Here is a 72,089-nt window from a genome sequence, read left to right on the forward strand (position 1 = left end):
GACCTTCACGTCTTAAATTTTCGTTTTTGGAAGATTTTATAAAAATCTGATTTTTCTTCCATAAATTCACGGATTCATGATATAAATGAGTATGAAATCATGAAACATAATCAATATAATGATAAGGAACACTTACCCCAATATTTTACCGTGAAAATTGCCCAAAAATCGCCTTACCCGAGCTCAAAAATGGAAAGGGTTAAAAATGGGACGAATCCCTTTTTCCAGAACTTAAGTTCTGTTTCTGGGACTTTTACCCTTCACGAACGCAGTCAGTGCCTCGCATTCGCGAAGCACAAATTTGTGATGTCCCATTTTACACTTCGCGAACGCGAGATGCCCTTCGCGAACGCGAAAGCAATTAACCTAGCCAGCCTTTTTCCCTTCGCGAACGCGAAGCTTTGAACCTCAAGCCTTCGTGAACACGGTCACTCTGTCGCGAACGCGAAGCACAAAATGTGCCAGCCCTAATTTTCTCTTCGCGTTCATGAGAGTACCTTCGCGAACGCGAAGAAGAACACACCAGAAGCCTGAAGTCCGCAGAAAACCAGATTTCTTAAGTTCGAAATCATCCCGTAGCCCATCCGAAACTCACCCGAGCCCTCGGGGATCCAAACCAAACATGCACCCAAGTCCTAAAATATCATACAAACTTGCTCGCATGATCAAATCACCAAACTAACACCTAGAACTACGAATCGGATACCAAATCAAAGGAAATTTTCAAAAAAACTTTAAAACCTTTATTTTTACAACCGGACGTCCAAATCACGTCAAATCAACTCTGTTTCTCATCAAATTCAGCAGACAAGTCATAATTATTATATTGGACCTATACCGAGCTCCAGAACTAAAATACAGACCCGAGGTCAATAAATCCAACATCAATAATTTCTTAGAAATCATTAAGCTTTCAAGCTTTTAATTTTTCATCAAAATTTCATATCTCGGGCTAGGGACCTCGGAATTCGATTCCGGACATACGCCCAGGTCCCAAATCACGATACGGACCTACCAAAATTATCAAAACACTTATCCAAGTCCATTTGCTCAAAATACTGACCAAAGTCAACTTCGTTGAGTTTTAAAGCTCTATTTCCCATTTTAATCTATTTTTCACATAAAAACTTTCCGAAAAATTGTACGGACTGCGCACGCAAGTCTAGAAATGATAAATGGTGCTTTTAGAGGTCTTAGAACATAGAATTTCTTATTAAATTTAAAGATGACATTTTGGGTCATCACACATGCAGGATCTGAGGCAGGTGCATCTGGCTGTCATACCGGCACGCATCCCCGATACCCTGAGGCCTAGTGGTGAGCTACTTCCTGAGCCGTTCTGCAGCACCTAGATCCGCTCTTTTGTACTTATTTTCTGTCTTATTTATTTCAGACAGTAGTTAGAGTTTTGTATAGTCTATTAGTGCTCATACACTTGTGATACTAGGTCTTCGCACATATTCTAGTAGACTTTATGGTTTTGGAGAACTTATATATCTATGATTGCATTCAGTTGCTTTCGTTTTATTTATTAAACTTTCTACTTCTCAAATCTCTTAATAAATGGAATTTAATTACTTGAAAACTTATTAAAATGAGTAATCATGTAGTTAGTTCACTGTTGGCTTGCCTAGCGGCGATGTTGGGCACCATCACGACCTGTAGGAGAAATTGGGTCGTGACATATCAGTTCCAATATTTTTCATAAAGACATAACATAAAGGTCTCTTCATTCATATTTTCAGGTACCTGAACCTCTCCTGAGATTTTATGAAGTACATTGTCATGTGATCTTCTAGATCACTTGCCTCCTTATTATGATTATTTTGATCATTTGCTTATCTTCTTTATCAAGAATTTTATTTGAAACTGATTTGTCTATACGCTTTAAACATACCATAGACTTTGTCCTTTTAAGACTTATTCTAATAGGAGAATTTGTTGTGAGAATATAGTTACTTTCTTTGGGTCAGCAAATGCGTCTAGAATGCTTTGCAATATCTTGTAGATGGATTATTTTTTTATGAACTTCAAGTTCATATTATCTTATTTGAGAATTTAGATGTACAAATGATAATTCATTCCACGTAACTTTTTCTCAATTGTTTATCATGTCTCCCCCTCATGTTAGAAAAACTAACTTGCTTCTTCAACTTTGAAAATCCACCTTTGTGTGTTATGGTGTTAATCAAAATATACACCGCACATTTATAATAATAAGATGAAATTATTTGGTTCCTAACCCTGAACCACTTGTGAGGGGAGAATGTAATATATTTTCGTATATAACGTATATCAAACTGATATAAATACATTTGTTCTCATAAGCAATAGTTTAGCTATTAAGTTGAGGCACTCAATAAATCATTTTGCTAAACTAACTATAATGTAAACCAACTTATCAAGATGAACTATCTTGAATAAAAAATCTGGAATATGCTCTAAATTAAATTATTGTGCAAGTTATCTGACAAATACCATGTTGCGGGTTAATAATAATCGCACATGTAACTATCTCATAGATGCATCTTATATGGTATACATGACAGGTGAATGAGCCCATATTCACCTTTGATATTTCCAGCATTCGTGGGATTCAGTCTCAATTTTAGTTAGTCGATTAATTAATGAGAACAAGCAACATAAGAGAATTCGTAAAGAACTTTCTAGTTCTTTTATATTTACCTATGTGAATTCTCTTTTATTTTGCACATCATGCTTAAATTAATATGACTAAACCAATTATGCCAACTGAATAAATTATCAATATTGATAAACTTCAGATTTATACCATGACGTGTACAATTATCAATAAACTCCAAGTTTATTATGATATGAGTTTTTATATCAATATATTTCTACTTTATTGTGGCGTTCTTTTATTTGTGTAGTACAAACTGGAAAATAAAGCGAGTAGCTTTTCACATACATATTATCCCGCAACAAGTTGTAGTAATAGAATATATTAAATCTTTCTGTATTATAGTCTCAATATAACCAACAGCTTTCGCGAATACTTTAGAAACTAAATAAGTTTATTTGAGACGTACTACGAAACAATACCTTATTGATAATCAATTTTATTTCTCCAAAACAGTATAATTGGCTCTTCCAGAGATCTCAACTAATTTTGTACTGCCACATATTCATCACCATCCATATAGTGAATATCTCTTTCAAGGAGAAAGTTATACCAATATGTTCATGGTCAAAATTATTATAGGCAAGATATGTTGTGTCAAGACCCAAAACTCACTATAAACAGTGATGGCACCCAACGTCGCCGTTAGGCAAGCCAACAGTGAACTACCAACTTGATTAGGCATTTTATTATTTTCGAAATCGTGAATCTTATTAGATACAGAAATCAACGCATTACAGTTATGGAAACTTACACTTTAAATAGAATAGATAATAAGAGTGTATAAACGCTATGCAAAATCACCAACGACATCTAGAACATCCCAAAACCCGGTGTCACAAGTGCATGAGTATTTACTAAGGAGTACGATAATAATAGAATATTTATCCGGAATGTAAATAAGACAGGATAGAGTAAATAGTACGATGGAGTCTCTGTGGGTTGCGATACATGGCCTGGAATGCAGCTCACCATAAAGTCTCCTCAGCAGTTGCGCTTACGTGCCAAGATAACCACAAATTGAACCTGTCAGATCCTACACATTTAGTGCATAAATGCAGCATGAATACGTAAATTAACGCATACCCAGTAAGTATCTAGACTAACCTCGGAGAATTAATGACGAATGGTCGACATCGACACTTACTAGAGGTCCAGTGAAGCCATATAATAAATCATAAGCAAATATGAAGCACACAACAATAATGGGGTAAATCTGTAAGTTACATAATCTTCCAAAATTTTCTTTTAAAGGTATGAATTTCTCAGTCTTGTATTCTATCTCAATAGCTCAGATGTATTAGGTGCCAGTATCAAATGGATAAGGAATACCATATAAAATGCCAGACATCAGTGGAAGGATAATCTTGTGAATATTCGGACTGCCAGCGATATAACGCATAATTATGCCGAGGTCGTTCGGCTCGATCCAGAATAATATGTACACTGCCAAGGGTCGAGCAGCACGAACCATAGATGCATCTATTATACTGCTGAGGCATTAAAGGAAGGAAATTATCGAATTACGAGGCACGTGCTTACAATACAATACATGAGCATAAAGTGAATATAACCTTTACCGTTTCTCAAATAACTTGCCAATAACTCAAGGTGATAAGGCTCTGCCTAATATATATATATATATATATATATATATATATATATATATATATATATATATATATATATGATAAAGTCCTATGTCTACCCGGACATAAACATGCTTTAGCTACGTATGGACTCTCATCACCTCATGCATACGTAACTCCCACAACTAGTAGCACATAATAATTACATCGCCTAGGGGGTAGTTTTTCCCTCACAAGGTTATACATGAGACTTACCTCGCTCCGAAGTTTCATAACCAGCTCCAATGCCTCTCTAACACCTCAACTAAAAGCCAAACGTTCCGAAACTAGTCAAACAACGTGCAAATCAATCAAAATATACTCCAATACTTATAATTTAATAATTTATAATGATTTCCAACTCCGCTCGAAAAGTCAATAAAAATCAACAAAGTCAACTCTCGGGCCCACATACTCGAATTTCGAATTTTTTTGAAAATAAACATTACCCATAATAGCATGAATTTAAATATATAATTTATTCCTAATTCCATGTCCAATTTCGTGGTCAAAATATAAAAATACCATTTCTATATTTTTTTTTCAAAAATTCCATAATTTCTATCAAATTTTTATGTTAAAATCCATATATAACTCATGTATTTAACTTAAAGTAAGTAGGAATAACTTGCCTTATGATATATGACGAAAATGATCTTCAAAAATCACCCCAAATAACCCCACATAAGCTCCAAGAACGTAAAAGTGATGAAATGAGCTCAAAATCCCGAAATTAGACGTTTAATATACCCGCCAGGCCTCCTTCTTCGCGATCGCGGTCATTATCCATGCAATCGCGATTAACAAAAGTTACAACATCGTTTTCCTTCATCGCGATCGCGATGTACAAATTTTGTTTCCTCTTCACAGACACCCTTCGGTATAATGGGCATAACTTTTTGTAAAAATTCTAAATAACAAGCGGCTGGATTTTTTAAAAACTAGATTCGAAGAGCTACAACTTTTATTTTTAGATCATCCCCAAGTTCCTTATACATTGTAAGATATAAGCTCCCGAAATCAGATCACTGACAGCAAAAGATCCTTCAACGCGATCGCGATTCACAAGGCCTGGAACAACACTTTGCTCTTCGCGATCGCGGAATCGCGAAGACGGATGCACTAGATCTTAAAAACAACAGCTCAAACATGACAAAATGACCCGTAGCCCATCCGAAACACGCTCGAGGCCCCCGAGGCCCCATCCAATCATACCAACCATTCCTGAAATATGATGCAAACTTGTTCGAGGCCTCAAATCATACCAGACAACATCTAAACTACGAATCGACGATCAAAACACCTATTTCAACTTTCAAACTTCGCCGAACGCGTCTGAATTACGCTTAAACAATCCAGAATGACACCAAACTTTACGTGCAAGTCACAAATTACTATACGAACCTATTCTAAGGCTTGAAATCCTAAACGGATATCAATAAAATCAAAGTTCACTTCAAATCAATCTTAAAAAATTCTAAAACCTTCAAAATGTCAACTTTCCAAAATAAGCGCCGAAATATTTTCGGACCATCCGATATTCAACCCGAACATACGCCCATGTCCGAAATCATCATACGAACCTATTGGAACCTTTGTATGAAGTGGAACTACTTAAAACCTCAAACCACCGAACGTCGCGCTAGAACTCAAAACGACCGGTCAGATCGTTACATGTTGCTTACTTGCTTCCATTACTTTTGCCCAGTAATAGTCACATTGTCATTATATTTTGGCATGATCACAATAGGTACGTGGTCAATGATCATTCATTCTATAATAATGAAATTATTTTCTTATTTCATCTCAAACCTCCTTCTAGAGGTGAGTGTGGTATATTCACTACCACCAGCACGTTCACATTCTTTCAAGAATGAAATATATATTCATAAATCACATGTTGCCACATTCATATTATGAATAGATCATAATCATCTATATGTGCTTTACAAAATTTCATGTCAAATCGATGACAAACATTACTTTCACAGAGTGAAGAATTATTTTAAGAATCCTTATTGTTCTCATTACCACAATGATGACGATTATAATTTTATCTATTGCCACGTCCACATCCATTGATACCTTCACGGTAATAATTTTATCTTCTTTTAGACTTATTACATATTGTTACCATATTCTCTTAAGGGAATGAGAATGAAGTAAATTCAATGGGACGTTTTTCCACTCCTTTGCCTACAATCATACATGAATTTGATCAAGGCAAGATATAAAATTTTTACCACTTCAGGTGATTATAATTTCTTACAAACGCCATTAGTATAATCAAAATTTATTGTCTTTGCTTGTATTTAAAATCAAATTATAGAATGTCAAGAATTTAAAAGAGAAAAATAAAGTAAAATACTTACCTTAAATCCAGAATTTAATCATGAAGGAAGATCATGGAACAATTGGCAATCATTATGCTCAATCCCAAAGCTTCTACTCAATTGGTTAGAGTCTCGGGTTGATAACCTGTTATAAAACAATAAAAGAAGAAGAGTATTGCAGAGAAAAGTAGGTAGAGAGTATTCTTATTGATTTGGGATGAATTACAATGGAATAGAACCCCTCTATTTATAGGGAAAAAATGACTTAGCCGCAAAGTAACAAACCCTAAAATCTCTCTAAAATATAGACATTCACCTTAAATACAATTCTATTTATAACATGATCCACTTTATTATTTTTCTCCTTTGATCATACACTTTCATTTCTTTCTCAATCGGTATGTGGATTCGGAAAAATTAAGATAAAAATCAACTGGCACATTTGGGCTTAATTGTATGAATACTTTCATATTTAAATCATTGTGAAATGAGTTCAGCCATAAAAAGTTAAAACTAAATTTTGTTTCATTTTAGAAAAGGAAAAACGCTTTGTTTTATTTGCTATAAATACATGTTTTTCCAATCAAGAATAAAAATTAGTATGTTCTTTTATCAATTCATAAGAGAATAATTATATGTTTAACCAACAGATCATTAGTCGACGGTTTAAATTAAATATAGCTATTCATCAATAACATTATTTTTCAACTTGCCAATTAAGGAATGAATCTTCCGATGTTGCTTTGTTTGTGAAAATACAGGAAACTCATAATCATTGACTAAGAGCTACTAGGGAAGGGATTAAACATATTAAGGATGAATATGTACTATACAAATTAAGATTTTTTTATTAAAATAGATCAAATAAAAAACTACATATGAATGCGTATGGCAAGGATACACACAAGAAAATACCATTATTTTCTGGGAGTGGAGTTGTAAAAATTTGTAAGACTTGAATCATAAAAGAAAGGGAAAAAATAGGAGACAACAACCCACCAAAAAGCTTGAAAAAAAAGGACTTTTATATGACTATTTAGTCCGGGTAAAAAACAATTCGCATGTACCTATTATAAAATTCAGCCATTAAAAATTTATACGACACAGTTTTATACGTTGTATACCTTCGAAATATACAAATCACATAATCGTATAGAGGTATACAACAATAAGAATAGTTAAATCACTTTATTGTATACTATCAAGGTATTAAAAAACGTACATATGTGTATTTTATAAATAAGTTTCTTAAATATGTACATTATAATATCTTTTAAAATAAATATTTTCTGGTAATTATTTTTGGCCACATAGCATACTTGTTATTCCGTTAATTTTCCCAAAAAGGAACACCTATCTTGATTAATAAACTAATTGGCTGAATCATGACCCGATTCACCTGACCCGTTTTCGAAATCCGGTCTTTTCTTTTTCCGGTTCCTCGAGCTCGGTCAATGCCCTCTCCGCTTAATTCAGTTTGAAAAGGAAAAGCAAAATTCAGTGAATGAGCGGGACATGAATAATAATAAGAGGAAAAGGATGAAGCTGAGTCATTGGAGCTTCACCTTCTTCTTCTACTTTTAACAATTATGGCCTCTTCTGATTCCCAGCGTCGCTGCGTTTTTGGTTAGCTTCTTTTTTTCCTAATTCTCTTTATCTATCAATTAGTTTATGAAATACTATTTGGATAATAGTAATTCCGCCTAGTGTTGCTTAATTACTCGAAAAGATTGAAGCTTTAGTCCATTGGGTATCCTGGGGGTTGGCAATTCAATCCAATTTAAGTTGCTTCTGTATTATAATTGTATATTGGAATAGAATATTTAGCTGAATGTGTGCTTAATTTAGATTTATTTTTGTGGGTGATGTAGTTGGGAATATACCATATGATGCTACTGAGGAACAACTAATTCAAATCTGTGAGGAGGTTGGACCAGTTGTTTCCTTCAGGTGGAGTATTTTTTATTTTTTTTTGCCTTCTCACTTATTTTACGCAGCAGTTGTTTTATCTTTTGTTTTTTCACTTAGTTAAAGCGGCCGAATTAGTTTTTCACAGCAGGACTTAGAAGAGTTTGTCCTATTGCAAGTTTTGAACTTTCAAGTGCACTACAATTTCGAGTATATGTAAGAAAAGGGAAAGATTATAAAACAAAATACTATTTTAACCTTTTCATCGCAATTTGGTGTTCCAACTATATGTTAGTTTGCTGATTGAGGATTTGAGGTGACTGATGGATAGAGTGAACTTGACAGCTAGAAAAGCATATATCATTTTTAGTATAAAAATGAATGATTGAAGTTTCTACTGCAGCTGGTCGAAAAACTTTTCACTGGCAAGGATTTTAAATTTCTGTTTAGAGGGCGTACGTGGAGGATGATCGACTGAAGGAGGCTCTTTTTATTTTATTCTAATAGGAGATGATTCTTCTCCTTCACTCTCTCATATTTGGATGCGTCTACCTAGCATTTCCATCTTTTGACTCGTTTTGTTTTTTTCCCCTCAGATTAGTGATTGATAGGGAAACTGGGAAACCAAAAGGTTATGGATTCTGTGAATACAAGGATGAAGAGACTGCCTTGAGTGCTCGTCGCAACCTTCAAGGGTACGAGATAAATGGTCGGCAGCTAAGAGTTGATTTTGCTGAAAATGATAAAAATTCTGACAGAAATCGTGACCAGGTAAGATATTTAGAAGTCCTTGGTCAATTATTTTTACGAGTACATCCTTGACAAAAGTTACTACAGTGTGTTTCTTTCGTTAGCTGTTCCTTTAGAGCTGTATGACTCAACCAAAATGCCCATATATATCAATTGTTATTGGTTTTTATGCTACTTGGTTTTTATGCTACTCAACGACTGGCTATTTCAGCATAGTCATGAATGTGTTAGTGGAATTATGGAAATGATTAAATTTCATACAAGGCGGTGTTGGCATTTCATTGGGTTCTGTTTGGAGATGAACTTATTCTTTATTAGGATATCTAACATTAACGTCACTGGTTTTCATCCTGGTCAATGACCATTTTAACTGGTACCTGGGTGCTTCAGCTATTTCAGCTACCTATAATTTACTCACTTATTCTCTGGAGTTCCTACTTTTGTTTCTACGGTGCATCACCTATCTGACTTACATCTGTGAATTTCTTCGTAGTCGTTTGTGGATTTTTTGGGGTCACATCTTACTCTAACTTTTCTGTATTTTGATCCAGTCTTCTAAACTAGTCCTTAGCACATAAAAGTTGTTGAAGTAGGGTGTTCATAATAGCAAAACATCAGAGATATAGTTTGTTCAGTTGGAAGAGTCTTGGTTACCCTTATATCCCATAGTAATTGTCTTACTTTCTATTTTGGGTTAAAAAAGACTTCTTTGATGAAGTAAAGATAATTGCATTAACAGCGGCATCTCGAAGATGCAAATTACAAGAGTAGGATGTGACTCCTACACAGAACTGAAGGAGTCATAAGTTCAAAAACTGATTTATACCATTTACTTCCTCATGTTTTTACCAACAAAAATGGTTCGAAAGGCATTTGACTTTTATCGCCTGGAATTGTCACTGAAATCTCTTGCCTTATCAAAAAAAAAAAAAAAATTGGCACTGGAGTCTCTTCAAAATATCATGCGCTGACTCTTACCACTAGACCAATGCCCCAGGGTGCTATCCAAAACACTAAATCCTTCCCCCATGGATAAGTACTGCCTGTTTGCACATCCAATTTCTTCTCAAATCTTCTATTGCTCCTTGCCACACATCAGATGCTTTATGTTTTGCCACCATTAGACCCAAGTAAGTAGCAGGGAATTGTCCTGTTTTGCACCCCAAAATCATAGCTAACTACTGAATATTTTCCACCCCATTAACTGGATAAAGAAGGCTCTTGCCTCTTGCTCATGTTCATGTGTAAACCCGAGAGGGCTTCGACAGCCAGCGACATAATTCCTTGATTGAAATGAAGACTTATTCGCTACAATTCTTTTTTTCAGTTTTTGTTATCAATAAGGTGCAATTTCACTCATTTTTATACTAAAGCCCAAATTCTTTAAAAAGTTAATTTCATCTATATTGTTGGCCCACTTTCATTTAAATACATCAAAACTTCAACTGATACCTTAACAGTTGTGCCCAAACAGAATACTGTTCTTAATTTAGGATGAAAGGTGCACTTCTTAATATTCAAACCCCTCTTGAAGAAAATGGCGGAAGCATAAATATTGTGAGGAACTTAATGTGTGAAGTATTATCTTCTTTTTTTCTGGACGTCAACTTTTCCAACTCAGAAGCAAGTAATTTATTGAACACGTGTGAACTATCACGTGTTACCACTATGTCATTACTAACTCCTCTGATGTGGCTAATCCCGCCCAATGAGAAAAGGGAAAGTACAACGAACTTAATACTCGTCAGATACTTCTTTTTTCTAATTTTAATAAAATCTATTCAATTGACCTTATTTCTCTTTTCTGACAGGGTCGCGGCGGACCTGGAATGGTCACGAATGTTGGTATGGTTCAATTTCACATCTGCTTTTGACCCTTTCTTTTCCAATAGGCAAAAGGAGGGGAGCATGAGATTCATGTCATCAGTAGCGCTTTTTTTTTCTCTATAGAACATTACATTCTAACTTTTTCTTCGGTAATATCTATCAGATCCCAAAAAACACATTGGGGGACCAGCTGTCCCTGTTGATTCTACACTTCATCAGCCAATAGGCATGTCAGTAGCTATGACTGCTGCAGCGGTTATGGCAGGAGCTCTTGGAGCTGCCCAGACTGGCAGCTCATTCAGTCAAGCTGGAGTAGATCTTTTAACACTGCAGATGTCCAAATTGTCTAGGAGCCAACTGAATGATGTAATGTCTGAGTTTAAGGTCAGGATGTTGATTAAATCCCTCTCCCATTCATGATTTTTCTGGCTCTGTTTGAAGTCTGCTGCAAAAATATATTACAGCTATAAAACTTTGAGTACTTTTCATTTATCAAAGACATTCTGCTGAGTTAAGCTAGAAGTAACTGAAACAATACAAAGCTATAGACTGAGTGGTATAAGAATGAATAAGCCAAATAATCGTATTCTGGTTAATTCCTTTATTTGTAGTGTCAATTAGTGTATGTGATCTTCGTGGATAACTGCTTGACATGATTATTGTAATTTTGATGACAGGCCATGTGTACACAAAACAAGGAACAGACACGCCAACTGCTGTTAGCAATTCCAAATTTGTCAAAAGCTCTTTTTCAGGTATTGACCTATGGTAGATGCTTAATGTGTTTGCACATTTCTGATGTTGTTTAGCTTTTTGCTGTTGCTGACTTCTCAATAATGAAAATATTCATCTACTCTTCATAGTTGGTGACCCCTTAGATGCAATAGGGCTTTTGTGTTCATGCTATTCATTACTGCAGCATGGCCAATCAGCCACTTAAGGCTCCTGAAACTGCATTTATGGTGTTCTATCCTTGGCTGCTTGTTTCATCATTACTTGAAAACCACTATTCAAAATTTTTTGTGCTAGATTAGGACAAATGAGTCTGTCTGCTTTATCACATTGTTTGCCGATGTGCATAAGAGTTGGACTTAATATGTTGGAGCCCTTCAAAGGATCATATGCTGCGCATTGCTCTTGTTGTACTCATAAAGAGAGAAATGTAGGAAAATGCTTAATTGCTATATGGCGACCTTTGTTATTTTTGTAAAAAAAAAAATATTGGCAGTACCATCTTGGTACTTGCCTTAATAAAATTTACTTATTAGAAAAAAGGAGAGGAATGTGGAAAGTGGGTTACTCTCACTTGTGCTCACTTCAGTTGTCCAGTTGTTGATTCTTTCAGCACTTTGTATATTTCTTTTTGTAGATAAGATACGATAGATAACCACCAGAGATATGGTTGTTACTTTGATGACTTTTATTCTGCCACCTGCTAATGTTTTCTTGGGCAGACTTTATAATCACTATCTAAAAGTTCGGTAGAGGAGTGACATCAAACATATGGTTTTAAGTAACTTGAATTTCAAATCTTTAGTATCCTAAGACACAGAGTGGATCATGCATTTTCTGTATAAGTTCACTATTTTTACACTTACAAAGGAAAGAAACATTTACATTTTTCTCACAGGTAACATATATAAGAGTTGAAGATACTGCTGCTATGATTTATTTTGTACTGTGGATAGCTCGTAGTATCATTACAACCATGACAATTACTTTTCCCTGAACATCTGTGCTATTTGCTTATTATTTTAGATGCTTCCTGTATTGTAAATTGCATAGATGTTTTGCTTTTCTGGAGTGCTGAGCATGCTCTATTGTAATACGAAGGGGGTCATATGACGAGTTGTCAGCTTCAGAGTAGCATTATTGCTCCTTTTTGCATTGCATGATTGTTGTGTTATCCCATGCTTACAAGTTTTTATTTGTTTATGGATGCAGGCACAGCTAATACTGGGAATGGTGTCCCAACCAATGGTTCGTTCACTGGCTCTCTCTCTCTCTCTCTCTCTCTCTCTCTCTCTCTCTCTCTCTCTCTCTCCTTTTTTTTGGTTGTTTTTGAGGCACCAGGTTGTGAAAGAGCAACACCTAATCATCTTTGAAATGTGCAGTTGCAGATGTCAAACATTCGGCAATCTACTGCACCTCAGCTGCAGCCATTGTTGCTAGATAGTCAGCGAAGTCAACAACTAGCAACCCAGTCTCTCCCTGGGTTACCCCCACTTCCCCCTAGTTTACTCCCCCAGGCACGGCCTCAGATTCAGCTTGCCCAACCAGCGCAGAACCAGATTTTGCAGAGTCAGTTGCCTACGCCTTCTAGAATCCTTCCACCAATGCAACCCCAGGTCAATGTTTCAGTTAATCCGCCAGTTCAGGTGGGGACTTCCTCTTCTATAAAGCAGCAAATGCATGTTTCTTTCTTACAGCAAGCTGGGCCAGTTGCATCTACTACGAATTTTTCATATAATAATCAGCTGGGGACAACAAATACAAACTATCATCCTCCTCCATCAACGCGTCCCCCATTATTGGAACAAGGTTTTCAGGTGCCTATCTTTCTTTAACTGTTAGTCTATTACTGCAAATAAATGAACAGCAATGGCAAAATATGAAATATGTGGAAGCATTATTTTGAAAATGTCACAGAAACTACTTAATATGGTCAGTAAAATTTACTTCGGTCAACTAGACGATTGTCATGCTTGATTGGTTAAGTAATTATCCGATGAATAAATAACAATGTGCTTTACCTTAGAAAGGAAGAGAGTTTAAATATCAGGTTCTCTTAATAGCTTTTTGGTGATACGAGAAGAGAACTCAAATCTTATGCAAAAGGCCACTTATCTTTGATAATAAAAGCTCTGCTCCTCACCCCTTTTCTACTTCTGGAAAATTTACTTGAATAACTCCCAAACGCAATAAAAACAGGAAGTTCATAGGATATTTGCTATATGGAACAGTGTGTATCCTTCTTGCAAGACTTACTTCAGTGGTGTTGTACTATGTCTCTTTCAAAGGGACACAAATATGATCTTGTATAAAAACATTTATTAACAGGTAAACCCTTCAGCAGTTTCTGGTGTCTTGGATAATATGAATAAAGGCTCTCGAGGATCACAGGCTCCAAATAATTCATCTTCGATTACCAAACCAGCTTACCCTTCAGGTTCGCCCGAGGAAAAGAGAGGGGCAACTAATAATCTAGATCTTCTTAGTCGGCCATCAAAAATGCCTAGGCTAAATGATGGAATAAGCTATGCCTTGCCTGATGCAAGTGTATCTACGTCCCTGTCAGGACCCTCGACTCAAGTTTCAGCTGCAGCAGAAGTGTCAAACTCTGATAAACAAGCTAGTCAGGTAATTTTAGAGTGTTGCTGTTTCTTTTTAATCAATTGAAGACACTTAAGACAGATTGTTTACAAATGAAAAGTGAATTTAGATGCTTCAACTCCATTTGTTTCTTTCCTGACATGTTGGTTTGAAAGATTGTCTAACTAGTACTTCTGATACAGTCTTGTAAAATCCTGGATGTAATTATGTTAAATGCCTTTATTTTCTCTGTAGAAGCAACTGATTGTTTTGATTTGGTACTACATTTAGAATCATGTATGATGTAGTTATAATATGGTAGTTTAGTTATATGGAGATATGTTCTTTTTCAACAGGTGCAGCTTCCCTCGGACGTTGAGTCTGCCTTGCTGCAACAAGTACTGAGTCTGACTCCTGAACAGCTAAGTTCACTGCCACCAGATCAGCAGCAGCAGGTCATTCAGCTTCAACAGATGCTTCGGCAGCCAACGTAGCGACACTTTACTACATGAAGAGGATCTCAGATACACCTGCAGGCTGGTTTCTTTTTGCCCCTCTGAAATATTTGCGCAGAAGGGCATGTTGTCTCTTAGATCAATTTCCATATTGTAAAGTGATTGATCTCCAAAAGGATCTAGCATAGGATTATAAAATGCACTAGAGGCTATTACATTCATGTAACGGTTATAAGGAAGTTGTTTGCAAGATAAATGAAGGAAAGAGAAGAAAATTGTGGCTCCAGTTGTACTCTTTTTTGTTAGTTATTGGTCAAAGCTCCAGTTGTACCCTAGGAATAGATATTTGAGACGCATATTTTTCGTTTGCTATTTGCCCACTTATGTTTCAGTAACAAATTCTTTGCTTGGTTTATCTTAATGCAAGTCCTGGATCAGTTTTGCGCATTTTTTGCAATTTAATTTCATATTCCGAGCATTGTTCTAAAGCAACCTAGAAAAGTCTGGAACTCTGATATCACCCTTTTGAGAATATCTCTTTCGCTCTCTACCCCTCAGAAAATAAAAGCTATTAAGCTGGTGGTCTGGACATATATACCACAAGGGAATAATCTTTCGTAAATTACTAGCTCAACATAATTCTTTTTTGGAGTTTCCGATAAAATACTTGTGAAGGGACGCCTGTCATATAAAATGAGAATTATCTGCACCTCATATTTTTGGAAATAATGCTTAGCTCTTGTTATCAAATTTGTGGAGAACAAACACTACTTGAGAAGGGGAAAAAAAGGGGCGCTGAGGTGGCATGCCACGTGTCATCCACCTCATCAAATGTCAGTGCCACCTAGAATTAGATGTCCACATTGGACAAACTTAATGGAAGATGGGTATATTTGAACCAATAGTATTGCGACAGAGATATATTTGGATACAAACAAGGGGTATATTTAAATCAGGGATATATTTAGCAATAGACTAAAAAAAAAGGGGGAGGAAAGCGAAACCAAGTACTCCTGGTTCACAGTGCTCATACCCTGTTCTTAAGGTATAAGGTTTAATTTTCACTCACTGACTTATCCTAAAGTCTTCAAATAATCTATATGCAGGTCATGAGTATATTTAAACCTTTTATCACTGGGTATATTGGTGTAAATATCGGGTGGAGTAACCATGTAATATGTATGAGTTACAATTTTTTAATTCAAAAAAAAAAAAAAAAAAAGGCAAAAGTGAAAGAAAAAGAAAAATAACATTGGTTGGATGGGTGAGTCAGAATAAGTGGCACCTTACCGGCCACCATACATATAACGACATAACGTACACGAAACCTATTTTCCACTTCTGTTTCACCTCCATTTCTATATTCTTCTCTCACTGTTCTCTGTATCCAACATTCTAACTACATTAAAAAGAAGAAGTCGCCCAATTTGTCCGAGATTTCTTTGTACATAAGCTGGCATATGAGTAGCGGAGAGGAATTGGGAATTTGAAGAGAACATCGGAATGGTACTTCAGTTAGTTCTTAGACCTCCAGTGGGTCGCCATCTTGTCACAGCTACTCCGCTTGTTCCTAATAAGCCCAATGGATTTTCCAGGTTATGTATTCGGAATTGTGTCACAATGGACCCTCAAAAATCCCAAAAGGTGCTCGCTTTTTAATTGCTGCAATCTGTTTGTTAATTTTCCGGTGGAGAAGTAATCAAGATCCTTCTTTTTAACTTAAAAAACGGTTTTTGTCATGCCTTTTTTGTCTTGTTATTCTAAGTTTAGAGCTCACCCACTGTTGCATTTTTTCTTTAAAGGGGTGAATAGGAAATGAAAGAGGCACCTTTTGGATGGCACCTCTCCATATCACCCTTCCTTTGCCTATAAATTTAGAGGTTTGGCCTCATTTTTGAAATATGAAAAATCTGAAATGATCTCACTCTTTTCTACATTGTTGCATTATTTTCTAAATAAACATAAGTTTCAAGTGTGATTTGCTCTGTTTGTTGAGTTCGCTGAAGTTCTGTGATTTGATGTGCCGCTATCACAGAATAGTTATTACGTTCTATCCTGGGAGGAATTAATCCGTATACCTTGGGCAAAAGTGAGGGGATTAAATTCCTTAACGACACACAAGAAACTTGTGGGCTCGGAATTATTTTCGCATTTTCTGTTCTAAGTTCTATTTTTCTGATTTTCTATTTTCGGACACAGATTACCAACAAGCTTAAGGAATTTAATATATTTTTTTGTGTTCATCTTTTATTCTGAATGACTTGACTTCAAAAGACCTCTTTTGCCTAAAGGATACATCTGTTGGCTTACCTTACAACGTGAGGCAAGCGATGTATCACTTCGATGAAAATAAAGAAAAGAAAAATGTGACAGCAACGCCCAGTTTTGCAACGAGACGCCTCTGTTATCATCAAAGACGATGCAGCAAACAACCAATACATTGTACAGTTTGATATGTCTAAAACATGCAGATGTCATTCGAGGATGGCCATCATTTTGTCTTGAATGATGGAGGCATCACCAAAGAATGCCGGGATTCTTTGTTTTGGTCGTTTAACTAATTATGGAAATTAATTAGTAGTCGGAAATAGAAAAGGAATGGTAATGGCATCACATATTGGGGTTTTGTGTGGGGAAAACAACGCGGATGGACGATCAAAATCTGTACGTTAACCATGGGTTCAAAATTGGACTCACATGTTTATGGAAATACAAAGACTTAGAACATATAATTAATTCTTATAACCATATGTATATGGTTATGACTATAATTTTATTGGGTCCCTCTTAGGACATAAGATTGTTAATTGTATGATTTGGGCTAAGAGGACATCACAGTCACCAATAAGACTGCTATTCTGGTGGTTTGCCACCACTTCCAAGTTGTTGGTAACAAGGGCAATAAGCAACATGAACATCTCAGGGTTGTTTATTTCGCTAGTTGACGAAGAAATGAAGTACCCGAATGAGTTTCTGGTGATTTTAATCTTACAGAAATTACGGCGTAAGTGGTTGGACCCTCTTCTTCGGTTTTTATTATCAAGAGGTGGCAATAAAACCAGGTTCTATTTTCTCTAATCATTCTTTAATTTGTCTACCCTTGTGATTTATGATGTTCAATTTTTTAAATATTGGGTAGATTATTATGATCTTAAAATATATTTTATTTGCATTGCTGTGATGACCGGGAATAACATATGTCTAAAAGTTAATTTTGTTATTCTTTTGAAATCAAATTGTCGGTATACAATTTGGTGGCATGCATGAAAATAAAAGTATATATGGTTGTAAGTATGAATCAAACTTACATTAATATTTAAAATTTGTTTGAGACCATGCAGATGATATTTTATATAGATATACATATGTTAGTTTGATAAGAATAATATATCAAACTGTTGAAATGTTTTGGGGTGCAATGGTTGAGTTGGAAAGCCATTTGAAAAGAAAATTAAAATATACTTGTGATTTTCTACCCTTGTTTTGGAGACTAAAATCCTCATGATTTTTTACTCCCGTTATGGAGACTAAAATCTTCGTGATTTTCTATTCCTGCTTCGAGATTAAAATCTGCGTGATTTTCTACTCGTTCGTTGAGATTAAAGTCTTCGTGACTTTCTACTCATTAGTGGAGATTAAAGTCTAAGTGACTTTCTACTCGGTTTGAAGATTAAAAAAAACTCGCCGTTAATTAGATCCGGTTGTAGTATATATTACTCGGTTGGAAGATTAAAAACTTCATCATTTATTGATTTTGATTGTGTCAGATTGGTTTGAAGATTAAAAACTTCACAATTTATTCTGGCTCTGTCGTGATACAAACAAAAGTTCGTGTGGTTGGCTCTACAAAGTAATAGGGGCGGTGAATGTGAATCTCCTTTTGAATAAATATGTTTGGAATATGGTATTATTCATCAAATGACGGCCCCTCAGTCACTGCAATCTAATGAAATTGCAGAAAGAAAGAATAGAACGTTAAAGGAGATGATGAATCCCTTGCTGATGAGTTCTGATTTATACTAGAACTTGTGGGGGGAAGCTATTGTTACAGCTAACCGAATACTCAATCAAGTTCCCCATAGCAAAACGCAATCCATTCCATATGAAAATGGAAAGGTAGGAAGCCCAACTTAAATATTTTAAAGTGTGGGGGTGCTTAGCTAAAGTACAAGTTCTTAAACTCAAAAGGATAAAGATCGGACCGAAAATTATTGATTGCGTTTTCATAGGATATGCAATAAATAGTAAGGCATATTATTTTCTGGTTCATAAATTAGAAAATCACAACATTCATATTAATACGATAATCGAATAAGATAATGCTGAATTCTTTGATAATATTTATTCGTATAAAAAGGAATGTGAGTCGTCTAGTGAAATATCTAAGCGACCTCGGGAAAAAGCAAAGGAAAGTATACCTAATGAGGTGAATCCAAGACGTAGTAAACGTCAAAGGACAACTACTTCCATTGGATCAGATTTTCTAACATTCTTGTTAGAAAATGAGCATCAAACTTTAAAGAAGTTATGTCTTCCTCGGAAGCACAGCTGTGAAAAGAGGCGGTCAGTAGTGAGATAGAATCCATATAAGTAATCATACTTGGGAATTGGTTGATCTTCCTCCAGGAAATAAACCTACGGATTCTAAGTGGATTTTCAAAAGAAAAATGAAGTCGATGGTGCTATTGACAAATATATGGCAAGGTTAGTTGTCAAAGGGTTTAGACAACGAGAAAGTATTGATTACTTTGACACTTACTCGCTGGTAACGAGGATTACACCTACTGGGGTGTTAATAACGTTAGCCACTGTGTATGGCCTTGAAATCCATCAGATGGATGTGAAGACAACATTCTTAAATGGAGATTTGGAGGAAGAAATTTATATGGAACAACCTGAAGAGTTCGTAGTTCCCGAAAAAAGAAAAGAATGTATGTCAACTTGTTAAGTCACTTTACAGACTAAAACAAGCACCCAAACAATGACATGCGAGATTTGACCAAATAATATTTTGTCAAATAGTTTGAAAATTAATGAGTGTAAACAAATGTGTTTACGTTAAGAATACTCCAAATCATATAGTCATTATTTGATTATATGTGGATGATATGTTGATGAAATATTTAAAATGTGGGGGCTTTTAGCTTATGCATGACAAAAGCTAATGTTAGACTTGATGTCTAGATTATTTAGAAGAATTAAATGATATATTTTTTGGACCTCACAAATCTTTAGTGGATATTGATATGGTAGTCGGTGAATTCATCAGTTGTTCAGTCTTAGTGAAGACTAGTTGATGAAACTACTAATTCGGAAGTTGGTCACGTGCCTTTCTCGAAAGATTATTTTCTTTCTTGAAAATTTATATTGTTTAGTTCTTTTATGAAATGATGTCACTTCGAAGGTTGTGACTTTTTATAGAAAGATACGTATGTACGTTTTTGTATGGACATGACCGTTCATGAACGAATGTATTAATACGTTGGTCTATAATGAGGTGAACCAACCGATGAACATGACCAAAATCCATTGTAAGTTGGATTTGTTTCATGAATGAATGTGCTATAATATGCATATCATATAGAAGTCTGAATAAATATCATACAATTGCTTGAAAATGGCGGAGTGATTACGAAATGTGTTTTATATAAAAAGGTTGTGGCCACAACTGATGCAAATCATTCCAGCTATTGTTATAATATACTAGTGCTACATTAAGTGTAGTCAATAATCTGATATGCAATTGAAAGTCGAGACGTATTAGTCTATGACATAAGGAAGTTCGCATTGCACTTTCATGACAATGAAACGAGTCTTGAACTATACTCAAAATTATGCTTTGCACTACAATAATTATCCCGCGATAATAGAGGGGTATAGTGATGCAAATTAGATCATTGGTTCAACCGATTCTAAACAGTCGGTGGAGGAGCGATGTCTTAGAAATCGTCCAAACAAACGTGCATTGGCCGCTCTACAGTGGCGGCTGAGTTTATAGCCTTAGACAAGGCCGGTGAAGAAGTTGAATGGCTTCTAAAATTTTCTTAAAGATATTTTATTTTGGCCCAAATCGTTGGCACATATATGCATATATTGCGATAGTCAAGCAGCAATAGGAAGGGCTAGGAACATTATGTATAACGGGAAATCTCGTCATATACGACGAAAGCATATAAAACCGTTAGACAACTATTCTCCAGAGGAATTATCATAATTGACTACGCGAAGTCAAGCGATAATGTGTCGGATCCACTTACAAAAGGCCTAACTAGAGAGGTAGTTGAGAGATCATCGAGGGGAATGAGACTATGGCTGAGGACAAGTCCTTGTGGCGGTAACTCTACCTAGAAGACTGGAGATCCCAAGATCTAGGTTCAAGGAGCTCAAACAAAGTCATTAATGACGGTTCAACATTGTCAAATAAAATTTCTTTTTGGTCCATTCTCGTGATGAGACAATGTTCAGTACCAAGAATAAAGCGTTAAGGTTTTTTAGTGGTTTCTAAGTTTGATACGGGGTATATCAAATAGTATATCTACGGGATAACACGTTTAGGAATCATCACCTATGTAAGTGTGAAGTGTAAGCCGCTTCAAGGAGAATTCTGTAAGGCCAGTTCTCTACGCACTTATGAACCAGGTGATGTTCATGGCCGAAACGGACACAACAATGAGAACCAAAGACGGTTAAGAGTTGATTGTGTGACTTATGGTTGTCTAGGTATACACCAAAGTTCGACGATTCAAAGATATCAAATCTACCGATTGACCGAGTATATCCGACATAAGTTCACTACGGAAAGTTCTAAGGGAAACCTACTTATCCAGATGCGATTAATCCTTACTTGCAAATCACACAGTATTTTCATGCATGTTTTTACACATGTCCATTCCCCATTCATGTGGGGGATTGTTGCGTTTTTTCTTTAAAGGGTATGAATGGGAAATGGAAGAGGCACCTTTTGGATTGCACCTCTCCATATCACCCTTCCTTTGTCTATAAATTTAGAGGCTTGGCCTCATTTTTGAAATATGAAAAATCTGAAATGATCTCCCCTCTTTTCTACATTGTTGCATTATTTTCTAAATAAAAGTGTCAAGTGTGATTTGCTCCGTTTGTTGAGTTTGCTGAAGTTCTGTGATTTGAAGTGCCGCTATCACAGAATAGTTATTCCGTTCTATCCTGGGAGGAATTAATCCGTATACCTTGGGCAACAGTGAGGGGATTAAATTTCTTAAGTACACACAAGAAACTTGTGGGCTCGGAATTATTTTCGCATTTTCTGTTCTAAGTTCTATTTTTCTGATTTTCTATTTTCGGACACAGATTACCAGCACCCACGTCAACAAGCCTTTGGAAGAGCAATGTCTTTGGGCTTTTCAGTTGTTGAATAGATAGGAGTGATGTTTGGCTGCTTAGATTTTATGCTTGGTATCTGCTTCAGTTCTTCAAGAAGTCAATTTGCTGATCCTTATTTGCTTTCTTGAGTGAACGACTTTGAGCCTTAACTATAAATTCAACATTGTTAATATGGTAGAGAATTTAGACCATCTTTCACAATGTTACAGTCTTACAGAGTTGAGAGCACTCTAACTAGAAACATGTCATTTAGAAGGAGCTCTTCAACAAGCTAAAGTTTCTCAACCTTTATTGTTCCATCTTATTCTCAGCCTCTTAGGCCCTAAAATTTATATGCAATGATTTTCAGTTGTCTAACGTCTTCGAAAGCATTTGATACAGTGTAGTTTCGGAACTTCTCTTCCACCCCCCACCCCCAAAAAAAAAAAAGCTTAATTCTTTAAGACAATCAATGTCCTGAAATTTTATAAAAATTAATTTTAAGTATTGAAATGTTCTCAAATGAATAAGCGACTCCATGAAAAATTATGAGATCCCTATTAGTTAATTCAACGAGATTAGGGAAATACATATCATGATCTACTGAATGTGATAGCCTCTTTTCATTGAAAACTTATAGTTAAATGCACCTCTTACACAGACAATGCTGTGACTGAATCTGATGGGGCCACATTTCAACTTTGCAGTTAGTGCTGGATGTAAAGGAGAGACTTGAAAGGGAATATACAGATCTCCCAGTGGGAAGGAATGGAAGAGATGATGAGGAAATGATTCTATGGTTCCTGAAGGATCGCAAATTCTCAGTTGAAGATGCTGTTTCCAAGCTGCATAAAGCCATTGTAAATATATCGTTTATTTTACTAGAATCATCATGTTAATTTGACTGTCATACCAGAACTTGATTATTGAAAGGAAAACCTCATGTAGCTTATAGTAAATTATATCGCACAGCATGATATCTGCACCCATAAGGCCTCAGCTATCTTCTTCTTTTTACTGTTTTCTGATTTACTTTTCCTCCTTCCGTCTGGTTTCTGATGGTGGAGAGAATGGACTTACTCTTCCTCTGCCTTTCAGTTGACTTGTTCACTGTGTCAAAAATTTTAAATCCAATTCTCATGAAGTGGCTTAGCTGTACCCAACTTGAAATTTCAAATGCTATATTTACTATACGCTACAGGAGGTTATCTCAATCATAAAACATGGGACACTGGATTGCTAAGATTACTACAATCATTCCATTACCTCATGGTAATGAGAAGAATAGGAATATTGTTCCTCTTGCCTGCCAATTGACTAGCTTCCCTGTGTCAATTCTTCATTTCAATTGTCATGAAATTTCATAGAAGCTGCATCTGAATTGAATATTTGCAATGCAATAATAGTTACTCTAAGCTTCATAAGTAAGAAGGGATATTAACAATGATGTATTTCATATCTTATCAGAGATGGCGTCGTGAATTTGGTGTATCAGACTTGTCAGAAGATTCAGTTAAAAGTATTGCTGAAACCGGAAAAGCATATGTGCATGACTATTTTGATGTCTATGGAAGACCGGTCCTGATAGTGGAAGCATCAAAGCATTTTCCACAGGTAACAATGTAACGCAGCTTATCTTAAAACTAGATTACAAATACTAGGATTATTCACAAATCTTCGTAAGAGAAAAAAGGACAGAGCTTTAGCTGTATTTTTGCCATTTGATTTTCATTCAGAGAACCAAACTTTGGACCCACCTCTATTTGACTGATCAGAATTTCTTAAGTCATACATGCCACATCTCATTGTTTTAGTAAAAACTTGAAGATTTTGTTTTACTGTTTAACTAAAGCAAGTGAAATGGAAGTGTTACTGATGTAAATACGAAGTATGCATTCGTACTTTCTTTTAGTTAATTCAGCGTGAGTGGATTTATCTATCATGAGTCATGACACTTCGACCTTAGCTCGACCTGATCCTTTATTTATTAAAGTGCTTTTTTTTTTCATAATGTCTCCAGTGTTGTACTAATTGAAAAGAGAAAACTTATTTCTCTGCTATAGTTTCTTAAGGAGAAGGGGAGTGTTTTCTAAAACTAGTGATTTTGGGTGGAAAAGCAATAGAATGTTGGAACTGGAGATTTTTTATGAAATGAAGTTTTTCCCTTGTAGATCCTGTTCAGAACTTCTGATGTGTACACTAAATTTTGATGCCACAGAAGCAGGATCCTGATGAAGATGAGAAGTTATGTGTCTTTCTAATTGAGAAGGCATTGAGCAGACTTCCCGCTGGTAAACAAGATATACTTGGTATATTTGATCTGAGAGGGTTTGGAACAGAGAACGCAGATCTTAAGTTCCTTACTTTTATGGTAATGTCCACTGTAGTTGCTCTTTTACATATTTTTGCATGGTTCATCTCTCTGGGTTTTAGCTTAGGATGATTTGATTCATAAGGTTTTCTATCTTCGTTTTATTTCTTCTTTTGTGAATAAACTCATAAGGTACTTATAATATTGTCTTTGTCAAGTAAAACTAAATTTTGTTGATGCTGATACATCATGAAACTTTATGCTTGAAAGCTTCTGCTTGAAAAATACTTAATGCTGTTGCTCTTGGTGCTTCTTCTAACATAACACCCTCGAAAACCAGCTTCTTTTCATTTTCACAATAATTCTGTCAAGTGGGTCGATAACAGGTGTATAGATGACTTGCTAATGTCATCTTCTCTACCCTCTCGTTGTGTTTACTATATAGTTTAAAATTTTCAGCAGATCTTGAACAGTTTAAAATTGCGTGCTAATTTTTCTTTAATCATTTTGGCACAGTTTGATGTATTCTACTACTATTATCCAAGACGGTTGGGTCAAGTTCTTTTTGTTGATGCTCCTTTTGTCTTCAAACCATTGTGGCAGCTTGTCAAACCTGTGCTGAAGTCATACGCTTCATTGGTAAGACTTCCGTGCTATTAATTAAGGAGTTATATCTTTTCTGACTTATCATATACTATATTGTTCTGTTTGAGTCATGGCTTATATCCAAAAGCTCGACTTATATTCTCACTTTATAGTAAACCATAGTTCATTATGATTTTATTTGAAGAGTTACACAAGGTTTTGAAGATATTCCCCTTTTGAACAGCTCTTCATGGTTGCTACTAATGCCCGTGTTTAGACGGACACACTGAGATAGTCTATTTACTGCCTCTAACCTCACTTTTCATGTCTGCTACATCTGTTTTTACCCTTATACAGTGAGCCTCTTGCTAAAGCAGCATTTAAATATCCATATGATTTGGCGCCTTCGATGCATTATTCTTCAGTTTCTCTTATTTTTCAGTGAATACTTATCTCTGTCATTCGAATCTTTTATGCTTTACCACTAATAAATTGGACAAGATAAGAAATGACCATCTCAAAATATGATTACATAATCTTCATCATGTCTAGGCAGAATAAAAATAGTTATATTTTCTCAGCTGATTTGATATGCTATCATCTTACACTCTGTATGTGCAATTTGAAAGGTGAGATTTTGTTCAGCGAAGGATGTCAGAGAGGAGTATTTTACAGAAGAGACAGTCCCAGCTAGTTTTAGAAAATGAAGACATGAGCACCTGGTACACCAAATCTTTGATATACGCAAGAATAGAAAAGATGAATCTTGATATAAAGAAGTTTCGGCCAAGATAACGATGACAAGCTCAATGATGGAAAGGACTAATGAGGTTATCGGATTATAGTCTTTTCATATTTGCATGAATGAGAAAGTCACTTTTCTCCGAAGCCCTGTGTTAGAGTTAGGACCATTTACAACAGCTACGATGTATCAAACTAAAAGATCATACAATGTACTTGGTTTTATCCGTATACAATAAAGCAAGATGCCCCCAAGCTGGCTTTGATTCAACAGTAAAAGTTTTACAATTCAAATGTGTGGTGGGTGCACATCACTAGTTGGAATCTTGATTTGGATCAAGTATAGTATTCAAGTGGAGAAGCTTAGAGGGATGGACTCATTGGTTATCACTTATCAAAAGGAAAAAGTTAATGCAATGACATCTTTAGGCAAAGGAACTTGTGTGTCCTCGTTTATATCTAAGCAAATCTATTATCACGCTCTTATTAGAGTCATTCTGTTGTTCTTTCTACTCCATAAGATTTAGCTTGACTTCAAATTCTTCAGTTTTTTAACAGAAAATTACTTTTAACTCCTTAAGTTTCAAGAATATAACCAATATACTGTAATTCTTTTCCAGACAAATCTTTCCATCTCAAATTAAAGTTTCATATTTCCTCTTAAGGCCATTGGGAAATGGTGCAACCTTTTATAAAACAAAAAAATAGTATTCAACGTTGTATGATAAAACTCTTTGCTTTGCTTATCCTATGCCTAAAAAAAAAGGAATTAGTAGTAAAATCGTCTCTTGCATGTTTTTTTTTTAATAATAACTAAGTCATTGATCTTTCAACGTTCTTTCCAATGTTTGCACGAAGACCCTCAATTGTGCAGAAACAGCCAATTTAAGGACAAAATGCACCAGGAAACTGCTTGATGAAATTTTAGTACAATATTGACGAAGATTAAACTTTAGGGGTTAAATCATAAATCCAGAAATTGTAAACCGATGCATTTAGGTCCTGAGTGAAATTTCCTCGAAAGAAGCTGATAAATCAAGTTTACCTTCCTGCAACAAAATGGAAAAGTCAAGCTTGAGGAATGCTTTAGTAATAATCCTATCGGCGATAACTATTGCATCTTCAACGGATTTGTGCAAGGCGATCGAATCACCAGAGTATACAGTGGTCCACTCAGAATCAGATTTTGAGATCAGACGTTACAGGGAGTCGGTATGGATGACGGCACCCGTCAACGAAATCTCCTTCGAAAAAGCCACCAGAGATGGTTTTCACAGGTACCCCCTTTCTAAATTTTTTTTAATTGTTTATTAAATGGCTAATTTTTACTGGTTACGACAATTGAAGTTACCTATTTAGCTAACTTATTGAGGGTTAACAATCTTTCCCCTTTTCTTCTTCGCCTAATTTTGTATACAAATTTTCCTTGTGGACTTTACTGTTAGAATAAATAGACTCCTTATAAGTTTGGAAGTATCTATTGGAAAGGAAAAAAGAGATTTTTGTGGGCGTTGCATGTGTCAAAATGGAAGTATCTAATCAAGAATACATTTTTCTTTCACTAGCAAGCTCTGGCAAGTTTTAGTATGAGAGGTATATGAGCCTCTTATTGGCAGATAAGCACTATAGACTACTGAGGTCTTTTGATGTCAATTTGACTTTTAGATTCTCTTCTAAACACATGTGCTGCTACAGATCTATTTCTCTGAACCGGTTACTTAATAATACATGCTAAATAGAAATTGCCACCTAATCACCAAAGAATATTTGCTTCTAGTAAATGCTAGCAGAGTTAGGTTTGTTGCTCTGCTAATGGTGTATGAAGATTTAGAGACGTTCTTTTAATTAGCATTACTCAGTTTTGGTTGCAAATACAGTTGTACTGACCAATGCACAAGAACTCGCGCAGTCTAGAAGTCAATCAGCTATGCCTCAATCTCAAGTGGTTTGGATCAGCAATATAAATACTCTGTATTAATTATGTTCTATTGAGGTATCGTGTCTAGGTGAATACGTCTCAACAACTGTAGTATTCAGAGGATCTAGCATAATTTAACTATTTTTAAGCTGGCAAACGACCTCCACATCCCTCCTACTTTATCTAAGTTTGGGACTGGCTATGATTAGGGGGTGGCAAATGAGCTGTTTGGGTTGTATTTGGGCTGGTCAAGATGGGCTGCCATATTAAATGGGTCATTGCCCAACCCTGCCCAAAGTTCACTTGGGTTAAGATGGGCTCGGTCAAGATGAGCTAAATAATGGGTTGTAACCCAACCCGCCCAAATTGACCCAAATCTTTGCAATATTCTCAACCTTTAAAACAAGCATATATAAAAATTAACTTATGTTTTGAAATAAATGTCAATTCATGCCAAATAATTTCTTTCCCCAATTTGGATTTAGAATTTTATTTGATAGTTCTTCATCTTATAATACTAACAAAGATCAGAATAATAAAAAAGTTGTAAAATTAGACCTTCCCACCCACCCCAACCCACCTCTCACCACCTCAACTCTCACCTCACCCTAAATAGAAATATTATTTAGAGTACTTTCTTTTAATGTTGTAGATATAGTATTTTCTTTTTCATTTCAACAAAATGAATATTTTCTTTTTATGATGTAGAAAGTTCTTTCATTTCAATAAAATAAGTACTTTTTTTTTCATGATGCAGAAAAAGTATTTTCTTTTCATGTTGAAGAAAAAGTATTTTCTTTTCATGTTGAAGAAAAAGTATTTTCTTTTAATGTTGTAGATAGAGTATTTTCTTTTTCATTTCAACAAAATAAAATTTTCTTTTTATGATGTAGAAAAAGTATTTTCTTTCATTTCAATTAAATAAGTACTTCTTTTTCATGATATAGAAAAAGTATTTTCTTTTGTTTTAACAAAAAAAGTACTTTCTTTTCATGATGTAGAAAAAATATTTTCTTTTGTTTTAACAAAAAGAATACTTTCTTTTCATGATGTAGAAAAATTATTTTCTTTTGTTTCAACAAAAAGAGTAATTTCTTTTTATGATGTAGAAAAAATATTTTCTTTTTCACAAAATGAATACGTTCTTTTCTTGTTGTAGAAAAAGTATTTTCTTTCATTTCAATAAAATGAGTACTTTCTTTATGAGGATATCAATCAAACATGGGAAAATTAGAAAATATTTTAGAACTCTAAGATTGAGCATTTCCATGGGTCAAGGTTGGGCATCCTCATGGGTCCATTTGGGCTGATGATTTTTGATGGGTTAACTTGGGCTAGTCCAAAACAGCCCATTTGCAAAATCATTCTAGCCCAAACCCATTAAAGTTTGGGCGGGTTGGGCGGGTCAAATGGGCTTGGGTTAGTTTTGCCACCCCTAGCTATGATATTAGCAGAGTTCAAGTTTGTGTAAATGAATTGAAAGCTTACATTTGAATTTCTTATGTGTTCCCTCAATTTCGTACAGATTGTTCCAGTTCATCCAAGGTGCAAATTTGAACTTTTCTCGTATTTATATGACAAAGCCAGTTTTGACGAGCATTGTCCCAGGAGCTGGTCCTCTTCACTCATCAGCGTACTTTGTTAAACTGTACTTACCTGTGAAGTTCCAAACTGATCCACCCCTTCCCCTTCCGGAATTGAACCTTCAACCTGATCCATGGACTAGTCATTGCATTGCTGTTAGGAAGTTTTCAGGATTTGCAAGAGATGGCAATATCGTTAAAGAAGCTCAGAAACTGGCATTGAGCTTGAGTAGATCTCCATGGGCAAACTCCACTGCTTCTACAAGTGAATATGCTTACTCTATAGCGCAGTATAATTCTCCCTTCCGGATCATTGGGCGTGTCAATGAAGTTTGGGTTGATGTCACTGGATCTAGAGCAAGTGGTTGTGAATCCAATCTAGTTGCTGCATACTGATTTTGAGCGTGAGCTTGAAACTTATTCGATCGTTGTTGTAAGTCTCCCTTATAGAGACCAGAGAGGCGTGAAAGGTTGCTTCTTATGTACATATTGAATTAAAAAAATAACATGAATCCAAACGACAGATGATGATGCTATGTTCTGTATATTTGGCACTTCTATTATGGTTTAATGGAACTGTGATCAATTCTGCAAAAAAATGAGTGGATAACCGTAATTCCCTTGATACAGAACTTTGGCATTACCATGCGTGTTATTCTTGTTCTTCATCCCAAAATGTTTATCTGATTTGACTTTCTCCGCTCAAGCTTGGCTTTAGTCAAAATCATTTCCGGGGATTGAATTTCACAATTTTTTTAAAGACAAACTAGAACCTTAATAGACAGAGTTATCGGGTAGCTAGTGCTTGTGGGAGGTAGCAGATATCTTGTGGAATACCACGGTTATATTAGAAGAAGAAAAAAGATAAATTACGTAGAGAGTATTATAATATAGAAAATTTTCTAAACGGGTATATATTTAGTTAAGGACGTGTTTAACTTTTGTTCAATTTGGTCTTTGAAAAATCAAAATAAATACATAAATAAATTAATATAGGTAGAGGGTGAGTAGCAAAACAAGTGTGGGAGTAAATCTGCCTAACAAAGGTCTTCAGGGAATCAGGGTCATAACAGATAAGTTGGGAACAATGTTTATCTAACACGGGGCGAGGCATAAGCCATGAGGCGCAAGCCCCATGAGTATTTAATTTTTTATATTTTATAAATTAATAAAATAAATATATAAATATCAAGAAGGTTCGAAAAAACTAAAAAAAGTTCTGAAGAACGAAACATTTAAAATCTTCGCCTACGGTCATGATTAAAGCACAATAAACAACTTCACATCAATATTCGAAGTGTGAGGGTTCAAAATCATCCCTCTGTGCTAGTTGAATCACGAATGATTGTTCATGATAATCATTAAATTGTTCGAGAATGGATAATACAATTCAAGATTGATCTCTCAAACATTTGAAACCAATCCAAATCTGTCAAATTCAAGATCAAGAAATCAAATAATTGGAGAATTTAACCGTCATCATTTCTTGGTATCAAATATTATAATTTGTCACTATTATCCTTGTCTTTACGTTCTAAGGCATAGAAATTAGTGATGCAATATTATCCAGATTAAATTCCCAACTTATTACCAATAAACCTCATTTTTATTCTAACTTGTCAAAATTTAAAAAGTCGTTCTTATAGTGAAAAGATTCTCAAAATTCACCTAATCTAAATCGTGTTGGTACGTATATGCTCAATTCACCAAGGGAGGATATGAAATGCCTTTGGGCTTTTCAGTTGTTGAAAAGATAGGAGTGATGTTTGACTGCTTAGATTTTATGCTTGGTATCTGCTTCAGTTCTTCAAGAAGTCAATATGCTGATCCTTTATTTGCTTTCTTGAGTGAACGACTTGAACCTTAACTATCTATTCAACATTAGCCTTTTTGGCCAAGCCGGAGAAATCAGCTTATTTTGATAAGTGTTTTTTTTAAAAGTGCTTTTGAAAAAAGTACTTTTGGAGAGAAACAGTTTGTGTTTGGCTAATCACTTTAAAAAACACTTTTGAGCAATAATTTGTATTTGGCCAAACTTTTCAGAAAGTGCTTTTAAGTATCAAATTACGAATAAGGACATGAATAGATTTACTTAATAGTTAATATTATATGTAAATAAATAATCTTAAAAATTTGTTATTACAGTCAATAATTAAATCTTTTCATTTTATTTAAGTAAAATATGAAAAAAAAAATTAAAAGTACTTAATTCTTTTAATATAAATTAAATATATTAAAAATCATTCAACAAATCTAAAAGCATTCACTCCTAAAGTCACTGTATATTAGAAAGTTATCCTAAAAACAATAAGAAATATTTATACATTAATATCCTAAAGAAATATTTATACATTAATATCCTAAGTATTAGGTTTAACGGTTATTTTGGTATATACTATATTTTGTTAAGGGTATTTTTGGTAAGAAGAAAAGTCAAAACTGCTTCTGTTTCTGCTTCTGCTTTTGGGAAGAAGCTATTTTTTTCTGCTTCTCAAAAACTGCTTCTGTTTCTTCCCAAAAGCACTTTTTTTCCCAAAAAAGCTTGGCCAAATACTTTAAGCTAGGAAAAAAAAGTACTTTTGAGAAGAAAAAAAAACACTTTTGGCCTCTTGAGAAGCAGGGGCGGCTCAATGGTAAAGCCACTCAAGCAACTGCTTGAGGCCCCACATCTAGGGGGAGCCCAAAATTTTCTGATACTGTATTAAATAGTTGTATTTGTATTTGATGAATATTTTAAAAAATATTTAGTATATAAAAAAAAAGTATATCTTTCATAAACAAGGAAACTATGAGACCAATATAGATAATTTGGGAATAAGAATAGTAACTTAAGTGTGAATATAATATGTCTTGCCTCCTTTATATATTATTATTATTATCACAGGCCCACGTTACTTTTATTACTCTCTTTAAACTGATTTTTACTTAATCTTTTATATTTCTTTTAGCCTTTCCAAACTTATAAGTCCACTGTCTCATAAAATATTCTGTCAAATATGATAGTAGAAAGCAATTGCGAACTCTTTTTTTGTCAAGCTTTCCCGGAATTGCACCAAAAATATTGAAACAACAAAAGTAATATCAAATTATTTATGACTATTTGTTAAACCAGGTTCAATTGTTCTATACTTTTCTTATTACTTTGCATCTAAATTTTTTTATTTTTTGATATCTTTTGTTTGTAAGTATATGTATTATCTTTTTTAATTTATTAGGATTTTAATATGTCAACAAGAAAATATGAATCCGCATATTAAAAATGCCAAAAAAAAGAGAGAAGAATTGAAACTTTAATACAATCCCCAAAATAGGAAGAATTTATGGTAGATAAACAAATCACTAATATAATTGAGGTAGAAGAGAATGAAATCCAAGAAGAAGAAGAAGTTGGTGAGAGTTTAACAAAAATCTTATAGAAAATCAGGAAATCCTAAAAGAATTGAATAATAATCTTAGAAAGTAGAAATATATATAATCCTAGTTAAGAAATCGATTATAAATAAATTATTAAAAATTTTACATCTCAAAAAGCTAGAAAAATTAACTTCAAAATAAAAATTTTATTAAATGAGTTTTTTAAATATGAAAAAACTTAGGCCCCTCGTTGAAGTTTGGCTTTAGGCCCCGGATACCGTTGAGCCGCCCCTGTTGAGAAGCTTGGCCAAACAGGCTATAATAGTGTGCTAGAGAATTTAGAGCAGCTTTCACAATGTTACAGAGTTAAGAGTACTAATTACTACAAACATGTCATCTTAGAAGGAGCTCTTCAACAAGCTTAAGTTTCTCAACCTTTATTGTTCCAACTTATTCTCGGCCTCTTAGGCTATAAAATCTCTATGCAATTATTTTCAGTTGTCTAACGTCTTCGAAAGCATTTGGTACACTGTGGTTTGGGAACTTCTCTTTTCCTCCTCCTTCCCCCTTATATAACTTTAATTCTATTTTATAAAATTCGATTTGAAGTATAGAAATGTTGTCAAATGAATAAGCGGCTCCATGAAACATTATGAGATCCCTATTAGCTAATTCAATGAGATTAGGGAAATACATATCATGATCTACTGAATGTGATAGGATAAGGAACCTCTTTTCATAGTTAAATGCTAGAAACTATGTTCGCTCAGTTCATCTCATGAGACCATGTATGCACTTCTTACATATTGTTTGCATGGTTCATCTCTCTGGGTTTAGCTTAGGATGATTTGATTCATAAGGTTTTCTATCTTCTTTTTATTTCTTCTTTTGTGAATAAACTATGCGGATACTTATAATATTGCCTTTGTCAAGTAAGTGATGCTGATACATCATGAAACTTTATGCTTGAAAAATACTTAATGATGTTGCTCTTGGTGCCTCTTCTAACATAACACCCTCGAAAACCAGCTACTTCTTGATTTTCACAATAATTCTGTCAAGTGGGTCGATAACAGGCCTATAGATGACTTGCTACCTTCTCATTGTGTTTACTATATAGGATTTAGCAATTTTCATCAGATCTTGAACAGTTTAAAATTGCGTGCTAATTTTTCTTTAATCATTTTGGCACAGTTTGATGTATTCTACTACTATTATCCAAGACGGTTGGGTCAAGTTCTTTTTGTTGATGCTCCTTTTGTCTTCAAACCATTGTGGCAGCTTGTCAAATTAAACCTGTGCTCAAGTCATACGCTTCATTGGTAAGACTTCCGTGCAATTAATTAAGGAGTTATATCTTTTCTGACTTATCATATACTATATTGTTCTGTTTGAGTCATGGCTTGTATCCAAAAGCTCGACTTATATTCTCACTTTATAGTAAACCATAGTTCACTATGATTTTATTTGAAGAGTTACACAAGGTTTTGAAGATATTCCCCTTTTGAACAGCTCTTCATGGTTGCTACTAATGCCTGTGTTTAGACGGACACACTGAGATAGTCTATTTACTGCCTCTAACCTCACTTTTCATGTCTGCTACATCTGTTTTTACCCGGAGCATAGCGAGAGCTTAGTGCACCGGGCTGCACTATATCTGTTTTTTTAACCCTTATACAGTGAGCCTCTAGGCTAAAGCAGCATTTAAATATCCATATGATTTAGCGCCTTCGATGCATTATTCTTCAGTTTCTCTTATTTTCCAGCTCATGATTATTTAGTTCTGTCGTCTGAACCTTTTATGTTTTGCCACTAATGAATTGGGCAACATAAGAAATGACCATCTCAAAATCTGATTACATAATCTTCATCATGTCTAGGCAGAAAAAAAATAGTTCTATTTTCTCAGCTGTTTTGATATGTTATCATCTTACACTCTGTATGTGCAATTTGAAAGGTGAGATTTTGCTCAGCGAAGGATGTCAGAGAGGAGTATTTTACAGAAGAGACAGTCCCAGCTAGTTTTAGAAAATGAAGACGAGCACTTGGTACACCAAAACTTTGATATACGCAAGAATAGAAAAGACTGATTCTTGATATAAACCTAGCTTCGGCCAAGATAACGATGACAAGCTCAATGATGGAAAGGACTAATGAAGTTATCGGATTCTAGTCTTTTCAAATTTACATGAATGAGAAAGTCACTTTTCTCCGAAGCCTTGTGTTAGATTAGGACCATTTACAACAGCAATGATGTACCAAAACAAAAAAAGCGCGCACAATGTGCATGGTTTGATGCATATACAATAGACCTATGATGTCCCTAAGGATTTGATTCAACGGTAAAAGTTTTATAATTCAAATGTGCGAGCCAGAATTTAAAGTTTATGAGTTTTGAAATTATTATTGAACTCATAGCTCGTTTAATTACTGTGTTCGTAATTAAATATTTATACATATTTAGCGAATTTCTTAATACAAATACAGGGCCTAAAGAAAAGCTATTGAGTTCGCCCAAACCCATATTTGCTTCTCTAGCTCCGTCTCTAGTGGGTGCACGTGAGGCCTTGAATCAAGTATAGTATTCAAGTGGAGAAGCTTAGAGGTTACGACTCATTATCCACCTAGTTTCCAAACTGTAAAAAGAGGATTTATTGGTTTCCAAAGGGAAAAAAGTTATAAATGCAATGACATCTTAAGGGAAAGGAACTTGTGTGTCATAGTTTACAACTAAGCAAATGTATTCTCACGCTCTTAGAGCCACTGTTGTTTTTACTCCATAAGGTTTGGCTTGCCTCAAAATTCTCTAATTCAGCGCGTTTCGTCATGAATATAACCAATAATGTAAATTTTTTCCTGATGAAAAGGCTTCTTTCCATCTCAAATTGAAGTTTCAAAATAGTGCTCTCTTTTATAAAAACACTAGAAATTATCGAAACTCTTACCGTCTGCTATGTGTAACAACATTAACAATCATAAACAGATACATAATAGATACCGGTCCCAGTCAAGGATCAAAGTCATTAGTACTGGTCTAAGGTTTCCCAACAGAGGAAGAAGAAGCCAGCGACAAATTGTTAATCCTCTCAAGCGCAAGAATGAGAGCTTGGGTACCGAAATTGCCTTCACCATGAGCTTTAAGGGAGAGATAGAGCTGTTGAGCCAACGCCAGCCCAGGCAAAGCAAGGCCCATGTTCTGGCATTCCCTCAAACATATCCCCAAATCCTTTACAAAATGATTCACATAAAATCCAGGTTCAAAATCCCTACTAAGTATCCTGCTCCCATACAAGTCTAAAGATTTTGAGCCAGCAGCCCCTGTTGAAATCGCATTCAGATATATATTCAAATCCAAACCAGCCTTATGGGCGTAAATTAAACCCTCGCATAGTCCCACCATAGTCGAAGCAATAACTACTTGGTTTCCCAGTTTTGTGAACTGCCCTTTTCCAGGGGCACCCATGTAATAAACTCTGCCCAGAAGCTGAAACAACGGGTTAAGCCTTAAGATTACGGATTCTTCTCCACCAGCGAAGATGGATAAAGCAGCATTCCGAGCTCCACGATCTCCTCCGGAGACGGGGGCGTCGACGGCGGAGCAGCCAGCGGCAGAGGCGGCGGAGTAAATTTCAACAGCCAGGGAAGGCTCCGAAGTAGTCATGTCGATGATGACACCACCGGGACGCAGACCGGAAAGAGCACCGGTGTTTGAGTCGAGGATGACGTGGCGAACGTCGGAAGGGTAGCCAACGATAGAGAAAACGACATCGGATTGGGAAGCGACGGCCTTTGGAGAGTCAACCCAGTGAGCTCCCATGGAGATCAGTTCCTGGGCCTTGGATGGTGTACGGGTGAAAACCGTGAAGGTGTAACCGGCGTTAATCAGATGGGCGCACATAGAGCGGCCCATTACACCGGTACCGATCCATCCCAGACGAGTATTGGACGGGTTAATGGCCTCGGTGGTGGCTGTTTCCATAGTACGGTGGAGATGGGTGTTAGTGCCGGCGGAGATGGTGAAATTCGCCTGAGGCACGTAACAGTGGAACTGATGGTTGGGAAGTAAACGGAGGAGCCGCATGAATCTCATCTTTGGTTCTCTGGCTTATCTTGTAGAAGAAAATGATCAAATTGGTCCTTTATGTATTGGGTTGCTTTCAGTTTGGTCCTTTATGTACTGGGGGCTGTTTCATTATGGTCCTCTATATTTATGTATGTGAAGAATAGGCACATATGGTCCTAAACCCTAAAACTCATAGAATTTTCAAAAATTTAGTGTGAACTTTAAGGGATCATTTGGTTGGTAGGATAAGGGATAGTAATTTTGAGAGTAGATGCGAGATTATTCTATCTCGCATTTGGTTGAATTTTTTTATTTCGAGATTAGCGATCTCAAAATTAATTTATATCACAATTGTGATATTATTCTATCTCACATTAAGGGTGGAACAATAACCCCGGGATTACTTAATCCACAGATAAAATACTACGATGACAAAGATACCCTTTTCAAGGCTCATCCTCTAGTCCTTTAAGAAATTTAAGGTTAAATTTAAAAATAAAAGTTTATCCCATCTTATTCAGTATACACCAAACACATGTTTTATATTATAGCCTGTAGTAGTCCAATGAACCAAATAGCTATCAAAAAATTATACCCACTAAATATTTCAGCCACTATTTAATCCTCGTAATTTATTTTTGTCATTATAATCTTGGGATAACTGATTCCCCTACTAAACGACCTCTAACACTTAGTCCACGTGCACCTCACATTAGTTTGGAAAATAACTAGAAATAGCGGACTCAATTCATCAGGAACTAGAAGGACGGCATCTCTCTCATAAAAAAGGGAAGACACCAGACCGCCTGTGCATTTTGTCTCGCCCTAAATGGAAAAGATCTCTTAGTTACGCTGCGCCCGACCAGAGTCCTCACGTCCGCTTTTCTCCGTAGGGAAGGAGGACCTACTGAATAAGTCTTCAATCAATCGTAGGCGGATGAGAAAATTGATTTGCCCTTTTCATCTGGTGTTCATTGTCGAATCGGACGCTTAACCCCGCCCCAAACTACGGGGGAAGTCACACTTTAACTTGCTGCCTTGACAATCTTTGTGATCTAAACCTTTTCTCCAAAACTCGACAAAGAGGAAAAGTGTGTGTGATTTGTTGTAGAACTATTCCTTGATATTTCTCTACAACACTTTATTATTTATGTGAAAAAGGGCCAAAATTATCCATGGACTATTGGAATTAGTATAATAATACCCTCTGTCCATATATATATACGCACTAGTCTTAATGTACGTGTTTTGCGCGTGTATCATACATTTATGAATATATAATTTTGAAAATATCTCTCTATCTCTCTTATATATACTATATAATGTGTTTGAGTTATAAAATATATATATTTTTTAAGTAATATGCCTAACATATGTCCTCGAATGCCTTATTATTATTGTTTTTTGGTATTGCCTCCGCGAATATTGAGTTAATAGTTTATAAGAAATAATGTATAAAAAAAATACAAGGAGTTTTCATTCTTTAGAATGAATGAAGAAAAATTATTTTGTCTTCGACTTTTTTATCCTTAGTGCTTCAAGTTTGCACTTAACCAATTTGATATAATCGATTTTGCTCTATCCCTAATTTCTCTTTTCGCCAATATTTTTCTCATGGAAATAAATTTATGTACCATATGAGTTTTATCAATTTGAAAATTAAATGTTCATATATGAATAGTTTTACAAAGAAGTTAATTGATTTTTTTTTGCTATTAGTTATAAAAACTTAATTATTTATTTTTTGAAAAAAGTAATTTATTTTTATTGAAATTCTTAGTATTAACTCATCCGAAATTTTAAATATTTAACTGTAATTATTTTATCGAATAAAAATTATTTTCAAAGGGTAAAATATCCTCTAATAGTTTACTTTGGACCATTGTATTTGTAGAATCATTAATGTTATTGACTTTTGTCAACCAGGTCTCTCTATCTCTCCTTTAAACTCTGAAATATTTCTTACTATAAGTTCAATATTATTAATGATAATAAAATTATCATGTAACTTTAGAGTTATGTTAGGTAATTCTTTGTCTGGACAAATTTTCTTATTCCTTATTTTCTTTCTTGAGTTTGAGAAGGATACACTTTTAAAGATCTTGAGGTTTAAACTCTACATCACTAAAATTAGTGTTATTGACTCTTGTCAACCACATCTCTCTATCTCTCGTTTAAACTCTGAAATATTTTTTATTATTAGTTCAATATTATTAATAATAAAAATTATCATGTAACTTTAGAGTTATGTTAGTTAATTCTCTGTTTAGACAAATTTTCTTATTCCCTATTTTCTTTCTTGAGTTTGAGAAGGATACACTTTTAAAGACCGTGAGGTTTAAACTTTACATCACTAAATGGGGCAACTTGGTAAGTAGTATATTTTAAAAATATTTATAAAGTTTAAAATATTGGGCTAGGAATTATATATATATATATATATATATATATATATATATATATATATATATATTGAGTTATACATATTAGGTGTTTTTACCTAGTTCAAATAAAAAAAGCATTAATGATCAAAATATTTTAAATTTCCAACTCCTAAATATTAGGATTTCAAATTTCTAAATATTTTATTAAAAAACCTAAATAAAATTTTAGTCCAATGTGAAATCAACACTAATTAAAAAGTTTGTCGTTTTTTGTTTTCTTGTTCTTTATTATATCTAAACTCATTTCCCTCATTTGAAATGATGATATAATAATTTTGATTGGATTTTTCAATCGAAGTAGAAGACAATATATCTTGATGTTCTCGATCATTCTTTAATTCAAAGAAAATTATTAAAATATGTGCAACTTAGTTCGGTGATATTCAATATTCACGATTGTTATTAGATCTTGATAAATAAGGAATTGAATTTAAATTTTCTATTTTCTTCTTTGGACATGAATTTGATTAAAGATTTATTTTATGCAATATAAATAAGAAAATAATTCATATAAGTTAAAATTTTATTCAATTTTGAATTTCTAAATATTAGAAGTTCCTCCAAATAGTTCAAACAAATAAAGATTAATAGCAAAATTTTAGTTAATTTTAAAATTATAATGTTCGAAACATAATTAAATAATAATAATTAATATCTAACATAAAATATAACGTATGTGTTATCCATCACTAATGATTATATAATCTATATATTAAAAAAATCAAATTTATACATCAGCTTAAACTCTTTGTGCACGTGTAAAAAATTTGGATTAACACTACTCACATAATCCAAAAAAATAATCGACAAAAAATTGGATATTGAAAACATATTAATGATTCGTACGTGTTCAATCCTAAAAACTTAATACGAAGACAAAAAATTGCGAAAAGCTTTCGTTACAATTCCAAATGTGTTTATACTTGTAAACATAAAAGGGTCAAATTTGAGGAAAATAGGTACACGATTCAAAAAAGGAAAAAATATTTATAAGTATATTTTACTCAATTTAGATTCCTAAATGTTAGGAGTTTCTAGATAGCTTAAATAAAGAAAGATTTAATTGTATACGGTTAAAACTGCGCCCACCCGATTTTACTGTATGACCGAGACCCGGAGTTTGCATCGAAGGACGACTCTGAAGTGGATCGGATCGAGGCACGAAAACAAGGTGCCGAGATTGAAATTCGAGGCACCTGCCAAGATCGAGGCCAGCAACAATCGAGACCAAACAAGACAAGCATCGAGCAATACCGAAGATAGCGTAATAACGGCAAAGCGAGATATCCGTGACTGGTCAAAGATCATGGCAGAAATCTCGGAACGGATCGAATCAAGAACGATTGTTTAGTTAATCATGAGATTTCCTTCTGTAATTAGAATTGTACCATATATATAATTCTTCTACTGTATAAATGGGGGTTCTAACCATTTATAGGGGATGGATAAAAAAAGCGATTTAATTTTCTTTCTCGCACACACTCTTGTTCTTCAGTTTATTGTGTTTCTATTGTCCTTGCATCAATCAGTTCGAGGGTACTCTAACTCAAGGGTTGAGTTATACTCAAATACTTGTTTGATTTACTTTATTATATAATTCTATCGTTAATCTTCATATATTTCAATTGGTATTAAGTAAAATCATGTATCCTTAAACCCACATTATAAGTTTAATTGTTATCCAATTTTAAGGGTAAACATTAATAAATTAAAGTTAGCTTATTTTAAAGTCTTAAATATCATGTATGTAATTAACTTTCAATTACAATCTTGCCCAATATAAAGTCTATTTTTAAAGGGTAAAAAATGCTAACGACATTTCGCTAAGGGCCGTGTATAAGAAGTTATTCCGGACATTTATATTTCCCTTGTTTTAATGCCTAAAAAACTAAAACTAAAGAGCATAAAACCATCTCTAGCATGATCCTCTGATGATTATTAAATCATAGATCTTTCAAAATTCTTTCCAATATTATTTGCACAAAGATATTCAATTTTACAGAAACAATCAATTCAAGGAGCAAAGTGCACCAGGAAACTGCTTGACGAAAATTCTAGTGGACATATTGACCAAAGATAAAACTTTAGGGGTTAAATCATTAATTCCCAAATTGTGAATCGAGGTATTTGGGCCATTTGAATGTGTCATAAATTCAATCACAAATTATCACTACAAGAAAATGGCAAAGTCAAGCTTGAAGAATGCTTTAATAATAATCCTATCGGCGATAAGTATGGCATGTTCTACGGATTTGTGCAAAGTGATCGAATCACCAGAGTATACAGTGGTGCACTCAAAATAAGATTTTTAGATCAGACGTTACAAGGAGTCGGTATGGATGACGGCACCCGTCAGCGAAATCTCCTTTGAGAAAGCCACCAGAGACGGTTTTCACAGGCACCCCTTTTTATGGTTTTTTCGAATGGTTTACTATTACTTCTTGTTTTTTACTGATTAAATGGGTAATTTTTACTGGTTACAATAATTGGAGTTACCTATTGAGGGTTAACAATCCTTCCCCTTTATTTCTCTTTGTATGATGCCTAATTTTGTACCCCAATTTTCTTGTGGACTTTAAGATGCTGTATTAAGATCTGACTGCCGAATAATTAAGACTGTTTGTTTTCTCTACATCTGAATGTATAAAACTTGTCTTTATTTAAAAATTAATAAGTATAAATTCAACTCAAATAATACTAATAAATCTAATACTATATTAAAAAAATATTTTTAAAAAATTATATGGTGATTGGTAGTGATGATGGCTAACAACAGTGGTTATGTTTAAATATATGGTGGCAATATTGGTTGATAGTGATGATTATGGGTAGTAGTTGGTGGATGACAGTAGTAATTAATGGTGGTGGTGACTGATAATAGTGATGGGTGATATATAGTGGTGGTTGATAGTGGTGATTAGTGACTGTTGCGGTAACAGTGGTTGGTGGTGATAGTTGTAAATGGTGGCTAGTGGTAGTGACAACTGACATTCGTGCTCGACAGTGGTGGTGGTTGTGGCTGGTGGTAATCAGTGGTGGATAGTGGGTGGTGATAGTTTATAATAGCGGGGGGACAACGATAGTAGTGGTGACGGTGATTAGTGGTGAAAGTGTAGGAGTAATAGTGAAATATCATTTTTACATAAATTCTTGAATGTATAACATCTTAATTATATTAAGACTCTATTATATATCTTAATCATTTAGATTTATTCAAACCCATTAAGTGGTTATAAAATTGAAAAAACAAACAAACTTAATGATTAAGATCTGAATGATTAAGATTCAGACCTGCATTAAGTGCAAACAAATGAGGCTTTCAAGTCTCTATTTGGAAAGGGAAAAAAAGATATTTGTGGGCTTTGCATGTGTCAAAATGGAAATATCTAATCAAGAATACATTTTTCTTTCACTAGCAAGCAGTGACAAGTTTTAGTATGAGAGATATATGAGAGTTTTATTGGCAGATAAACACTACGGAGTACTGAGGTCTTTTGATGTCAATTTGGATATTTAGATTCTCTTCTAAACACACTGTCAACTATGTGCTACGTTCTTTCTTCTATTTCTCGAGCCAATAAGGATGCTACAACTATTTAAGTTTGCCAACAACAATAATAGTTTTGAGAATCCGAGATTTAACAAGGATCTGTCAAGTCCTATAGTTTTGGACGAGGCAGGGATTTGAATCATGGATGGAGGTCTTTCATATCTATTCTAAATGGTTGGTGGTCATTATAAATCACTGCTTGTCAGATCTATTTCTCTGAACCCGTTACTTAATGATATATGCTAAATAGAAATTGCCACGTAATCACCAGAGAATATTTGTTTCTAGTAAATGCTAGCAGAGGTAGGTTTGTGGCTCTGCTAATGGCGTATGAAGATTTAGAGACGTTCTTTTAGTTAGCAGTATTCAGTTTTGGTTGCAAATACGAAAAAATACAATTGTACTGACCAATGCACAAGAAACTCGCGATATCTAGAAGTCAATCAGCTATGCCTCAATCTCAAGTGGTTTGGATCAGTTATATAAATCATCTGTATCACTCCTAATTATGTTCTATTTGAGGTAATATGTCTCAACAACTGTAGTATTCAGAGGGTCTAGCATAAGTTAACTATTTTTAAGCTGGCAAACGACCTCCACATCCCTCCTACTTTTTGTAAGTTTGGGACTGGCTATGATACTAGCGGAGTTAAAGTTTGTGTAGATGAATTGAAAGCTTACATTTGAATTTCTTATGTGTTCCCTCATTTTCATACAAATTGTTCCAGTTCATCCAAGGTGTGGATTTGAACTTTTCTCGTATTTATATGACAAAGCCAGTTTTTGACAAGCATTGTCCCAGGAGCTGGTCCTCTTCACTCATCAGCATACTTTGTTAAACTATACTTGCCTGTGAAGTTCCAAGCTGATCCACCTCTTCCCCTTCCAGAACTGAACCTTCAACCTGATCCATGGACTAGTCATTGCATTGCTGTTAGGAAGTTTTCAGGATTTGCAAGAGATGGCAATATCGTTAAAGAAGCTCAGAAACTAGCATTGAGCTTGAGTAGATCTCTATGGGCAAACTCCACTGCTTCTTCAGGTGAATATGCTTACTCTATAACGCAGTATAATTCTCCCTTCCGGATCATTAGGTGTGTCAATGAAGTTTGGGTTGATGTCACTGGATCTAGAGCAAGTGGTTGTGAATCCAATCTAGTTAATGATCGTGAGCTTGAAGCTTCTTCGATCGTTGTTGTACGTCTCCCTTATAGAGACAAGAAAGGCATGAATGGTTCCTTCTAATGTACAATCTTAACTCAAAAAATAACATGAATAGAATCGACATATGATGATGCTCGTGTTCTTTATATTAGGCCCTTCCTATTATGGATTAATGGAACTGTGATTAATTCTGCAGAAAATTGAGTGGATAACTGTAATTCCCTTGATAAAGAACTCTAGCATTACCATGCGTGTTATTCTTGTACTTCATCCCAAAACGTTCATCTGATTTGACTTTCTCCGCTCAAGCTTGGCTTTGAATTTCACAATATTTTCAAAGACAAACTAGTACCTTGGTGGGCAGAGTTATCGGGGTAGCAAATATTAGATGAGGTGTGTGAAATTGGCCCCGATATCACAGTTATATTAGAAAAAAAAAGAGATAAATTACGTAAAGAGTATTATAATATAGAAGATTTTCGAAATGGGTATATATTTATTTAAGGACAGTGTTTAACCTTGTTCAATTTGGTCATTGATAAACGGCCAAAAATGCATATTTTTCGGTATACTTTCATCTCATAATTTGTGTGGTCACGGTAGGTTACATGTAGTGGATTATGCTCATTATGTGCATTCTTATGTGTATGAGCAAGTTAGACAAAAAGTGAGCAAAAGAAGTTGATTCAGGACCAAAGGCCAAAAGAAGAACTTTGCTCGTTCATTCTTGCGTGCACACAAGAGAGTGAACGAGCTAGCTGAGGAAAAGCTTGAGAAAAAACAACGAATTATGGCAAAATGCCATGGAAGTGCACGAGAGAGACTAAGAAGAAAAAGAAAAAGAAAAGAACTTCGCTCGTTCACTCTCGTGTGCGCACGAGAGAGTGAACGAGCTATCCTAAAAAGGCTATTTCGAAGTGGGCTTGTATTATTTCGCCCCATGCTAATCCTATCCCATATAAATAGTCTTTAAACTCACTTTTGGGAGCGGGGGAGACGTTTTTAGAGCATATTCGACCTAAAGAGACGTTTTTAGAGAGGATTTGACCTAAGGAGGCAAGAACACACTAGGAGCAAGGCGGGGAATTCTTCTACGCGTTTTTCACTTCCTTCTTCCTATTTCCATTATTGGTTATGAATTCTAATATTGTAGTTTTGCATACTATTATAAATAACTAATTTATTATCTAGAGTTTTTGATAGAACCTGTTGTAGGATAAATTCTTGTTATGTTTTTATATAATTGAGTCGTTGGATTTCTCTACTTGTTCAACTATGTGTTTATTGTTGTTGATTGAATAGCCATCAATTGACTGTGCCTATTTAGTATGTATTGCTTGGAAAATGGTACATATTTAGATAGTTGTTGAACAACATCACTCCTGACGTATGTGAGGAATCAATACGAAGGGTTTAAAGGTGGGATTAGGAATAACGAAACCTTGGTGCGATCTTAGTGAGCAGTAAACTAGTGCCATTTAGCGTAGTTCGGAAGAATATGTCTAGTAAATTGTGGTAGTTGCTCGGAAGAGAATTATGACCCTGAAGTACTCACAATCGGTAGAAAATAGTTAGGCGAAATTATAGAAGGCATAACGGGAAGGATTCCGACAATTTGGAAAATCATAACTCTAGACCTCCTTAGTCTTGTCTAAAATTTCATCCTTGTTAGTTGATAATTTTACTGCTTTATAATAGTTGTTAGTTAATTAGTTAGAAATAAATATTATAATCTCTATAATTAGAAAATTGTTTGGACTTGTATTTCTTAGCAATATTGAATAGCTGTAGCTAAGCCTTAGTTCTCTGTGGGATTCGACTCCGGAATTGTAAACTGAATTATATTTGCAACGACCGCTTAGTCCTTTTTATAAGGCATAGTTGGACGTGATCAAATTTTGGCGTCATTGCCGGGGAATCTAACGGTGTAGCTATAGGTGTACGTATTTCTAGGTTTCAAGTTTGAACTTTTATTTTGTTTTCTTGTATTCGATTTTTGTTTTTACTTGTTGATTTTAGAAACATGACATCTTGGAAATATGAGAGTTTTGATGTTGGTAATTCTACTTTTGATCCTCCTTATGCATATTGTGGAGAAAACCATCTATGGAAAAATTATCAAAATATTCTCGAGAGCGAGATATGTGTACCAACTCAATCTTATGTGTGAAATGTGTGTTATATGTGTGGTGGTCAAGATGGTCACTTTCTTGGTTGTGCTTATATGTCTTATCCTCCCCCAACCCCTTACTATGACGGTTCTACTTTATCTGGTGAAATTAATCGGAACAAAGAACCCATGGAAGCTGACCTGAAGGAGATCAAAGATATGTTAAAGTACCTCATGGAACGAAGTAATGAGAAACAACTGCAAATACAAATGCTAGGGGATACTAACCAAAGGCAATGGGATACTATCCAAAGGCAAGAGACAACTATTCTTAACTTGGAGGCACAAGTGAGGCAATTGGTTGAGGCTTTAAATGCTCAACAAGATAATATTATGAATAGTAGCCAGGAGCAGTGTGCATTAGAGACAGAAATTGAGGTACCAATAGAGGGGTCCATAGTAGAACGCCAACAATCAATCAAACTAGAATTTGAGGATGCCGATGTTATAGAAGAGACACTAGAGTCAACCAAGGACATTGAGGATACATATTTAGTTGACTCTAGTGTCATTGGTGTTGAGGATGTTGATAGTCCCAAAGTTCATGTAGTTGAGCGCATTGGTCCACACTCCAAGTATTTTTTCACATTATGTTTGGATGATGATATAAAGATAGAGTCATCCGAGCCACTTGAGGAGTCAAGGAATGAGGAACAAGGTGCCTACATTCTAGAATTCTTCTTGCCAGAAAGTCATGATTACACACCTCATCTAAAGGCCAAGAAGTGCAGAATACTACAGTATTTTCTTGGACCAACTAGATTCGTTCCACCACCCCAAGAGCATAATCGTATGCTTGAAGCAAAACTTGGGATTCAATTCATAAGCTCGAGGTAGAGGCAAAAAGTGATTCGCGTCGTACCGTGACATTAAATCAAGCGCTTGTTGGGAGGCAACCCAACTTTACTGCTTTATTTTATTTTTATTTTTTATTATTGTATTATTCTTGTTGTGTTGTTTTTTTATTTCTCTAGGAGAATGGGAAGAAGGCTATTGGAAGGAAGCAAAGCAAGTGAGATGGTTAGAGTTAAGTGTGGGGTGCCCGCACAAAGAACCAAGTTTGGGAGAAGTCTAAGTACCCCATGAGCTGCTAATGCTTCGGCCTTTGGCCTACCATGGAGTTTCTTTTACCCTCTTGTATTTATGGGTGTGCATTGGGGATAATGCATAATTTTAAGTGTGGGGTGAAGAGACTTTTTGGGTGTTCCTATGCTATTTTAGTTGTGTTATTGTAAGTGTGTTGAAAAAAAATAAATAATTAGGTAGAAATAATCGCTCTTGGTTTTTCTTATGGCCACGGTTATTTTTCAAGGGATGACTCTTTGAACTGGGTGGTAATTTGTTTTTTAGATAGAATTTTCATAAAGGTTTTAGACTTTTCCCTACGATGGACTTCATTGACAGTTTTCTTGAGGGAGTAAAGTCTAAAGAAAAAATACAAAAAGATTTTCCTTTTCTTTTTAGAACCGATAATGGAATGGAAGAACTTGAGTATCAATACTTTTTGACATGTTTTATGCCAGGACTTAGAGTTGTAATATTTGAATTAATTATCTTCTTCGTGTTCTATGTGCCCACATGCCTTGAGAATATATGTGATTTTCCTTTGACGCTTAAATTTATTTATTGACTCATGTGATTACTTCTCATGTGTTAAGTTAATATGATGACTATGCTTAGTGTTTAACTTGAGTGTCGGGTCTGAACCGTCGGGAGTGAATCATGTACATTGTGTGATGTGAGGCTTGATTAGATTCTGTGCTATCTTGTGTTAGTCTAGAACTTGCCCCGTGTGTTAGCGAATCGAAATAAGTAAGTTTTGTGAGTCTAGAAGATGATGTAGGCATTTCCTTGATTGTTCATTGAGCTAGTATGACATCATAAATAAAATTATCCGTAGATAGCCCATTTAAGCCTATAAACCTTTTCTTTGGCACCCACATTACAAGCTGATTCCCTTTCTGTTCTTAATTAGATCTTTTTGAACCTTTATCTCCGAAAGCGCTTAAGTCGCTAGAAGAGTAAGGTGAGAGTTGGGGTAGCTTTTGAGTGGAACCACAGAAAGGCCAAAAGGTGTACGCATATTTTGAAAGATCATTGGCCGAACAACCCAAGTGTCACGACCCAATTTTCTCTCTGTTGGGTATCGTGATGGCACCTAGTCTTAGGGACTAGGTAAGCCTAATATTTATTAAATAACAACAATAATTAAATAACATCTAACAATCTTTGAAATGGAAACCTCCAAAATAAATTTATAATTCCCAATACTGGTAGTACAAGTCATAAGCTCTACAAAGTGTTTACTAGAAAACTTCTAAATACAACTGTCGAGAAATACGAATAAACAGTGCAAAACGAAAACTTGAAGGTGACTCTGAGGCCTGCGAACGCAGCAACAGGTTTACCTTGAGTCTCCACAGTAATGACCTGCACAGTTACTAACGAACAAATACCTGAATCTGCACAAAAATATCCAGAAGTGTAGAATGAGCACACCATAGTGGTGCCTAATAAGTATCAAGACTAACCTCGGTGGAGTAATGACGAGGAATAGTCAAGACACCTACTGGTCTAATAAATTGTACAAGTATAAGTATATGAACAACAAAAATATGTTATCCATATAAAGACTATGCAATATGGCTCACAATACAGTAATGGCAATAAGAAAGGAAACAATAAGTATCAGCGGAATACCATAAAAAAAATGACACAGAAGAGTAAATGGAACACGACCTAAATCTGGAATCACAAATACAGTAAGGACAAGTAATAACTTAGCAACTACAACCGTTTTTACATCAGGTTTTAGTCAATAAGCTTTACGAGGTACCGACCCTCGGACAAATCACAACTCACGGGTTTCAATACCATAATCCTAACACTTGGCATCTTGTGCTCTCATAACCGCACTGACGACTCACGTACCAATAGAACCATTCTCACATAGAAGGCAAGTAAATAAGGGTGAGCATATATGCTCAACAATAGCAAGAACACCTCTTATCCGATAAGAGTGCTTAACTACGTGTATACTTGTGCAAGTGTCCTAACATAGTCCATACCAGCAAATAAGCATAAGGGAAACAAAAAAGGACAACACGTAGAATATTTTCTCACAACTTTCACAAGATAAAGCTGACACAGGTAAATGTACCACTACACAAATACCAACAACAAGAATGCCCCCAAGCTATCATAAATCATCACAGATCAATCCCTGACACATTCCACCTTGTCTCGCCACATGTGCAATAATAAAGTAAGTGCCCGCCTTGTCTCGTCACACGTGCATAATAATGTTCCCACCTTATCTCGCCACATGCGCAACCCACATATACATATATATATCCTACTTTGTCAAGCCGTATGTGCAAATATCAATAGTAACAATAGCACGGCAGAAATCTCGTGCAACCATATAACAACAACCGCACGGTAGAAACCTCGTGCACCACCACAATAAGTACAACAACAACAATGATAATAATATAAAGGTACGACAAATACGTCAACTCAGAAATTTCAGACTCAAGGAAACGAAGGAACTAATTCACAAGGAGTAGCCATAACAAAGAATGCTAGTCATAATAAGAACAACTCAACAAGAAAGAAAATATTATGTAACAACGGTCCACAATATACAATTCGACAGCGAGGGAGCTAACACAAGACGGATAATTCCAAATAAGGACAAGTCAACTAAAATATAGGATATCTAACTTCTTTTAAGGTTGGGCAATTAAGAGAGAGATACAACAACTCCAATTAAGGATAAGCAGTATAAGGATAATCATTTGCCTTAATTAACGATGAACAATTACAGAATGGATAATTATAATTTCAGATAAAGATAAGCAGTTAGGGAAAAGACAACACGACAATAGAAGAGTTACAATTTCAGTTAAGGCACATATGAATCAAATGAACAACAAAAGTGGATCGTGAAGCAATTAATTTCAAAGCAGGCAGGGAAATTAAGAAACATAATCGTAACGAGAAGAACTACATATTCAATGAATACAAGGACCTAAGAATCCCTAAAAGGCCAATTTCCACAAATAAGTCCAGGCACGTACTCGTCACCTCGCGTAGACGGACTACAATTAGCATAGAAAACTCAAATCCTAAGGGGTAATTCCCTCACACGAAGTTAGGCAAGATACTTACTTCGAACCAAGTTCAATCAATCAGTAACAAATGCCTTGACCACGAATATCCGACTCCGAAAGGCCCAGATCTAGCCAAAAATAATTACATATCTGTCACGACCTATATTAACCCTCTGTAAGGTGTCGTGATGACACCTAGCCTTTACGACTAGGTAAGCTTAATATTACGAAGAATGTAAAGAAAACACAATATTTTAAAGATAAATAACATATTGTGAATAACCAAAAGTAGTACCACTCGGTATATACAAAATAATTTTCTAAAACCCGGAATATCACTAACTTACAAGTTGCTATAATCTATGTAGCTTTATACAAAAGTCTGAAGATAATAAGGAAAATCTCTAAGCGAGTGAGTAGAAGGGGACTCCGAGGATCTGCGGATGCAAGCAGAAGTACCTTGAAGTCTCCTAGAATCAGCAACACGCACTAAACCCGAGGCTGATAGCTCGCACCTGGATCTGCACACGAAAACATGTGCAGGAAAGGGCATGAGTACACCACAATGGTACCTAGTAAGTGCCAAGCCTAACCTCGGTCGAGTAGTGACGAGGTCAGGTCAAGGCCTTACTGGAGTAAAAATAATAAATTAAACAGTAAAAGATATAAGTAAAGTTTACGGTAACACACCGAAAGAAATTCTCGAAAATTTAATAGTTAAGGGAGTCCTCGGCTCGGAACAAGGTAAACACAATGGGGAAATCTCCCGGGATATCGTCCCGTAGTTTCGAATGAATATGCAGTACAGGGGGATCTCCCGGAATACGTCCGTAGTCCCAAAGTAAATATGCAGTGCTGGGGGATCTCCCGAAATACGTCTGTAGTCCCAAAGTAATTATGTAGTACTGGGGGATCTCCCGAAATACGTCCGTAGTCCCAAAATAAATATGCAAGACAGGGGGGGATCTCCCGGAATACGCCTGTAGTCCCAATTTAAATATGCAACGCAAGATGAAATGGCAGGTAAGGCATCGAGTTATACCGTTTATACAGAACACAGATAAGAAAAGTAGGGACTTAACTAAGCATGGCGCACAGAATGTCAGATAGGCAGTTAAAACATGTAAGCATGTTTCTCTAGTTAAGCTGAACAATTAAACGAATTAGTGTAATTTAATAAGGGAAAACAGTTTATGATTTAGAAAGGAAAAATGGGATTTTTGCAATAATAGCCCGTGTATGTACTCGTCACCTCACGTACACAACGCCCACACCTCAATTAATATCAAACATCCTAAGGGAAAAGTCCCCAACACAAGGTTAGGCAAACCACTTACGTCGACCGCTCGAATCAACTTGATATCACGTTCTTGCCACGAGTATCCTACTCCAAATGTCCCGAATCTATTCAAATTAATTGCATAATATAAATATAACTACAAGTAACTAATTTAACTAATTAATTCGAAGCTAAAGCGTGAAATTAGGAAAAACGCCCAAAAAGTATCCCCGGGCCCACGTCTCGGAATCTGGTAAAAATCACAAATTATGAACACCCGTTCACGAGTTCACTCATCCAAAAATTATCCGATTCCGACACCTAGAACTCGATCAAAACCCAAATATTCAATTGAGGAACTTTTCTCCCAAATTCCCACTCTTTCACTCAAATCCCTTGATTAAATGAGAAAAATTGCTATAGATTAATGAAATATACACGAATTAGAGTTAAGAATTGTTACCCACTGATTTTCTCTTCAAAATCCTTGCAAAATCGCCTTCTCCCGAACTAAAATTCGAATTGGTGAAAAATGAGTAATGAACCCTCGAATCTGCCTCTTCAACCCAGCGATTTCCGCACCTGCGGACAAAATCATCGCAGGTGCGAAGATCACTTATCCGGGCTGGGGCCGCATCTGCGGGCATTTCTCGCACCTGCGCATACCGCACCTGCGGTCCAGACGGCGCATCTGCGCATTTCGTTTAAGCAGCCAGGTTCCGCACCTGCGCCCACGCTTCGCACCTGCGGGCTTGCAGGTGCGGTCAAAACTTGCGCACCTGCACTCCATCACCAACCTCCCCAGTTCCGCATCTACACACTCCCTCCGCACCTGCAGCTCGCGCACCTGCGGCCCCCCTTCCGCAGGTGCGAAACACTAGAACCAGCAAAGGCACCAAATTTTTTTTCCTAAGTCCAATTTCATTCCGTTAAGCATCCGAAACACACCCGAGGCCCCCGGTACCTCAACCAAACCTACCAACCAATCCTATAATACCATACGAACATAGTCGAGCCTTCAAACCACATCGAACAACACCAAAATCATGAATTAAGCGCGGATTCAAGCCTAAGAATTTAGAATTTTCCAAATTCTACAAACGACGCCGAACCACATCAAATCTAGTCCGAATGACCTCAAATTTTACACACAGGTCACAAATGACACTACGAACCTACAACTACTTTCATAATTCCATTCCGAGCTCGATATCAAAATTTTCACTATCGGCCGAAATCGCTGAAAAACTAACTTTCGCCAATTCAAGCCTAAAATCTACTATAGACCTCCAAAACACATTCCGGATGCGCTTCTAACCCCAAAATCACTCAACAGAGCTAACAGAGTTGACGGAATTCCATTCCGGAACCATCTTCACGTAATTCCGACTATGGTCCAAACTCTAAGGCTTAAACTCACAACTAGGGACTAAGTGTCCCAAAACTCTCCGAATTCCATAACCAATCACTTCGGCAAGTCCCAATAGCGGGAAAAAACGTGGGGAAAACAATTATTAGGGGATCGGGGCTCTAACTCTCAAAACGACCGGCCGGGTCGTTACAATATCATAAATACAACTATAATAGATTAATCTAATTAATGAAATCAAGACTTTAACAAAATTTCTGAAATTCGTCCTAAAAAGTCGAACCGGTACCATGTCTAGGAATTGAGTAAAAGTTACCAAATATGAACACCCATTCACTCACGAGTTTACTCGTACCAAACAGAAATTCGGTTGAAGAACGTTTCCCCCATTTTCCCAACTTTTCAACCCAAAATCCGAAATTAAATGGAGAAAACAACTATAGATTAATGAAAGACAATCAAAAACGAGTTAGGAATCATTACCCCAAAGCTTCCTCTTAAAATCCCTCAAAAAATCGCCAAATTCCGAGGTCTCAAGTTCAAAAACGAAGAATGAAATCAAACCCTCGAATTTCTCTTTTCTGCCCAGGCATGACCGCACCTGCGACATATATAGCCGCATCTGCTCAACCGCTTTTGCGGCTAAAACTCCGCACCTGCGGAGTTTCATTAAACTCCCAAGCACACACCTGCGCATACCCATCTGCACCTGCGGACGTGCATCTGCGCTCATCCGTCCGCTTCTGCAAAAACTTGGCCAACTCAGCTTCCTTCTCCATTCCGCTTCTGTGATCACCCTTCCGCAGATGCGGCTCCGCTTCTACGGCTTACGCGTCGCACCTGCGACCACTGGCACTCATGACCAAAAGTGCACCTGCGCCCTTAACTCCGCATGTGCGAGTCCGCACATGCGGTCTCCCTTCCGCAGGTGCGAAATACCAAAACCAGAAAATCTTCAGCAATTGCATAAGTCCACTTTTTCCATCCATTAAGCACCTGAATCTCACCCGAGGCCCCCGGGACCTCAGCCAAACATACCTACCAGTCCTAAATCATCATACGAACTTAGTAGAGCCCTCAAATCATGTCAAGCAACGCTAAAATCACGAATCACCCTCCAATTCTAACTTAAAGAACTTGAAAGTTCAAATTTCTACAACCGATGCCGAAACCTATCAAATCACTTCCGAATGACCCCAAATTTTGCACACAAGTCATAATTGACATTACGGACTTACTCCAACTTCCAAAAATCAGAATCTGACCCCGATATCCAAATTTCCACTACTAGTCCAAATCTCCAAAAATTTGACTTTCGCCATTTCAAGCCTAAATAAGCTAGGGACCTCAAATTCACAGTCCGGATACGCTCCTAAGTCCAAAATCATCCAACGGAGCTAACGGGACCGACTGAACTCCATTCCAGAGTTGTCTTCACACAGTTCCGACTACGGTCAAAATCCTAAGACTTAAGCTTCTGTTTTAGGGACTAAGTGTCCCAAATCACTCCGAATCATCCAGTAACTGAATTCAACCACGCACGCAAGTCAATACACATAATACGAAGCTGCTCAGGGCCTTATGCTGCTGAACAGGACTTAAATTCTCAAAACGATCGGTCGGGTCGTTACACCAAGTTTGGAGAGTGTTGGAAGAAAAAAAACGAAAAAGATCAAAGAAAATACAAAAAGAAAAAGAAAAAAAAAATACACCTCCTATTCCTCTTATCCGAGCTAGTGAATGTATAGTTGTGCTTAAAGAAGAAGGGCAAAATTTTATATAATTTCTTGGCATTACTTGAATTGGTCATGAAGAGTATGTATTTGAAAGTTAAGTGTAATGTATTAAAGTGCTTAGGAGGGTTAGTCACTATACCCAAATATATCCTACCCACACTTAGCCTAAATTACAACCTTGAAAGACCTAATTGATCCTAGAATTCGCAAGCTTAAATTAATAGATACATACACTATGGGCAAGCCTATGGTACGACCTCAGGATGCACATGAATTTCTTTGTGAGAGTGGGTGAATTCTTTTGATGTGTAAGTCTTTAAATTGTACTTGAATGCATATTTGAGTGTGTGGACTAATTTCTCTCTTTAATTGTGGTGAGAGCACATGATTTACAAAGGATTGGTAAAGTCCAAGCATTTTGAGTTGACACAAGAAGTGAGTCATAGTAAGGAATGTATTGGAGTCATCTTCTGAGGTTAGGATGTTAGAGAAAGTTGCACAAATATTTTAAATAGTCTTGGCATAGGTCTACTTTTGAAGAAAGATGTCAATTGTTCTTATATTGACTTCTGTCATTGGTATGATGCTTGAGTATAATTTGAAAATGTGTTTCTTGCCATTGTGCTTAATTTTGAAAGTTGCTCGAGGATGAGCAAGAGTGTAAGTGTAGGGTGTTGATAAACAGCCAAAAATGCATATTTTTCGGTGTACTTTCATTTCATAACTTGTGTGGTCTCAGTAGGTTACATGAGTTTTTGTAGTGGATTATGCTCATTATGTGCATTCTTATGTGTATGAGCAAGTTGGACGAAAAGTGAGCAAAAGAAGTTGATTCGGGACCAAAAGCCAAAAGAAGAACTTTGCTCGTTCATTCTCGCGTGCACACAAGAGAGTGAACGAGCTAGCTGAGGAAAAGCTTGACAAAAAACAACGAATTATGGCAAAAAGGCATGGAAGTGCACGAGAGACCAAGAAGGAAAAGAAAAAGAGAAGAACTTCGCTCGTTCACTCTCGCTTGCGCACGAGAGGGTGAACGAGCTATCCTAAAAAGGCTATTTCGAAGTGGGCTTGTATTATTTCGCCACATGCTAACCCTATCCTATATAAATAGTCTTTAAACTCACTTTTGGGAGCGGGGGAGACATTTTTAGAGCATATTCGACCTAAAGGGACGTTTTTAGAAAGGATTTGACCTAAGGAGGCAAGAACACACTAGGAGCAAGGCAGGGAGTTCTTCTACGAGTTTTTCACTTCCTTTTTCCTATTTCCACTATTGGTTATGAATTCTAATATTGTAGTTTTACATACTATTATAAATAGTTAATTTATTATCTAGAGTTTTGATAGAACCTGTTGTAGGATAAATTCTTGTTATGTTTTTATATAATTGAGTCGTTGGATTTCTCTACTTGTTCAACTACGTGTTTATTATTATTGATTGAATGGCCATCAATTGACTGTGCCTATTTAGTATGTATTGCTTGGAAAAGGGTACATATTTAGATAGTTGTTGAACAACATCACTCCTGACGTATGTGAGGAATCAACACGAAGGGTTTAAATGTGGGATTAGGAATAACAAAACCATGGTGCGATCTTATTGAGCAGTAAACTAGTGCCAGCTAGCGTAGTTCGGAAGAATATGTCTAGTAAATTGTGGTAGTTACTCGGAAGAGAATTATGACACCTGAAGTACTCACAATCGGTAGAAAATAGTTAGGCGAAATTATAGAAGGCATAGCGGGAAGGATTCCGACAATTTGAAAAATCATAACTCTAGACCTCCTTAGTCTTGTCTAAAATTTAATCCTTGTTAGTTGATAATTTTACTGCTTTATAATAGTTGTTAGTTAATTAGTTAGAAATAAATATTATAATCTCTATAATTAGAAAATTGTTTGGACTTGTGTTTCTTAGCAATATTGAACAATTGTAGCTAAGCCTTAGTTTACTGTGAGATTCGACTCCAGACTTGTAAACCAAATTATATTTGCAACGACCGCTTAGTCCTTTTTATATGAAAAAGTCAAAATCATTAAATTAATAAATGAATAAATATAGGTAGAGAATGAGTAGCAAAACAAGTGTGAAAGTAAATCTGCCTAAAAAAGGTCTTCAGGGAGGGTCCTAACAGATAAGTTTAGAAGGCGTGGGCGTAGGTCAGGCATTTTATCTAACACGGAGTAAGGCATAAGCCTTATGGCGCAAGGCGAAATCCCTATAAAAATTTAATTTTTTATATTTTACAAATTAATAAAATAAACATATACCAAGAAGGTTCGAGAAAACTAAAGAAAGCACCGAAGAAAAAAATATTTAAAATCATCACTTACAGTCATGATTAAAGCACAATAAACAATTTCACATCAATATACAAAGTATGGGACAAGGCCAATGCGTATAGGATTTTTCTGCTCGTGCTTTGTCAAATTCTAGTATAGTTTATGATATCGTCCCACAGAGATTGGAACATCTATGCTACAGACTGTTAATATTTCGACTACTATTTGAGAGAATCAATTTGATGAAAAGTGAATGGTTTAAAGCTTGTTAATTACTAAAACAAAAACCAAGAACTTTCGGAAGATTTATAATTTAAAATAGTTAAGAATCGTTGAATTCACTTGATAATATATTTGTCACGACCCAATTTCCCCTCCGTGTGACGTCGTGACGTCACCTAGTCTCTATAACTAGGTAAGCCTAACATTTTACGGAATAATGAATTAAAAATATAAATTTAACCAACTATTCAAAAATACACAACAAATCCCAAAACTCGGAACATCATGAATCACAAACTACAGAAGGAAAATCTAGTGTCTCTATACATCAGAGTCTAACAAGGAAAAATACAGAAGATAATGGGCATGAGAAAAAGTAGAAGTGGACTCCGAGGTCTGCGGACGCGGCAGATATACCTTGAAGTCTCCAAAGCTGTCCCGGCTCACTGACAGTGCGGCTGATAAGGTACACCTGGATCTTCACACGAAAAATATGTGCAGAGAGTAGCCTGAGTACACCACAATCGGTACCCAGTAAGTGCCAAGCCTAACCTCGGTCAAGTAGTGACGAGGTCAGGTCAAAGCCCTACTAGTAAGTATGTAATAAAACAATATAGAGTGTAATACCACAATAAAATAAAGGCTGAAATTTAACAACAATGAAATCATAGAAGGTAACAGCTTAGTACACAGAAACACAATAGGGGATCTCCTGAGATACCGTCCCGTAGTCCCAAACGTATATGCAGGGGGATCTCCCGGAATACCGTTCCGTAGTCCCAAAACAAATGTGCAGGGGGATCTCCCGGAATACCATTCTGTAGTCCCAAAATAAATGTGCAGGGGGATCTCCCGGAATACCGTTCCGTAGTCCCAAAGTAAATATGCAAGACATGGGGATCTCCCGGAATACCGTTTTGTAGTCCCAAAATAAATGTGCAGCGCGAATGATAGAAATACAACTACATCATGAAATTCTTACAATTTAGACTAAGTACCAGTCAGGGAAGAAGCAGAGAATTCACTAAGCATGTTGCACATAATTCACATAAACATTTAAGACATGTTGTATTAGACTAAACATGATAGTTACACATATTGGAATAACTCAATTAAGAATGAAAATAGATTAGTATTCATTAAAATGGTATAACTCAAAATAACAGGAAAATATGTTGCTGCTCGGTAAAAAAATTAGGTTTTACCACAACTAGCCCGTGTACATTCTCGTCACCTCACGTACATGGCGCTCACATAGCACAATTGTTCCAAATCTTAAGGGGATTTCCCCCACGCAAAGTTAGGCAAGCCACTTACCTCAAGTCAAGCTCAATCAATCCGTAAGAATGCCCTTTCCATGAATATCTGGCTCTGAATGGCCCAAATCTAGCCAAAAGCAATTACATATCATAATTACAACCATAATAGACTCATCTAATTAATTAAATTAATAATTTAACAAAAATTTCGAAATTCGCCCTAAAAAGTCAACACGGGCACACATCTCGGAATCGGGTAAAAGTCACAAAATCCGTAAGCCTATTCACTCATGAGTCTAACCATATAAAGTTTACTAAAATCCGACACCAAATGGTCCTCCAAATCCACAATTCAAACTCCCAAATCCCTAGCCTCCAACTTCTAATTTCCACCTTAAATATACACTAACTAGGTGGGAAAATACATATGGAAGCATGATTATTGATAAAAAATAAGCACAAGGGACTTACCTCAAGAAATCCCTCGAAAATGCTCTCAACAATTGCCCTAAACCGAGTTGCAAAATCCAAAAATGACAAAAATCGCGAAGCCCTTCAGTTTTAACCACTACCCAGGTATTTCCGCACGTGCAAAGCCTGGGCTCGCACCCGCGGGTGTGTTTGTGCGGAAAAATGTGCGCATCTGCGCAAATCACTTACCCCCCTCTGCCTTCGCACCTGCGATGAAAGGGCCGCATCTGTGCGTGCGCGCCTGCGAAATTCCCTTCCACTTCTGCGGACCTTGCGCACTTGCGAAGACCCCTAACGCATCTGCGGGCATCGCTGATGCGGAAATCACCTCGCACCTATGACCTCTGGCACTCCTCTATGTTCCCGCTTCAGTGCCAAGTTGCTCGCACCTGCGGGCAGCCTTGCGCAGGTGCGATTACAGCAGAACCAGCAAAAGCAACAGATTTTCCTAAGTCCAATTTCATTCCGTTAAGCATCTGAAACACACCCGAGGCCCCTGGGACCTCAACCAAACCTACCAACCAATCCTATAACACCATACGAACTTAGTCGAGCCTTCAAACCACATCGAACAACACCAAAAATCATGAATTAAATACGAATTCAAGCCTAAGAACTTAGAATTTTCCAAATTCTACAAATGACGCCGAACCACGCCAATCTAGTCTGAATTATCTCAAATTTTACACACAAGTCACAAATGACACTACGAACCTACAGCCACTTTCGGAAATCCATTCCGAGCTCGATATCAAAATTTCCACTATCGGCCGAAATTGCCGAAAATCTAACTTTCGCCAATTCAAGCCTAAATCTACTACAGACCTCCAAAACACATTTCGGACACGCTCCTAAGCTCAAAATTACTCAACGGAGCTAACGGAGTTGATGGAATTCCATTCCAGATCCGTCTTCACACAGTTTCGACTACGGTCCAAATTCTAAGACTTAAACTCTCATTTAGGGAGTAAGTATCCCAAAACACTCCGAAACTCAAAACCAATCATCCCGGCAAGTCACAATAGCAGAAATAGATATGGGGAAAGCAGTTAATAAGGGTTCGGGGCTCTAACTCTCAAAACGACCGGCAAGATCATTACATCCTCCCCCTCTTAAAACAATCGTTCGTCCTCGAACAAGCATAGAGACATACCTAAAGTGGTGAAAAGATGAGGATAACGGTTGTGCATATCCTGCTCAGTCTCCCAAGTCGCTTCCTCGACCGTCTGTCCCCTCCAATGAACCTTCATGGAAGCAGTGTTCTTTGATCTTAACTTTTTGACCTGCCTGTCTAAAATAGCCACTAGCTCCTCAACATAGGATAGATCCTTGTCCAATTGAACTGAGTTGAAATCCAACACATGGGATGGATCGCCGTGATACTTTCGGAGCAAAGAAACATAGAATACCGGATGAACTCCTGCTAGACTAGAAGTAAGGCAAGCTCATAAGCAACCCCCCCCCAACTCAACGCAACACCTCAAATGGACCAATGAACCTTGGGCTCAACTTTCCCTTCTTTACAAACCTCATAACGCCCTTCATAGGCGAAACTCGGAGCAAGACTCGCTCACCAACCATGAATGCAACATCACGAACATTCCGGTCCACATAACTTTTCTGTCTGGACTGGGTCATGCGAAGTCTATCCTGAATCACCTTAACCTTCTCCAAGGCATCCTGAACCAAGTCTGTACCCAATAATCTGGCCTCGCCGGGCTCGAACCAACCCATTGGGGACCGACACCGCCTACCGTACAGAGCCTCATGCGGTGCTATCTGAATGCTGGGCTGATAACTGTTATTGTAAGCAAACTCCATAAGTGGCAAGAACTGGTCTCAAGCACCCCAAAATCTATCACACACGCACGAAGCATATCCTCTAATATCTGAATAGTGCGCTCGGACTGCCCGTCCGTCTGAGGGTGAAATGTTGTGCTCAACTCAACCCGAGTACCCAGTTCATGTTGTACAGCTCTCCAGAACTGTGATGTAAACTGCGTACCCCGGTCATAGATAATAGATACTGATACGCCATGAAGCCTGACGATCTCACGGATGTAGATTCGAGCTAGCTGCTCGGAAGAATAGGTAGTCATCATAGGAATGAAATGATCCGACTTGGTCAACCAATCCACAATCACCCAAACTGTGTCAAACCTCCGCTGAGTCCGTGGGAGTCCAACCACGAAATCCATAGTGATCCGCTCACATTTCCACTCCGGAAATTCTAACTTCTGAAGCAATCCACCTGGTCGATGATGCTCATATTTTACCTACTGGTAATTCAGACATCGAGCCACATACTCTAATATGTTCTTCTTCATTCTCCACCACCAGTAATTTTGTTTCAAGTCCTGATACATCTTTGCGGCACCCGGATGAATAGAGTACCACGAACTGTGAGCCTCCTAAAGAATCAACTCACGCAAACCATCTACATTGGGCACACATAGCATGCCCTACATCCTCAATGCACCATCATCTCCAATAGTAACCTCCTTAGCATCACCGTGCTGGACCGTGTCCTTAAGGACAAACAGATAGGGGTCATCATACTGACGCTCCCTGATACGATCATAAAGAGAATGTCGAGAGACCACACAAGCCAATACTCGATTCGGCTCAGAAATATCCAATCTCACAAACTGGCTGGCTAAGGCCTGAATATCCAACGCCAATGGCCTCTCTGCTACTAGTAGATATGCTAAAATCCCCAAACTCTCTGTCCGGCGACTCAAAGCATCGTCCACCACATTGGCCTTCCCAGGGTGGTACAAAATAGTGATATCATAATCCTTAAGTAGCTCCAACCACCTCCGCTAACGTAAGTTAAGATCTTTTTGCTTAAGCAGATGCTGCAAACTCTGATGATCGGTATAAATCTCACAAGGAACACCGTACAAATAATGCCGCCATATCTTCAAGGCATGAAAAATAACTGCTAACTCAAGGTCGTGGACAGGATAGTTCTTTTCGTGCACCTTCAGCTGTCTGGACATGTAGGCAATCACCCTGCCGTCCTGCATCAGCACCGCGCCGAGACCAATACGCGATGCATCATAATATACAGTATAAGACCCCAAACCTGTAGGTAATACCAATACTGGGGATGTAGTCAAAGTTGTCTTGAGCATCTGAAAGCTCTCCTCACATTCCTCTGTCCACCTGAACGGAGCACCCTTCTGGGTCAGCCTGGTCATAGGTGCTGCAATAGATGAGAATCCCTCTATAAAGCGAAGGTAATACCCTGCGAAACCAAGAAAACTTTGGATCTTTGTAGCTGAGGACGGTCTAGGCCAACTCTGCACTACTTCAATCATCTTCGGATCCACCTGGATCCCCTCACTTGATACTATATGACCCAAGAATGGCATTGAGTCTAGCCAAAACTCACACTTTGAAAATTTTGCATATAACTTCTTTTCTCTCAAGGTCTGAAGTGCAGTCCTCAGGTGCTGCTCATGATCCTCCCGACTCCGGGAGTATACCAGAATGTCGTCAATAAACACAATGACGAATGAGTCAAGATAGGGTCGGAATACACTATACATCAAGTGCATAAAAGCTGATGGGGCATTGGTCAGCCCAAAAGACATCACAAGAAACTCATAGTGACCATATCTGGTCCTGAAAGCAGTCTTCGGGATATCCGGCTCCCGAATCTTTAACTGATGATAACCTTAACGTAAGTCAATCTTGGAAAACACTCTGTCACCCTGTAACTGATCAAATAAGTCATCAATACGAGGTAATGGATACCTGTTCTTCACTGTGACTTTGTTCAACTGGTGGTAATCAATACATATCCGCATAGAACCATCCTTCTTCTTCACAAATAAGACAGGGGCATCCTAAGGTGACACACTGGGCCGAATGAAGCCTTTATCAAGCAATTCTTATAACTGCTCTTTCAACTCCTTCAATTCGGTAGGAGCCATATGATATGGAGGAATAGAGATAGGCTGAGTGCCCGGCAACAAATCAATGCCAAAATCAATATCTCTGTCGGGCGGCATGCCCGGAAGATCAGCTGGAAACACATCTCGAAAGTCCCTCACTCTTGGAACTGACTCAATTGTAGGGGTATCAATACTGACATCTCTCACATAAGCTAGATATGTGTCACACCCCTTCTCAACTATTTGTTGAGCTTTAAGAAAAGAAATAACATTGTTGGGAGTATACTCTAAGGTACCTCTCCACTCTAATCGCGGTAAACGTAGCATAGCTAGCATCACGGTTTTAGCGTGACAATCAAGAATAGCATAATGGGGCGACAACCAGTCCATGCCCAAAATAATATCAAAGTCTACCATGCTAAGTAATAATAAATCGGCTCCGGTCTCAAAACCACTAAGAGCAATCAAACACGACCGATACATGCGGTCCACAACAAGAGAATCTCCCACAGGAGTGGATACATAAATAGGGGAACTCAAAGAATCCCGAGATACGCCCAAATATGGAGCAAAATAAGAGGACACATAAGAATATGTAGATCCCGGGTCAAATAATACCGACGTATCTCTATGACAAACCGGAACAATACCTGTAATGACAGAATCAGAAGCAACTGCCTCTGTATGAGTAGGAAGTGCATAATATCTGGCCTGGCCTCCCCCTCTAGGGTGACCTCTACCTCCCCGACCTCCACCTCGAGCTGGTTGAGCAGGTGGGGTGGCAAATGGTGCTGTAATCATAGCCTGAGGACCCGGTGGAGCACGTTGTGGCTGAAAAGTCTGTGGAGGTGTACCCTTCCTAATCCTGGGTCAATCCCTCACCATGTGGAGAGTGTCGCCACAATCAAAACAAGCTTTGGGAGGGCGTGGCTGTTGTGACTGGCTCGGGCAAAGTCTGCTGGACTGGCCGCTAGGAACACCCCATGCAGGAGGCACACTAGATACTGGCGGTGCATAATAAGGCTCATGGGGTCTAGAAGGAGCTGGAACACCGCTGGAGGCTGGAAGAGCTTAATGAACGGGGAGACTCACATAACCCCTACCATGGCGAGCTGCTGGGGCACGAGCTCCAGAATAATAACCAGCCTCTCGAGACCTCTTGGCCTCTCTCTCCTCTCTATCCCGGGCAAACATGCCCTCGAATCTCCTGGCAATACCCATAACCTACTGATAAGAAATATCCATCTCCAATTCCCTGGCCATACTACTCCGGATGCTGGGATGGAGACCCTCAATAAACCGTCGAACCCTCTCTCGAACTGTGGCAACTAAGGCCGGTGCATGTTGGGCCAGATCACTGAAGCGAACTATATACTATGACACAGTCATAGCACCCTGATGCAGCTGCTCAAACTCCGCGCACCATGAGTCCCTGAGGCTCTGAGGGACATACTCTCTCAAAAATATGTCCGAGAACTGAGTCCATGTAAGTGAAGCTACCTCAACCGGACTACCCAACTTATAAGCACGCCACCACTGATAGGCTGCTCCTCTAAGCTGGAATGTGGTAAAAGAAACCCCGCTCGTCTCCGCTATGCCCATAGAACGGAGAATACGATGACATTCCTCCAGAAACCCCTGAGCATCATCTGTAGACAATCCGCTGAAAGTAGGTGGGTGGTACTTCTTGTACCTCTCAAGTCTGAGATGCTCCACCTCAGAAGTTGCTACCCTAACCTCAGGTTGAGCTGGAGCTACCAGCTGCATTGGTACAATCTCTGGAACCTAATCGACCTGAACCCGCTGCTCTGGAGTACCGGCAATAAGAGTCTGTGCTCCTCCCCCGGCCTGAGATGTGACAGGAGCAAGTGGAATCAATCCAGCCTGAGCTAAGGTGCTGAACATGCTCAGAAACTGGGCTAGAGACTCCTGGAGGGCTGGTGCAGGAACAGGTATCTCAGGTGTCTGCCCTCCAGCTTGAGCTACTGGGGGCTCCTTTGTAGCAGCTCGTGCGGGTGCTCTGTCTGCACCACGTGGACGTCCTCGGCCTCTACCCCGGCCCCGGCCTCTCGCGGCTCTAGCAGGGGGCGTGGGTGCCTGTTCATCAGATCCGCTTGTACGTGTCCTCACCATCTGTGAAAGAATAGAATACAGAAATTTAGAATCTCTAAAGTCAACAATTTTCGCACGACAAGGAATCAAAGTAGTGAAATCTTTCCTAACAGTTCCATAGCCTCCCGAAGATAAGTACAGACGTCTTCGTACCAATCCGCGAGACTCTAATAAATCGGTTTGTGACTCACGATACCTAAGAACCTAGAGCTCTGATACCAACTTGTCACGACCCAATTTTCCCTCCGTGTGACGTCGTGACGACACCTAGTCTCTACAACTAGGTAAGCTCAACATTTTGCGGAATAATGAATTAAAAATATAAATTTAACCAACTATTCAAAATTACACAACAAATCCCAAAACCCGGAACATCGTGAATCACAAACTACAGAAGGAAAATCTAGTATCTCTATACATCAGAGTCTAACAAGGAAAAATACAGAAGATAATGGGCATGAGAAAGAGTAGAAGAGGACTCCGAGGTCTGTGGATGCGGCAGATATACCTTGAAGTCTCCAAAGCTGTCCCGGCTCACTGACAGTGCGGCTGATAAGGTACACCTGGATTTGCACAGGAAAAACATGTGCAGGGAGTAGCCTGAGTACACCACAATCGGTACCCAGTAAGTACTAAGCCTAACCACGGTTGGGTAGTGATGAGGTCAGGTCAAAGCCCCACTGGTAATTATGTAATAAAACAATATAGAGTATAATATCGCAATAAAATAAAGGCAGAAATTTAACAACAATGAAATCATATAAGGTAATAGCTTAGTACACAGAAACACAACAGGGGATCTCTCGAGATACCGTCCCGTAGTCCCAAACGTAAATGTGCAGGGGGATCTCCCGGAATACCATTCCGTAGTCCCAAAGTAAATATGCAAGACAGGGGGATCTCCCGGAATACCGTTCCGTAGTCCCAAAGAAAATATGCAGCGCGAATGATAGAAATACAACTACATCACGAAATGCTTACAATTTAGACTAAGAACCAGTCAGGGAAGAAGCAAGAAATTCACTAAGCATGTTGCACATAATTCACATAAACAATTAAGACACGTAGACATGTTGTATTAGACTAAACATGAAAGCTACACATATTGGAATAACTCAATTAAGAATGAAAATAGATTAGTATTCATTAAAATGGTATAACTCAAAATAACAGGAAAACATATTGCTGCTCGGTAAGAAAATTGGGTTTTACCACAACTAGCCCGTATACGTACTCGTCACCTCACGTACACGGCGCTCACATAGCACAATAGTTCCAAATCTTAAGGGGATTTTCCCCACGCAAAGTTAGGCAAGCCACTTATTTCGAGTCAAGCTTAATCAATCCGTAAGAATGCCCTTTCCACGAATATCTGGCTCTGAATGGCCCAAATCTAGCCAAAAGCAATTACATATCATAATTACAACCATAATAGATTCATCTAATTAATTAAATCAGTAATTTAACAACATTTCCGAAATTCACCCTAAAAAGTTGACACGGGCCCACGTCTCGGAATCGAGTAAAAGTCACAAAATTTGAAAGCATATTCACTCACGAGTCTAACCATATCAATTTTACTAAAATCCGACACCAAATGATCCTCCAAATCCACAATTCAAACTCCAAATCCCTAGCCTCCAACTTCCAATTTCCACCTTAAATACACACTAAATAGGTGGGAAAGGAAGCATGATTATTGATTAAAAATATGCACAAGGGACTTACCTCAAGAAATTCCTCGAAAATGCTCTCAAAAATCGCCCTAAACCGAGTTGCAAAGTCCAAAAATGACAAAAATCGCTAAGCCCTTCGGTTTTAACCACTGCCAGGTATTTCCACACCTGCGGAGCTTGGGCTCGCACCTGCGGGTGCACTTGTGCGGCAAAATGTGTGCATCTACGCAAATCACTTATGCCCCTCTGCCTTCGCACCTGTGATGAAAGGGCCGCATTTGCGCGTGCGCGCCTGCGGAATTCCCTTCCGCTTCTGTGGATCTTGCGCACCTGCGAAGACTCCTAACGCATCTGCGGGCATCGCAGATGTGGAAATCACCTCGCACCTGCGACCCCTGGCACTCCTCCATTTTCCCGTTTCTGCGCCAATTTGCTCGCACCTGCGGGCAGCCTTGCACAGGTGCGATAACAGCAGAACCAGCAAAAGCACCAGATTTTCCTAAGTCCAATTTCATTCCGTTAAGCATCTGAAACACACCCGAGGCCCCCGGGACCTCAACCAATCCTATAACACCATACGAACTTAGTCGAGCCTTCAAACTACATTGAACAACACCAAAAATCATGAATTAAGCACGTATTCAAGCCTAAGAACTTAGAATTTTCCAAATTCTACAAACGACGCCGAACCACGTCAAATCTAGTCCGAATTACCTCAAATTTTATACACAGGTCACAAATGACACTACGAACCTACAGCCACTTTCGGAAATATATTCCGAGCTCTATATCAAAATTTTCACTATCGGCCGAAATCGCCGAAAATCTAACTTTCGCCAATTCAAGCCTAAATCTACTACAGGCCTCCAAAACACATTCCGGACGCGCTCCTAAGCTCAAAATTACTCAACGGAGCTAACGGAGTGGATGAAATTCTATTCCAGATCCGTTTTCATATAGTTTCGACTACGGTCCGAATTTTAAGATTTAAGCTCTCATTTAGGGACTAAGTGTCCCAAAATACTCCGTAACTCAAAACCAATCATCCCGGCAAGTCACAATAGCAGAATTGATATGGGGAAAGCAGTTAATAGGGGTTTGGGGCTCTAATTCTCAAAACGACCGGCCGGGTCGTTACAATATTACAATAAAATCTCAATTTTTACATTTATTTCTCCAAAGAATACTTTCTTATTGCTAATACAATTATATTTATCTCACTAAGAAGTAGTCAATTAATAGCAATCTGTGAGGTTATGTGATTAATTGAGTTAAACTAGTGATGATTAAACTGAAATATTTTTCTTGCTTGAATTGTGCTAAGAGGTAGTAAAAACTTCGTGAGAATATTTTTACTAAAAAATCAAAAATCTAGCCTACAACAATTCCTCCGTGAGAATTAAAACTGAGGCAAGCAAGATTACGAACTTGGAATAATAGTTAACTAAAAACTATGCTCACTTTACTATTTTGTTCATTGGTTATTATATATCAATTTTACTTCATGAGAATTAAAAAATCAATATAAGAATAACTTAGAGATAAAATATGTAGAAGTGATAATAATGATTAATTAAAACTATTATTACAGCACAGTACAAAGTATAAAAAGAAAGTTTCAAGCCAAAGATGTATTAAAACTGGGATAGTATTATAACTATATGTATCAAGTTTCATCAACTATCCCAACAAAAGAAGCTACTCCATTATGAAGTAATAAAAACTAATTTAGAAACAAAGAACTTATGAAGAAATATTATTCTTCTAAAAGAAGGACAACTAGTAGAAAATACTAAAAACAAAAAAGAGAGAGACCAAAGAGTAGTTTTCTCCCAGCAAGACTCGATGTCTTCTATCCAAAATTCACACTCTATTTATAGAGTTTTATGCCTAAGGTTCTCCATAGTTGCAACTATGAAAATTGTAGGTGCAACTATGGCCTTGTCAATTGAGTTTCATTCTACAGTAGCAACTATGTAATTTGCTTCATGATTTCCAATTTCCATCATCGCAACTATGGTGATATTTTCCATTTGCTTCATGATTTCCAATTGCCATCATCGCAACTATGGTGATATAGTCCATTTGCTTCTTCATTCCTAGTTGGCTACTCAATTCTCACTTTTTTGTTTCGTTTCTTCAATTTTCATATGCTCTTCCTCCTGCGAAGTATGTTAGAAAATATGGGAGAACATGAAATATTTATTCATGTTTTATTTAAAATCTCCAATATTTAACATATAAAAATATATGAATAAATTATATCCATCAAATTCCCCCACACTTGAATCTTTGCTCGTCCTCGAGGAAACAAAACATTTCTAATTATAAAAAAAATTGTAATATTTTCTTTAAAACATTTGGTCTTTGGAGGATAGAAAAATTATTCAAAATAACTTCCTCCATTATGCCAAATGATTAATCTTTTAAGCTTCACCAAATCTTTTACCTTTCTTCTGATTTCATTTTTGAAAAAAATAAAATTTGCATTCTTTTTCTCTTGAATCTTTCGAAATTGATAACTTTATGATCACAAGTCTTGAATATCACAATTCTTCGTCCATAGGCTTGCTCTTAATGTTAATCTCCACTAATATAGATTCAACACAGATTTTTGAAATCTATTTAGGACTTTTTCTTGGCTTATAATGTCAGGCTTCCGGCTGGTAGGATAAAGATATTTTTGTAGTGACTTTTCTTCTTCCAGCTTGGAGAAAATATTTCTTGATACTAATTATTGCATCTTTTTTTCATCAGTATTTTTGCATTTTCTTCTTTTTTTGTATATACGCTTTCATCAACATAAAGAGATATAAGAATATATTCACACTTATATATTATATATCTTCTTCTTGTTTTCTTTTCTATTACGTGCCTTGCACAATCTTTCTTCTCTTTTTCTAACAACATTACTTATCATGGCTGGAAGAAGTAATAACTATAATAGTAATATACATCTTTCTTTCTTTTTTTGAGTTATAGACCATGGTGTTTTTAAAAGAAAATTGGATAAAGGCTCAGAGATAGGTTCTAAGAGGTAAAAGTTTTTTTTTCTTGGAGAGAATAAACTAAAAGACGCTAAATGGTGTATCAAAGAAAACCTAATTTCATCTTTCAAGAATCAGTGTCATCCATTATTTCTCCTCGAAGAACATTTAGAGCAAGTTCTAGAAAAATTATTGAGTCTACCATCTTGTGATAATAATTTTTCTCAATTCCTTAGATCTTGCGAGTTGGAGACGCTAGTTTTGCCTTCACAAAATTAAAGTCATAGGCATGGAACTGATATGATAATGAAGATTTGAGCACAATAAAAAGAATTTATTTTACTAATTAAAAACCTACAGTGACACAATCTTTAGGAAGAAAACATTAATTATTATATTATAGAAAATATTTTTTTTAGGAAAAAAAAATTAACAAAAGAGAAAATTTTCTTATAACAACAAAATGTTTTTTAAAAGAAAGAACGTGATCATTCCTTTTTATATTATTATATATATTTTTCAATTTTTTTTTAACAAAGTAATAGAATTGTGACATAACTAAGCACTTGATAAATATATATATATATATATATATATATATATATATATATATATATATATATATATATATATATATATATATATATATATATAGAGAGAGAGAGAGAGAGAGAGAGAGAGAGAAAATTATTCTATAAGTAAAAATATATATGTTTTTGGCTTTCACATTTACAATCACAGAAGAAAACTTGAAAGAAACCGTGACTACACATGTTCTATGTGTAATAGACTGAACTAATTTAACACCTTAACAGTCAGAGGGTCCGGGTGTAAATATAAACCAAAAATCTACATGTGCCGCCATTTGAATTGCATCATTAAATAGTTAACTAACCGGTCACTTAGGCATACCGATCACCATGGAGTTGCTCCTGTGTAGGTGACTCTATTTTTGTAGAAGCCTTCATGAAATGTTCCAATTGTACAATAATCTGGATATTAATCAGATGAATTAGTTAAGCAATTAATTACTCAAATCTATGTAGGACTTATGAGGCTCCATTGCTTCTCCCTCAATGGCGACGAGTAGGTACCATAGTTCTGAGTTTAACGTCGTCAGCTCGACTTATTGTGCATGGAATTTATCAGTCTATCAGAGTGACTGATGGATGTTGCTCAAAATTTCCTGCATAGTACATTTTGAGTCTCTGATCATTTACCTTAAACTTGTCTCCTCCACTGTTCTGTTGAATTTCAATTGCTCCATAAGGAGTAACACCTGTAACATTGTAAGGACCTGTCCACCTGAATTTTAATTTTCCTGGGAATAGCCTGAGTCGGTTATTATAAAGAAGTATAGGATCTCTAATTTTAAAACTTTTTTGTCGGATCAAATTGTCATGCCATATTTTTGTTTTCTCTTTAAAAATTCTGGCATTTTCATACGCGTCCAACCTTAGTTATTCCAATTCATTAACCTAAAAAAATCTCTTTTTACCAGCAGATGTTAATTCAAAGTTTAATGCTTTCAGTGCCCAAAACGTTTTGTGTTCTAATTCAACTGGCAAATGGCAAGCCTTTTCAAAGACTAATTTATATGGAGATGTTCCAATTGGCGTTTTGAACGTCGTTCGGTATGCCCATAATACATCATCTAATTTTAAAGACCAGTCTTTTCTTGAAATTTCAACCGTCTTTTAATTCTTTTAAACTCACGGTTGGAGACTTCAACTTGCCCCTATATTTGAGCATGATATGGTGTTCCTGTTTTGTGAGTCACATCATATTTTGATAGCAAAGTAGAAAATTTCCTATTCATGAAATGAGTTCCTTGATTACTAATGATGACTCGAGGTGTGCCAAATCTGGTAAAAATATTTTTTCTAAGAAAATTACACACTATATGAGCATCATTCTTCCTTGTGGGGATGGCTTCAACCCATCTTGATACATAATCCACAACCATAAGGATATATTTAAAAGATTGAGAAGAAGGAAAAGGTCCCGAGAGGCTCGGGTGAGTTTCTGACAAAATTTGGATCATTTAGGGCATATTGAAAGCAGTTGGTTCTTGGAAGAACCTGGTATAATCGCACCTGCGAAATGGTGAACACTGGTGCGCAGCCGCTTCTGCGACCTGGGCACTGTCCAGTTGCGTCCATTCTATGGAGGAATGAGGCGCAAATGCGCGACCGCTTCTGCGAAGGCTGAAGCGCTTCTGCGGAAGAGACCGCTTCTGCGTTCGTTTGGTCGCTTCTGCGACGTCGCAAGTGTGACATTGATGTCCGCAAATGCGAAATTTCACCTAGCAGCCTCACTTCGCAAATATGAGCTCGCAGATGCGAAAATATGTCCACAGATGTGAAAATGCTAGACTGAATGCTTAAAAATCAGGAGTTAGCCATTTTTACTCATTTTTGAGTTTTGAGTCTCGGATTTAGGCGATTCCAAAGGGGGGTTTTCACGACTTGGACTTGGGTAAGTGTTCTATAACAGAAATTGATTATATTTCATAAATCCATATTTATATTCATCGTTTATTTCAGATTTAGATGGAAGAAATTGAAATTTTTGTAAAACTTTCCAAAAACGAAAATTTAGGAT

General features: G+C 36.7%; 5 protein-coding genes and 1 long non-coding RNA gene across 7 annotated transcripts; 5 read left to right on the forward strand and 1 right to left on the reverse strand.

Moving 5' to 3' along the window:
• The first annotated feature begins 8,056 nt into the window (after positions 1–8,056).
• Positions 8,057–15,301, forward strand: LOC104115777 (cleavage stimulating factor 64). Its single transcript, XM_009626478.4, has 10 exons — positions 8,057–8,228; positions 8,474–8,552; positions 9,107–9,281; positions 11,072–11,105; positions 11,251–11,471; positions 11,765–11,842; positions 13,032–13,067; positions 13,202–13,636; positions 14,148–14,447; positions 14,756–15,301. Exons 1-10 carry the CDS (start codon positions 8,192–8,194, stop codon positions 14,891–14,893), a joined length of 1,533 nt encoding a protein of 510 aa, XP_009624773.1. The 5' UTR covers positions 8,057–8,191; the 3' UTR covers positions 14,894–15,301.
• Positions 15,302–16,163: 862 nt separating this feature from the next.
• LOC104115775 (uncharacterized) lies at positions 16,164–26,100 on the forward strand. Of its 2 annotated transcripts, none has more exons than XM_009626473.4 (6): positions 16,164–16,498; positions 22,900–23,052; positions 23,660–23,806; positions 24,411–24,563; positions 25,020–25,142; positions 25,718–26,100. In XM_009626473.4, exons 1-6 carry the CDS (start codon positions 16,358–16,360, stop codon positions 25,793–25,795), a joined length of 795 nt encoding a protein of 264 aa, XP_009624768.1. In that variant the 5' UTR covers positions 16,164–16,357; the 3' UTR covers positions 25,796–26,100. The 2 variants fall into 2 exon arrangements, with proteins under 2 accessions (XP_009624768.1, XP_009624771.1); XM_009626476.4 differs by lacking the exon at positions 16,164–16,498 and adding an exon at positions 16,675–16,734.
• A 774-nt stretch (positions 26,101–26,874) lies between these two features.
• LOC104115776 (uncharacterized) lies at positions 26,875–30,080 on the forward strand. Its single transcript, XM_009626477.4, has 2 exons — positions 26,875–27,106; positions 29,273–30,080. The coding sequence occupies exons 1-2, from the start codon at positions 26,889–26,891 to the stop codon at positions 29,724–29,726; spliced, it is 672 nt and encodes a 223-aa protein (XP_009624772.1). The 5' UTR covers positions 26,875–26,888; the 3' UTR covers positions 29,727–30,080.
• Positions 30,081–33,745: 3,665 nt separating this feature from the next.
• On the forward strand, positions 33,746–34,873 carry LOC117281340 (uncharacterized). The gene is made up of 2 exons (XR_004511954.2): positions 33,746–34,006; positions 34,642–34,873. It is a non-coding gene; the product is annotated as an uncharacterized lncRNA (long non-coding RNA).
• A 696-nt stretch (positions 34,874–35,569) lies between these two features.
• LOC104115774 (probable 3-hydroxyisobutyrate dehydrogenase-like 1, mitochondrial) lies at positions 35,570–36,800 on the reverse strand. The gene has a single exon (XM_009626472.3). The coding sequence runs from the start codon at positions 36,772–36,774 to the stop codon at positions 35,719–35,721; it is 1,056 nt and encodes a 351-aa protein (XP_009624767.1). The 5' UTR covers positions 36,775–36,800; the 3' UTR covers positions 35,570–35,718.
• Positions 36,801–43,032: 6,232 nt separating this feature from the next.
• LOC104115778 (uncharacterized) lies at positions 43,033–43,986 on the forward strand. The gene is made up of 2 exons (XM_070199017.1): positions 43,033–43,044; positions 43,522–43,986. Exons 1-2 carry the CDS (start codon positions 43,033–43,035, stop codon positions 43,984–43,986), a joined length of 477 nt encoding a protein of 158 aa, XP_070055118.1.
• Positions 43,987–72,089: the final 28,103 nt, after the last annotated feature.

Source organism: Nicotiana tomentosiformis, chromosome 3 (assembly GCF_000390325.3).
Source record: "Nicotiana tomentosiformis chromosome 3, ASM39032v3, whole genome shotgun sequence".
NCBI classification, from domain to species: domain Eukaryota; kingdom Viridiplantae; phylum Streptophyta; class Magnoliopsida; order Solanales; family Solanaceae; genus Nicotiana; species Nicotiana tomentosiformis.

What these genes read in the sequence shown, in the direction of transcription:
- LOC104115775 (XM_009626473.4), top strand. Translation starts at nt 16,358, where the DNA reads ATGGTACTTCAGTTAGTTCTTAGACCTCCAGTGGGTCGCCATCTTGTC. An exon ending in TTAAGTTCCTTACTTTTATG is followed by an intron (nt 24,564 to 25,019) that starts GTAATGTCCACT and finishes ATTTTGGCACAG; the next exon opens with TTTGATGTATTCTACTACTA. An exon ending in TGAAGTCATACGCTTCATTG is followed by an intron (nt 25,143 to 25,717) that starts GTAAGACTTCCG and finishes GCAATTTGAAAG; the next exon opens with GTGAGATTTTGTTCAGCGAA.
- LOC104115774 (XM_009626472.3), bottom strand. Translation starts at nt 36,774, where the DNA reads ATGAGATTCATGCGGCTCCTCCGTTTACTTCCCAACCATCAGTTCCAC.
- LOC104115776 (XM_009626477.4), top strand. Translation starts at nt 26,889, where the DNA reads ATGGAAAAGTCAAGCTTGAGGAATGCTTTAGTAATAATCCTATCGGCG. An exon ending in ACCAGAGATGGTTTTCACAG is followed by an intron (nt 27,107 to 29,272) that starts GTACCCCCTTTC and finishes AATTTCGTACAG; the next exon opens with ATTGTTCCAGTTCATCCAAG.
- LOC104115777 (XM_009626478.4), top strand. Translation starts at nt 8,192, where the DNA reads ATGGCCTCTTCTGATTCCCAGCGTCGCTGCGTTTTTG. An exon ending in TGGAATGGTCACGAATGTTG is followed by an intron (nt 11,106 to 11,250) that starts GTATGGTTCAAT and finishes AATATCTATCAG; the next exon opens with ATCCCAAAAAACACATTGGG. An exon ending in GAATGGTGTCCCAACCAATG is followed by an intron (nt 13,068 to 13,201) that starts GTTCGTTCACTG and finishes TGAAATGTGCAG; the next exon opens with TTGCAGATGTCAAACATTCG.